The following is a 72,089-nucleotide window of genomic DNA, read 5'->3' as shown; positions in this document are numbered from 1 at the left end:
ACATGAGAGATTAATACTTATTTTCCAACCTTTCCTTCTAATTAGTATTATCTGAGGAAAACATACCTGAATCCTCAGCTCCATTAGAGGAAAATAGAGCAAAGCAGATTCATCTGCAAGGGGATATAACATCCTTTAACAGATTTACTCTGACGTAGGCATGAATCACCTAACTAAAGATAATACACAATGCCTTTCTTCATAAATAAGATATACTGAAAAAATAGTTGAAATTAAATTTAGTTAGTATATATGCTATTGTTGGCTTTTTTCATGTAGAAAATGGGAGAACTGTTTAACTACAATTGTATTAAATTGCTTTTGGAAAAATAAAAGATTAAAAATTTTAAAAAGTTAAAATAATAAACTTTAGAGAGCTCTTCCAAGTTGCTATAATTGTAGAACTATGACTGTTGCTACATAGAATACAAATCAATGTCATTTATTATTTATTCAGGGATAAAGAAAGCCTAGGAATTAGTTCTGGGACTGACAACAGATCTTAATTTATTCTTGACAATTCACTTTGTGGTATCCTTCTTCCCCTTGCTTTCCTGCCCCTTTGTCAGGATCTAGGTACTGTCTTTTGACAGGCACTAAAGGCCATGGGGCTCATCTGGCTCCAGGAAGCAAATCTCTAAGCTGGAAAGCTGAGGTGCAGCAAGCATAACTCTTTCTTTGCAGAATGAGCACAATCTATTTCCTTCTAGCCAGCAGGAGAGCAGTAGCAGATGCTGCCCTCATCTCCATTCAAGTGAGAGAAACGTGCTTCCTGGAAATCTGGTTAGCTCTTTATAATCTACGCCAGTGTTATGAACTGAATGTTTATGTCCCCCCATAATTCATATAATGAAACCCTATCCCCCAATGTGATGGTATTTGGAGATGGAGCTTTTGGGACTTAATTAGGATTAGATTAGGTCATGAAGGTAGGTCCCTCAATGTATTACTGGTTTTATAAGAAAAGAGGGCATTCCTTCTCTCTCTCTCTCCCCCCACCCCCCTTCTTCCTCTCCGCCTCCCCCTCCCTCCCTCCCTCTGTCTCTCTCCCCCTCCACTACATGTATGCACAAAGGAAAGGTCATGGGAGGATACAGCAAGAAGGCAGCCATCTGCAAGCCAGAAAAAGAGCCCTTGCTAGGAACTCAACCCTGTCAGAACCTTGATCTTGGACTTCTCAGTCCCGAGTACTTTGAACAATAAATTTATATTAAGTCTATGATATTTTGTGATAGCAGCCTGAGCTGATTAAGACATGAGTCCTTTCCAAAATTCAGATTCTTTCAGCTGAAGGCTCATATTTTTAGTTACACATTAACTAGTTCATATTTCACATTTTCCCGTGTTTTTCACAAAAGCAACATGTCTGAGCATACTGATTTCATTTGTAATAGTCTATTTCATCACATAAGTTTTAATCTCCCAAGGAATTGAGAGAAAAAAAATTAAAGGCATTGCAGAGTATTTTCCCCAAATTCACCTCTTTGCTGGGTTTTGCTTTCTACTGTGAATGCAGAGTTTGGAGCCACAAAAATACTGTTGCTGAATTAATCATTGTAAAGCCAACTTAGATACTATGCTGTAATAAAAGATCAAATTTTTATTACCATTGACATTAATCAGTTAGGTTAGTTTAATCTCCCATCATTTGAAGGAATTCTAGGACTTCTTTCTCTTGGATGGGAAAAGGAGTAAGCTAGAATTCCTAGTAATTACTAGCCTTCCTGCAGGCCAATAATCACTTAAGTCCTTTGAACAATTGAACAATGACTGGATATTCAACTAGTTTATTGAAAGATATCTAGATACATTAAGTCTTGGCTCTTAGCTCATATAAATACTTCTTTAAAATAGATTAACTTCAAAATAATAAAATAATCATTTAAAAAAGAAAGCAATCCAAGCTATCAACTGGGCTCTCTGGACTTTTCAGATTAGACAAGACTGTTATGTTTATGGGCCTCCACTCTAAAGATCTTACTTTGAAGTTTCAGACACTTATCTCTGAAGTTTACAAATAGTTTAGGGTTGAGTTACCAAAACTAGAGGGAGAGTTGTTTACTATTTGTCCATAAATGGGTCTACATATTGGAAAATTATATTTCAGTAGAGAAAATAAATGGGTGCATATAGGCATGGGGAGCAAGTTCTCATCATTCATTGTGAATTTCTTCACAGAAAAAGTGAAGAGGCAGGCAAAGGAGAGGTTTCAGGAGAAATTTCAGGAGATTCTGAATTAATCATCAATCATACAGAGTTATAAAAGAAAGATGGAGCAATGGTCAGGAAGAAACATTAAAGACCAGAATTCATGTCTCAAATGTCACTATGTGAGCTCAGCCAAATTGCTTTGTAATTTATTTGGGAGCCTCCATTGCCTCATCTATAAAGGTGAATAATGGGTAACTCTCTAATCTACCTTATGACATTGACATAAGGTTTGACTGTGTCCCCACCCAAATCTCATTTTGAATTGTAACTCCCATAACCCCCACATGTCATGGAAGGGACCCAGTGGGAAACAATTGAATCATGGCATTGGGTTTTTCTGTGCTGTTCATGTGCTAGTGTATAAGTCTCATGAGATCTGATGGTTTTATAAAAGGTAGTTCCCCTGCACATACTCTCTTGTCTGCTGCCATTTAAGATGTGCGTTTACTCCTCCTTCACCTTCCACCGTGATTGTGAGGCCTCCCCAGCCATGTGAAATTGTGAGTCCATTAAACCTCCTTTCCTTTATGAATTACCCAGGTATGTCATTATTAGCAGCATAAGGACAGACTAATACAGCAAATTGGTACTGGTAGAGTGGGGCACTGCTTTAAATATACCTGAAAATGTAGAAGTAACTTTGGAACTGGGTAACAGGCAGAGGTTGGAACAGTTTGGAGGGCTCAGAAGGAGATAGAAAAATATGGGAAAGTTTGGAACTTCCTAGAGACTTGGAGGGCTCAGAAGACAGAAAGATGTGAAAAAGTTTGGAACTTTCTAGAGACTTGTTGCATGGCTTCGACCAAAATGCTGATAGTAATATGGACAATGAAGTGCTGACGTGGTCTCAGAGGGAGATGAGGAACTTGTTGGGAAATGGAGCAAAGGTGACTCTTGTTATAATTCAGAAAAGAGACTGGTGGCATTTTGCACCTGCCTTAGAGATTTATGAAACTTTGAACTTGAAAGAGATGGTTTAGGGTATCTAGCAGAAATTTCTAAGCGGCAAAACATTCAAGAGGAAGCAGAGCATAAAAGTTTGGAAAATTTGCAGCCTGATGATGCAACAGAAAACAAAAACCCATTTTCTGGGGAGAAATTCAAGTCTGCTGCAGAAATTTGCATAAGTAACAAAGAGCCGAATGTTAATCACCAAGATAATCGAGAAAATGTCTCCAGGGTGTGTCAGAGACCTTTGCTGTAGTACTCCAATCACAGGTCCAGAGGCATAGGAGGAGAAAATGTTTTTCTGGGTCAGGTCCAGGGCCTCCCTGCTGTGCATAGCCTAGGAACTTGGTGCCCTGCACCCCAGCTGCTCCAGCCATGGCTAAAAGGGGTCAAGGTACAACTCAGGCCATGGCTTCAGAGGGTGGAAGCCCCAAGCCTTAGCAGCTTCCATGTGGTGAGGATCCTGCAGGTGCAGTGCACAGAAGTCAAGAATTGAGGTTTGGGAACCCTCACCTAGGTTTCAAAGGATGTATGGAAATGCCTGGATATCCAGGCAGAAGCTTGCCGCAAGGTCAGGGCCCCCATGGAGAACCTCTGCCAGGGCAGTGCAGAAGGGAAATGTGGGGTTGGAGCCCCTACACAGAGTCCCCACTAGGGCACTGCGTAGTGGAGGTATGAGAAGAGGGCTACCATCCTCCAGACCCCAGAATGGTAGATCCACCAACAGCTTGCACCCGTGTGCCTTGGAAAGCCACAGACACTCAATGCCAGCCTGTGAAAGCAGCTGGGAGGGGGGGCTATACCTCACAAAGCCACAAGGAAGAGTGGCCTAAGGCTGTGGGAGCCCATCTCTTGCATCAGAGTGACCTGAATGTGAGACATGGAGTCAGAGGAGATCATTTTGGAGCTTTAAGATTTGACTGCTCTGCTGGATTTTGAACTTACATGGGGCCTGTAGCCCCTTTGTTTTGGCCAATGTCTCCAGTCTGGAATGGGTGTATTTATCCAATGCATGTACCCTCATTTTATCTAGAAAGTAACTAACTTGCTTTTGATTTTGCAGGTTCATAGGCAGAAAGGACTTGCTTTGTCTCAGATGAAACTTTGGAGTTGGACTCTTAAGTTATGCTGAAATGAGTTAAGACTTTGGGGGACTGTTGGAAAAGCATGCTTGCATTTTGAGTTGTGAGGACATGAGATTTGAGAGGGACTGTGGCAAAATGATATGGTTTGGCTGTGTCCCCACCCAAATCTCATCTTAAATTGTAGCTCCCATAATATCACATGTCCTGGGAGGGACCCAGTGGGAAGTAATTGAATTATAGGGGCGGGTTTTCCCGTTCTGTTCTCATAATAGTGAATACGTCTCACAAGATCTGATAGTTTTACAAAGGGCAGTTCTGCACATACTTTCTTGCCTGCCACCATGGAAGACATGCCTTTGCTCCTCTTTCACCTTCTACCATGATTGTGAGGCCTCCCCAGCAATGTGCAACTGTGAGACCATTAAAACTCCTTTCCTTTGTTAATTACCCAGCCTCGGGTATGTCTCTATTAGCAGCAGTATGAAAATAGACTAATACAGATGTTAAAGATAACAAGTATGACAGCCCTTTAAAAACTTTCTTTTTTAAATTTCATTTCTTAAACTTTTATTTTAGGCTTAAAAGTATATGTGCAGGTTTGTTAAATAGGCAAACTGCATGTCACAGGGGTTTGGTGCACAGATTATTTCATCACCCCAGTAATAAGCATAGTACATGATAGGTAGCTTTTCTATCCTCACCTTCCTCTCATCCTTCACCCTTAAGTAGGCCCCAGTGTCTGTTGTTCACTTCTTTGTGTCCATGTGTACTCAATGTTTCCCTGCTACTAAATTACATTTTCTTTATCCAGTCTACCATTGATGGACATTTGGACTGATTCCATTCCCTACTATTGTGAATACTGCTGTGATACACATATGCATGCATGTGTCTTTATGGCACAACAATTTATATTTATTTGGGTATACACCCAATAAGGGGATTGCTGGGTCAAATGGTAGCTCTGTTTTAAGTGATAATCCCCATGTGTCAAGGGCAGAACCAGGTGGAGATAATTCAATCATGGGGTCAGTTTCCCCCATGTCGTTCTCATGGTATTGAGTAAGTTATCATGGTATCTGGGTTTTATAGCATGGGTTTTATAAGGGGCTTTCCCTTTCACTTGGCTCTCATTCTCTCTTGCCACCATATGAAGAGGTGCCTTCTGCCGTGATTGTAAGTATCCTGAGGCCTCCCCAGCCATGTGAAACTGTGAGTCAATGAAACCTCATTTTTTAATAAATTATTCAGTCTCAGGTATTTCTTCACAGCAGCATGAGAATCAACGAATACTTCTGGTACCAGTAAATTGGTACCAGAAGTAGGGTTCTGCTGTAAAGATACCTGAAAATGTGCAAGCAACTTTCTAACTGGATAACAGGCAGTGTTTGGAATAGTTTGGAGGGCTCAGAAGACAGGAAGATATGGGAAACTTTGGAACTTCCTAGAGACTTGTTGAATAGCTTTGATCAAAATGCTGATAGTAATATGGACAATGAAGTCCTGGCTGAGGTGAATTCAGATGGAGATGGGAAACTTATCGGGAACTGGAGTAAAGGTGACTCTTGCTATGCTTTAGCAAAGAGACTGGCAGCTTTTTGCCCCTACCCTAGAGATCTGTGGAACTTTGAACTTGAGAGAGATGATTTAGGATATCTGGTGGAAGAAATTTCTAAGCAGCAAAGCATTCAAGATATGACAGAGCATAAAAGTTTGGAAAATTTGCAGCCTGATGATGAAGTAGAAAATAAAAACCCATTTTCTGTAGAGAAATTCAAGCCTGCTGCAGAAATTTGCATAAGTAATAAGGAACTGAATGTTAATCACTAATACAATGGGGAAAATATCTCCAGAGCATATCAGAGACCTTCATGGCAGTCCCTCCCATCACAGGCCCAGAGGCCTAGAAGGAAAAAATGGTTTAGTGGGCCAGGTCCAGGGCCCCTCTGCTCTGTGCAGCCTCAGGATATGGGGTCCTGCATTCCAGCTGCTTTAGCTCCAGCCATGGCTAAAAGGGGTCAAGGTACAGCTTGTGCCATTGCTTCAGAGGGTGCAAGCCCCAAGCGTTGGCAGATTCCACATGGTGTTGTGTCCGTGAATGCACAGAAGTCAAGAATTCTGGTTTGGGAACCTCTGCCTAGATTTCAGAGGATGTATGGAAACACCTGTATGTCCAGGCAGAAGTTTGCTGCAGGGGCAGGGCTCTCATGGAGAACTTCTGCCAGGGCAGTGCAGAAGGGAAATGTGGGATTGAAACCCCCACACAGAGTCCCCATTAGGGCACTGCCTAGTGGAGCTGTGAGAAGAGGGCCACTGTCCTCCAAACCCCAAAATGGCAGATCCATTGACAGCTTGCACCATGCACCTGGAAAAGCCACAGACACTCAATGCCAGCCCACTAAAGTACCCATGGTGGGGGTCTGTACCCTGCAAAGCCACAGGGCTGGAGTGGCCCAAGGCCATAGGAGCCCACCTCTTGCATCAATGTAACCCGGATGTGAGACATGGAGTCAGAGGAGACCATTTTGGAACTTTAAGGTTTAATGACTGCCCTATTGAATTTTGAACTTGCATGGGACCTGTGGCCCCTTTGTTTTAGCTATTTTCTCCCATTTGGAACAGGTGTATTTATCCAATGCCTGTACCCCTGTTGTATCTAAGAAGTGACTAACTTGTTTTTGATTTTACAGGTTCGTAGGAAGAAGGTCCTTGCCTTGTATCAGATAAGACTTTGGATTTTGACTTTTGGGTTAATGCTGGAATGAGTTAAGGCTTAGGGGGATTGTTGAAAGGCTATGATTGTTTCAAATTGTGAGGACATGAGATTTGCGAGTGGCCAGGGGCAGAGTGATATGGTTTGGCTCTGTGTCCCCACCCAAATCTCACCATGAATTGTAATAATCGTCACATATCTAGAGCAGGACCAGATGGAGATAATTGAATCATGGTGACAGTTTCCCCCATGTTGTGATAGTGAGTGAGCTCTCACAAGATCCAATGGTTTTATAAGGGGTTTCCCCCTTCACTCAGTACTTATTCTCTCTCCTGCCACCCTGTGAAGAGGTGCCTTCTGCCTTGATTGTAAATTTCCTGAGGCCTCTCCAGCCATGCAGAACTGTGAGTCAATTAAACCTATTTTTCTTTTATAAATTACCCAGTCTTAGGTCTTTCATCACAGTAGCATGAGAATGGACTAATACAACGTGTGTATGTTAAATCATCCCTGCATCCCTCATATGAAACCCACTTGATCATGATGCATTATCTTTTTGATATGCTGTTGGATTTGGTTAGTTCGTATTTTGTTAAGGATTTTGGCATCTGTATTCATCAGGGATATTGGTCTGTAGTTTCCTTTTTATGTTATGTCCTTTCCTGGTTTTGGTATTAGAGTGATACTGGCTTCATTGAGTGATTTAGGGAGGATTCCCTCTTTCTCTCTGTTGTGGAATAGTGTCGATAGGATTGATACCAGTTGTTCTTTGATTATCTGATAGAATTCAGCTATGAATCCATCTAGTTCTGGACTTTTTTTGTTGGTAACTTTTTAATTACTATTTCAATGTCACCGTTTGCTATTACTCTGTTCAGAGTTTCTATTTCCTTCTGGTTTAATCTAGAAAGACTGTATATTTCCAGGGGTTTATCCATCTCCTCTAGGTTTTCTAGTTTATGTGCATAAAGTTATTCATAGTAGCCTCAAATGATCTTTTGTATTTCTGTGGCATAGGTTGTAATATCTCCTGTTTCATATCTAATCGAGCCTGTTTGGATCTTTCTCTTCTTTTGTTGGTTAACCTCACTAAAGGGCCTATCAATTTTGCTTACCTTTTCAAAGACCCAGCTTTTTTCATTTATCTTTTGTATTGTTTTTTGTTTGTTTGTGTTTTATTTGTATCAGTTTAGTTTAGTTATTCTCTGGTCTTTGTTATTTCTTTTCTTCTGCTGGGTTTGGGACTGGTTTGTTCTTGTTTCTCTAGTTCCTTGAGGTGTGACCATAGATTGTCTATTTTTGCTCTTTCAGACTTTTTGATGTAGACATTTAAGGCTTTGAGCTTTTCTCTTAGCAGTGCCTTTGCTGTATTCCAGAGACTTTGATAGGTTTTGATAGGATTTTTAAGGAATTAGAGAGACTGATGGCGTTTAGGAGGATATTTATTATTTAGGTGTACTGGTCTAGTTGGATTAATATTTAAAGGACTGAGTTTTGAACCAAGAGTTAAGTTATTTTTTAAGTATTTCATGAGGTGGGGGGAAATTTGTGCAGGGGAAACTATATTATAGTAGTGAGAAACAAAGACAGTTATTTAATTAATGGATACATGTATTATTTTTTATTTTTTAAGGAAAAACATGTTTTACATCTTGAGGGTTTTTTTTTAGTGACTTTGTAGTTGTACAGTTAGAGAAACAGGGTTTTTATAATGTTTGGGAAAGGAGGAGAGTAAGTGTCACTATTACTGTTCAGTTCAAAGAATTTATTTTATATTTTATTTTATGTTTTTGAGATAGAGCCTTGCTCTGTCAACCAGGCTGGAGTGCAGTGGCACAGTCTCAGCTCACTGCAACCTCCACCTCCCGGATTTAAGCGATTTTCCTGCCTCAGCCTCCCAAGTAGCTGGGATTACGAGCATGTGCTACCACACCTAGCTAATTTTTGTATTTTTAGTAGAGACAGGGTTTCACCATATTGGCCAGGCTGGTCTTGAACTCCTGGGCTCAAGGGGTCCACCCACCTTGGCCTCCCAAAGTGTTGGGATTACAGGTGTGAGCCACTGCACCCAGTCTCAAAGAATTTTTTAATTTTTATCTTGATTTCATTGTTGACCCAACAATCATTCAGGAGCAGGTTATTTAATTTTCATGTATTTGCACACTTTTGAGTGTCCTTTTAATGTTAATTTTCAATTTTATTCCACTGTGGTCTGACAGAGTACTTGATGTAATTCCAATTTTCTTAAACTTATTGAGACTTGTTTTGTGAGCTATCATATGGTCTATCTTCTAAAATGTTTCATGTGCTGATGAATAGAATGTATATTCAGCTGTTGTTGGGCAGAACATTCTGTAAATATCTGTTAAGTCCATCTGTTCTAGGGTGTAGTTTAAATCCATTGTTTCTTTGTTGACTTTCTTTCTTGATGACCTGTCTAGTGCTGTCAGTAGAGCACTGAAGTCCTTCACTATTATTATGTTGCTGTCTATCTCATTTCTTAGGTGTAGTAGTAATTGTTTTATAAATTTGGGAGCTCTAGTGGTAGGTGCATATGTATTTTGGATTGTGACATTTTCCTGTTGGACTGATCCTTTTATCATTATATAATGTCCCTCTTTGTCTTTTTTAACTGCTGTCACTTTGAAGTTTGTTTTGTCTGATATAAGAATAGCCAGTCCTGCTCATTTTGGGTGTTCATTTGCATGGATTATTTTTTTCCTTCACAACAGCTCTGTGCAGTTGGTCCTATTATTATTCCTGTTTATAGATAAGGAAACTGATACTCAAAAAGGTTTAGTAAGTAGTGCTGGGTCCCAAGGCAAGGACATAGGGAAACCATGGCTGGAACACAGGTGTCTGGAAACTCCTAATCATAGTTTGCTCTGTGTCCCTTTCAGTGGGAAAAGTCACTTCCTCTCCTAATCTTAAATGATCTTCCAAGCAAGAGGAGAGGAGGGAATATAAGTTTTATTTGTCCCATCCTTTTCAGAAGGTATCTAAGTCCTTTCTGTGTGTGTCTTCCAAAGACATGGTACCAGGACCTAGGGGAGCTGAGATTTAGAGCCTTGGGGTGCAAACTGAATGGTCGGGTCCCAGCTAGGAGTACCTGCCTGGAATTTGTAAGACTCCCACAACAGTGCCACATCCCTCAGCTTTATCCAAGCAACAGAAGGTAGAGGTGGTGGCAGCGGCAGCAGCAGCAGTGGCAGCAAATCTGTCCCCAGTTCACCACAGTACTGTTTCGCTATGAGTTTGCCTTAAGTTTATGTGTGTCATAATGTGTTAGACGAGTTTCTTGAAGACAGCATATACTTGGTTGGTGAATTATTATCCATTCTGCCATCGTATCTTTTAAGTGGCACATTTAGGCCATTTACATTCAATGTTAGTATTGAGATGTGAGGTACTATTGTATTCATTGTGGTAGTTGTTGCCTGAATACCTTGGTTTATTATTATTATTTATTGTGTTTTTGTTTTCTAGGTTTTGTGAGATTTATCCTTTAAAGGGGTTCTATTTTGGTGTGTTTCAAGGAATAGTTTCGAGATTTAGAGCTCCTTTTAGCAGTTCTTGCAGTGCTGGCTTGGAAGTGGTGAATTCTCTCAGCAATTGTGTGTCTGAAAAAAGACTGTATCTTTCCTTCATATCTGAAACTTAGTTTCACTGGATACAAAATTCTTGGCTGATCATTGTTTTGTTTAAGGAGGCCAGAGATAGAGCCCCAATCCCTTCTAGCTTGTAGGGTTTCTGCTGAGAAACCTGCACTTGATATGATAGGTTTTCCTTTATAGGTTACCTGGTGCTTTTGCCTCACAGCCCTTAAGATTCTTTCCTTTGTCTTGACTTTAGATAACCTGATGACTATGTGCCTAGCAATGATCTTTTTGTGATAAATTTCCTAGGTGTTCTTTGAGCTTCTTGTATTTGGATGTCTAGATCTCTAGCAAGGCTGGGGAAGTTTTCCTCAATTATTCCCTTAAATATGTTTTCCAAACTTTTCGATTTCTATTCTTCCTCAGGAACACCAATTATTCCTAGGTTTCGCTGTTTAACATAATCCCAAATTTCTTGAAGACTTTAACCATTTCTTAAAATTCTGTTTACTTTAAACTCTTTGTTGGATTGGGTTACTTTGAAAACCTTGTCTTTGAGCTCTGAAGTTTTTTTTTTTTTTTTCTGCTTGTTCGATTTCATTTCTAAGACTTTCCAGTGCACTTCATGTTTCTCTAAATGTGTCCTTGATTTCCAGAAGTAGCATTGTATGTATGCTGTCTATTTCATTGAAGATTTTTCCCTTCATATCTTGTAACATCCTTTTTAAAATTTCATTAATTTGGACTTCATCTTTCTCTGGTGCCTCCTTGATTAGCTTAAAAATTGACCTTCTGAATTCTTTTTCTGGCAATTCAGGGATTTGTTCTTGGTTTGGATCCATTGCTGGTGAGCTAGTGTGATCTTTTGGGGGTTAAAGAACCTTTGTCATATTACCAGAATTATTTTTCTGGTTCCTTCTCTTTTCAGTAGACTATATCAGAGGGAAGACCTGGAACTCAAGGTCTGCTGTTCAGATTCTTTTGCCCCACAGGATTCTCCCTTAATGTAGCATGACATAATGGTAAAGGGTTCAGTTCAACAAGAAGACCTATCAAGCCTGAATATGTGTGTACCCAATGCGGGAGCACCAAGATTCATAAAACAGGTTATTAGAGACCTACAAAGTGACTTAAATAACCACACAATAACAGTGGAAGACATCAACACCCCACTGAAAGTATTAGGCAGACCATCAAGGCAGAAAATTAACAAAGATATTTTGGACCTGAATTCCACAGTTAACTAAATGGACCTAGTAGGTATCTACAGCAAGCTCTACCCCAGAATAATAGAATATACATTTCTGTTATCTGAATATGGCATATGCTCTAAAGTGGCCATGAAATTGGCTGTAAAACAATCCTCAGCACATTCAAAAAACCTAAATCATACCAACCACATTCTTGGACCACAGCACAATAAAAATAGAAATCAATACCGAGAAAATCTCTCAAAACCATAGAATTATATGGAAATTAAACAACCTGCTTGTGAATAACTTTTGAGTAAACAAGGAAATTATGGCAGAAATCAAGAAATTCTTCAAAAGTAATGAAAACACCGATACAACATACTAGAATCTCTGAGACACAGCTAAAGCAATGTTAAGAGGGAAGTTTATAGCACTAAACACCCAAAACAAAAAGTTAGAAAGATATCAAATTAACAACTTAGCATTACACCTAAAGGAACTAAATGAACAAACAACAACAACAACAAAAAAAGAGCAAACCAAACCCAAAGCTAATACAAGACAAGAAATAACCAAAATCAGAGGAGTACAGAATGAAATTGAGATGTGAAAAACCATATAAAAGATCAACAGATCCAGGATTTTTTTTGATACAATAAATAAGATTGATAGACTCCTTGCTGGACTAATAAAGAAAAAACAAAAAGATCCAAGTAAATACAATCAGAAATAATAAGGGTGACATTAAAACCAACCTTACATAAATACAAAAGCCCTTTGGGGACTATTTTTAACCCCTCTATGCACACAAAGTGCAAAACATAGAACAAATGGATATATTCCTGGAAACATACAACTTCCCAATATTGAACCAGGAAAACATTGAAATCCTGAGTAGACCAATAATGACGTCTGAAATGGAATCAGTAATAAAAAACCTGCCAACCAGAAATAGCCCAGGACCAGATGTCTGATAGAATTCAGTTGTGAATCCGTTTTCTGTTTGCTTGGTAGATTTTTCTCCATCCCTTTACTTTGAGCCTACAAGTGTCATTGCATGTGAGATGAGTCTCTTGAAGTTGGACCTTGCTTCTTTATTCAACTTGCCACTCTGAGCCTCTTAACAGGGGGCTTAGCCCATTTACATTCAAGGTTAATATTAATATGTGTGGATTGGATCCTGTCATCATCTTTTTAGGTGGTTGTTATGCATACTTGATTGTGTAGCTCCTTTACATTGGCAATGGTCTATGTACTTTAATGTGTTTTTCTGGTGGCCAGTAACCATCTTCCTTTTCCATATATATCTCTCCCTTAAAGACTTCTTGTAAGGCAGGTATGGTGGTAATAAATTCTTTTAGCATTTGCTCTTTGGAAAAGGATCATATTTCTCTTCTATTTACAAAGCTTAGTTTGGCTGGATATGAAATTCTTGGTTGAAATTTTTTTTCTTTATGAATGCTAAATATAGGCCCGCAATCTCTTCTGGCTTGTAGGGTTTCTTCTAAAAGATCTGCTGTTAGCCTGCTTGGGTTCCCTTTGTAGGTGACCTGCCCCTTCTCTCTAATTGCCTTTAACATTTTTTCTTTCATTTTGATCTTAGAAAATTTGATGACTATGTGTCTTAGCGTAGTTCATTTCAGATAGTATCTCACAGGGGTTACTGCATTTCTTCAAATTGAATCTCGACCTCTCTAGCAAGGTTGGGGGATTTTTCATAGACAATATCCTCAAATATGTTTTTCAAGTTGCTTGCTTTCTCTCCTTCTCTTTCAAGAATTCCAATAAGTCATCGATTTGGTCTCTCTTCACAATTCCATATTCCTCAGAGGTTTTGTTCTTTCCTTTCTATTCTTTTTTCTTTATTGTCTGACTGAGTTATTTTACAGAACGAATCTTCGAGCTCTGAGATTCTTTCCTCAGCTGCTCTATTCTGCTGTTAATACTTGTGATTGTATCATGAAATACTTGAAGTGAGTTTTTCAGCTCTGTCAAATCTGATTCTTTCTTAAAATAACCTTTTCAAATTTCAGTTCCTGTATTATTTTATTGTATTCCTTAGTATCCTTGGATTGGGTTTTGACTTTCTCCTGAATCTCAGTGATCTTCATTAATCCATATTCTGAACTCTATTTCTGACATTTTAGCCATTTCAGGCTGGTTAAGAACCATTGCTGGGGAAATAGTGCAGTCATTTGAAGGTAGGAAGCCTATTTAAGTTGCCAGAGTTCTTTCTCTGTTTCTTTCTCACCTAGGTGTGCTGATGTTCCTTCAATCTTTAAAGTTGCTGTCCTTTGGATTTTTTTTTCTTTTTGCTTTTATCTTCTTTGATGCCCTTGGGGATTTTATTGTGGAATAAGGTTGACAGGCTTTGTTTCTGTAAGATTTAAGGGGGGAAGGCTCAACTCAGCACTCCTTGGCTGTGTGTCCTTACTCTGGGCTTCATTTTCTGGCCCCTCAAGATTAGGAACCTGTTGTACTTGAGGGACTGAGGTGTTCTTGGCCCACTGGCCACAGTACTCTGACGTGGGGGAGGCAGTCAAAGCACTTACCCAGGGCAGTGGCAGCAGGATCTGTGCTCACTTGCATGTACGACTAGCCACAGCATCCCCACAGGGTGCACACACATGATCTGGGAGGGGTCACCAGCAGGAGTGGGGTGGTGGCATCCCTGTATCCACTAAACAGGTGGCAGCAGCCTAAAACTTGCAATCACTATATGAAGCACCTTGATTAATATAATTCTATAAAATATTTCATTGCTTTAAAATAATATGTTTAATATTAGAAAATTTGAAAATTACTGAAAAGTAAAAAGAAATTAAATTAACTTGTATGTTCATCATCTAGAGATAAGCACTTAATTTCCTTTACAATTTTTTTCTGTGCATGTTAAAATCGTGGTGAAATCATACACTTCAAAATTTTGCATTCTTGTTTTGATATTTAACATTACATCATAAAATGTTTCCTGTCATGAAACGCTGCTTTTAATTTTGTGTATAACGGTCCATCATATGACTACATTGTAATTCATTTATCCACATTTACCTTGCTGATTTTCTTGGTTGTTTCCAGTTTATTTTTTAGTATAAATTACACAATGTGATCACCCCTGATATCCTTTCTGTGCATCTCTTATTATTTCCTAGGAATACTTTTTTAGGAAAATGCTATTCTAAAAAGCATAAAATACCTTACAGTTCTTGATATAGTCTCTAATAATATTCTTGAAAAAGCAAAATAGGCAGAATGTGTATTTAGATTCAAATTTGAGACCTACTACTTACTGAATGTGTGATTTAAGATCATTAACAGCTGCTCTAAGCTAAGCACATAAAACAATGTACTAGAAACTCAACAAACATTTGCTCTCTTTTGTCTCTGCCCAGTTGTTACTTCGACTAGAGATTTACCTCAAAGCATTTTTGACAGCCCCAAATACAACTTATCGCATTCCTTACTAGCTGCTAGGATGGGATATTCGGTGTGGACACTTCAGGCTGAATCTCATGAGGGGGCCTCCATCTTTTTGGAACTACTGAGTGTTCGGAGCACTTTCTCAGCAAGGTGGAGTCAGTCCTGTGGTTTTGTCATTTCACCCTGTGGCAACTGGATCTTGAGAAATAACTCGCCACAGTCCAAAAAATTTACTTAGAAGCCAACATGTCAATTTATTCATTTATATGAGAAACATAATTATACTAAGGAAACCGAAAGGAACATTTTTGTCAACTAGTCATTATAGTCTCTTTGCAACAGAAATTCTATCTGAGAGACTAAATTTACATCAGCAGCTCACTTTCTGGGACAAGAGTGGATTTGCCACTTTGGTTTATGGTTATGTGTTTCTCTCTCCCTTGCTAGCCTGCAGACACTTTAAAACATAGGACATCTATGTCTATATCTGCATTGACTAGCACAGTGCCTAACATATAGATAGTCAGTGCTAACTTTTTTTTAAGTATGTTGCTGTCTTAATTTGTTCATGCTGCTATAACAAAATACCCAAGACTGGGTCATTTAAAAGGAACAGAAATGTATTGTCTCACAGTTCTGGAGGCAAGGAATTTCAAGATAAATGTGCTGGCAGGTTAGGTGTCTGGTGAGGGCATCTCTCTGTTTTCAAGATGGCCCCCCTTAGTGTGCTCCCACATGGCAGAAGGGATGAACAGCTCCCTTACACCCTTCTTTAAAAACATTAATCCCATTCAGGATGGCTCTGCCCTCATGATTTAATTACCCCCTAAAGTCCTCACCTCCTAATACTATCACATTGGCAATTAAGCTTCCACATAAGAATTTTGAAGAGACACATACATTCAAAGCATGGCAGTTGCCTGAAAGGCAGAAAGACAGGACAAAAGAAATAAGGAAAATTCAAGGGGTAGAATAACAGATTTCAACTACTCAGAAGTGGAGTACAATACTTAATTCAAACCAAAGGCCATTTAGAATCCCTAGCTACTCAATTTTCTCCATCATTCACTCATTTTATTTTTCAATTGCACCCTGGGGAAAACAGTTATTCATGTTAGTGTAAATCAATGTGCACACATATTTGCTATTGCTGGTTTCAGAAGTTTGTACTGAAAAAAAGAACAAGAAACAACATACACCCATCTGAATGAAAAGTTGTTGGATTTGAAATTTCCTGGATGAGTACTGGGAAGATTAGATTTAAAAAGAATCCACCCACTCTCCTTTAAGCAATTTTGAGAGATTGTACAATAGACGGAAATATGCATTTATGATTCATAGTCTTTGAAATGTAGATATAAATTATCAGGGCAGGCTGAGAGTCCTGAGTTAAGTGGAATGAAATTCTCAGAAACAAAGTTTCAAAGAAACAAATGAGAATTGCATTCTTCAAGGGTTTTTTTTTCCACATTACAGTACTGATCTTTGTATGCCTGAACTAGGAAAAACAGTGCATATTCATAGATAATACAAGACCCTTCCACAGAATGCAGCCCTGTGTGGAGTGTGTGAGACCGAAAGTGATATAGACATACCCAAGTCATGGTTTGTTCTAAGTTACAACTGCTGCTTTTCTATTACTTTAAATCCATCTCTATCTATTCAACCAACCAGTGGCTAAAAATAATTTTGAAAATTAAGTGGACATGAAGGTTAAATCAAGCATATTAACTCAATAGTAAATTTATAGGAGAATGCATATTGATAGCTGTAGACAATGAAAATTGGGAGAAAAGGACTGTTTATTGAGCAGCCTCTATGTACAGGTATAGTGATGGAGGCCTCACACAGTTGGCCTCACTTAGCCTTTATGTCACCCCATTTAAAATACAGATTATTGTATTCATTTTACAAATAAAAAAGTGGTATCTCAGAATAATTGGTAATTGATGGATATGGCATTCTATCCTAAGTTCTGCCTGATTCCACAGCCTAGAATCAGATAGATAGAGATTTAGGTAGGAACTTGTAAGAACTCTATAAACTTCTAGCAACATCTACATCTAACTGTGTGTCTTTGGTGAATTAAATATTTTTTTGAGTTCTTGTTTCTTCATGAATGAAACAAAAGAAGCAGGCTGATTTCTAAGATTTCTGCTACTCTGACTATATGATGAGTGTGTGTATGTGTCTGTATCCATATGTGTGTTTGTGTCTATATTTATGCATGCATGTGCATTTATTTACAATACATATTCCTACATAAATGAAACAAGTATAAAACAGAAAAATGTCTGGGCCGGGCGCGGTGGCTCATGCCTGTAATCCCAGAACTTTGGGAGGCCGAGGCTGGTGGATCACGAGGTCAGGAGATCGAGACCATCCTGGCTAACATGGTGAAACCCTATCTCTACTAAAAATACAAAAAATTAGCCGGGCGTGGTGGCGGGCGCCTGGAGTCCCAGCTACCTGGGAGGCTGAGGCAGGAGAATGGCGTGAACCCGGGAGGCGGAGCTTGCAGTGAGCCGAGATCGCGCCACTGCACTCCAGCCTGGGCGACAGAGTGAGACTCTGTCTCAAAAAAAAAACAAAAACAGCAAAGTGTCTGTAATAAAAATACATGCTTAAATATGTGTATATTTGTATCATATATTCATATATGATGCATATGTAAAATTTATCACATACACATCCTTTAGGATTTACAATTTACTATGTGGCCAAACTAAGAACAAAGGTCCTAATTCTAGAGCTGCTATCTAGGTCACAAAACCATTTCCTGTGACTCTCCAGTCATGTCTCTTCCTTCCTTTGGATGACTAGCAGATGGCTGAACTGAGTCTGGCTTGTCTGTGGGGGCGAATTTAATTGTTGGCCATTTGAGGCAACTGTTTTCCCTGTATCTTTGTTCAGCTCTTTGAAACTGAATAATGCAAGCACATTGAGAGACATTAACCAGCTTCATTAGTCCTCTTGCCAGATCTCCCCTCATAAGGGCGTTTTTCTGTCACTCACTGAACTATGTCCAGCTGCCCTTTAGCAACTTTGTCATGCATCTATTGGGGTGAACTTGACCTTGACCTTGTCATGACATTGATCCTGGAAGTCCAGTGCTATTTGGAATTATGGGAAGAGAAGAACTCCATGATGCCAAGAAACACATGAAGAAAATTTTCAGGAGTCCCAGTCTGTGGCTTGTGAGAAGAAGCTTTGAAACCATTTCTTTAGGTATCTGGAATCTAAACTAACATGAGCCTCATGTCAGTTTACCTATTTGAAAACAGAACAAAACAAAGAAAAGAACTCTAGGAAGGAAGTTAGCAGACCTGAATTCCCATGCTTCTTCTGGCTGGTGCAATGTAATCTTGAGCAAGGCAGGAATAGTGATCATGAGGGAGAATTTAGGAGCCTGACAAATTGTAGTTTTAATTCTGGTTTGACCATTTCCTAGTTTTGTGATCTTAGGTGACTTACTCAGTATCTCTGAGCGTTTCTTCAAAGAAAGGATAATAATACTTACCCTACAACATTACTGTGATAATTCCAGGTAGTAATAGGATATTATAATGATATTGTGAACACTCAAAGGAAGCATTTTTTAATAAAATATTAAAATTAACTCTTGAACCATAGTAAGTATTTAAAATCTGTATGTTCAGTTCCATTTCACCTCAACCACTGGATCAGTCTTATGGAACACTTTGTATAAAAAGTCCATGGTAATTTTACATAAAACTGTATACCACCCTATAAAATTTATTCCACATGTATGTGTGTATCTGTGTGTGTATTACATTTCTGAAATATATAAACAGATACAGCTTTGTACACAGTAATTTATTGTGATACTATCATCAAAAAGTAAGATGTAGAAAAAAGGTTTTGATTTTAAAAAGATAATATAAAAAAGTTATACCTCACAGTGTGCTTCAAAACCATCTGTTAAGATATTACTTTCTTTCTCTTAATAAACATTTTTTGGCCAGTTTACCATTGGCATGAAGACTTTCATTGTCACCAAAGATATTTGAACATCATGCAACTCTTCTTCTTCAGACAACCCCAAGGCTGCAGTGGTTTTTTAGTCAACAACTGTGTGGCTTCTAATGAGGGGCAAGCCACACCCTAGCATCCTGACTAATCAAAGGTTTTATTTGTTTGTTTCTTACTACAGTATTGTTTCAGGGTAAAAAAAATAACTTTATATGCACTGCTGATTCCAGTTAGCAATTTACCTTATGTGGTTACCATATGTTAATCAATAGAAGATGCCCTTGATGTAGCCTCAAGGACAAAAGTACAGTTAACAGCAGTGGTAGCATCTAAACGAAAGGGTGCCAATCTTCTCCCTAACCAGGGGAGAAATTAACATATGTGTTAGGAAGTTTCTAGCTGATGAGATGACTGAACTATTATATATTTTTCTATTTTTTAATTAGCAAATAATAATATTTATGCAGTACAGTGTGATGTTTTGATATATAAATATGTTATAGAATAATTAAATCAAGCTAATTAACAGGTCCATCACCTCACATGCTTACCATTTGACATGGTTTGGCTGTGTCCCCACCCAAATCTCATCTTGAATTCTCACATGTTGTGTGAAGGACCTGGTGGGAGGTAACTGAATCATGGGGGCAGGTCTTTCCTGTGCTGTTCTCGTGATAGTGAATAAGTATCATGAGATCTGATGGTTTTAAAAAAGGGGAGTTTCCCTGCACAAGCTCTCTTCTCTTTTCTGCCGCCATGTGAGACATTGCCTTTCACCTTCCACCATGATTGTGAGGCCTCCCTGGCCACAAGGAACTATAATTTCAATAAATGTCTTTCTTTTGTAAATTGCCCAGTCTTGGGTATGTCTTTATCAGCAGTAAGAAAACAGACTAATATGCCATTATTTTGTGGTGCAAATATTTAAAATCTATCATCGTAGTAATTTTAAATATATGTTACATATTATTAACTATAATCATCATGCTGTGCAATAGATATTTAAAACTTATTCCTTTTGCCTAATTGAAACTTTGAAACCTTGACTAATATCTTCTTTTCCCATCGCCCTTGCCCCACACCCTGCCTCCAGCTCCTGGCAGCCACCAGGAATCTACCCTCTACTTTTATGAGTTCAACGTTTTTAGATTCCACATATAAATGAGATCATGTGGGCCATTATATCTGATCTGAAAGAAAAAAAACATCTAACTGAGCCTGCATGTATGGATGACCTGTTAACAGTTTAGGGACAAGAACTGAAAGTAGGGAAAACAGCCTGGAGTTTAATATCTAAAATCCTAGGTTGGACAATATTCTAACTATGAGATCTTGGGAAAAATTACTGTGAGCCTCTGCTGCCTCAGCTGTAAAATGAGAGTAAAAACAATGCTTCCCTTTGGTGGTGATTTTGAAAAACAAAGGAGATAATTGATGAGAAATCATCATGTGAACAACAAAAAATCACTATATATAAATATAAATTATTGATGTACTTAAGCTTTCAGGAGACAGTTACGGGACGTGAGATCTATACCACAAGCAGAAAATAATGAACAAATCATAAGTACTGAGGTTCTGGGCAGTTTGTTATTGTTGCAAAAAGTAGTATCCGGTCACTCAGGAGTTCTGGATAGCTACTGTGGCTATTTGGACTGTAATGCAACCCTTGTGCCCCTCCTGGCAGAGCTGGGTGGGTTTTAGAGCAATTCCTAGCAAGGTTCAGGGCCTAGGCAATCCCTGGAGATTTTGAAGCAGCTCATCATTTATAGCAAAGGAAATTTTAAAGAGAAAAAGAAATATGGCCAAGGGTCAGGAGGTGGGGGTGGAGGGGTGTCCTAAGTGTCCATAAAGATGTCCTACCATCATTTCCTTTTTCACCCATGTTTTACATGATCACCAGTCTTTTATACCTGGTTTCTTTTCTTCTTCACACTGTACCTACTATTTGGTCTATTTCATGCATTGCCAAAATTTCGACTGCTATCTGCATAGAGATGCTTCCAAAATCCACATCTCTGCCCTGAGCTTGCCTTTCAGCCTGATATGATTTGGCTCTGTGTCCCCACCCAAATCTCATGTCAAACTGTAATCCCCACATGTTGAAGCAGAGGCTGGGTGGGAGGTGACTAAATCATGGAGCGGACTTCCCTCTTGCTGTTCTCATCATAGTGAATGAGTTCTCACGGTATCTGATGGTTTAAATGTCTGTGGCACTTCCCCTTTCTCTGTCTCTCTCTCTCCCCTGCTCTGCCATAGTAAGACATGCTTGCTTCCCTTTTACTTTCTGCCATGATTATAAGTTTCCTGAGGCCTACCAGTCATGTTTTCTGTTAAGCCTGTGGATCTGTGAGTCAATTAAACCTATTTTCTTCATAAATTACCCAGTCTCAGGTAGTTCTTTATAGCAGTGTGAGATCAGACTAATACACAGCCCAAACTACCTTTTGTGCATCTCCATATGGATGTCCCTAGACACCGCAAGCCAGATCTGTTCAAGAACTCACTAGGTATCTTCCTTTTAATCCAACCCCTTCTCTGTGATCCAGTCTTAGTTGATCTCTTGCTCTTCCACTCAGTCACCTCAGCGGTAAACATAAGTCATCTTTGATTCAATGCTAGTGCCACTCACACACTCCCAGAGTTTTCACCTCAGAAATGTCTCTTGATGCCGCATTTTCTTTCTTTTTAGTCCCTATATTGTAAACTCTCTTCATTCAACAGTTTCTTACAAGAGTTGCCTAGATAGCCCCTCTTCCACTTGTCCTTTAGGCTCAAATCAATCATCCATGTATCTCCCCATGTGCTATCTAAATAAACCATGACGACATCCCTCTGCCCTAAAATATCTGAGGTCTCATTTTACATGTTAATAGGATAGTCATCCTTTGTAACATGGCATTGATGCCATGTCACCATTTGTTGCCAACCAAACTTTTAAGCCTCATCTATCACTTTATCGCATATTCTCTATAATCCAGTTTATGAGCTACTAATGCTTTCTCTCTAAACATCATACATGTTTATGGAGAAACAAAATTTCACACCTCCTTGCCTTTGTTCTTACTATTTCCTCAGTCTAGAATGTCCTTTCCATCCTTCTTTGAAACCTCGATCAACCTGAAAGACCCAATATAAACTAAACTTCATCAGCAAGTCCTTCAATCCACCCCCCACCACCAGAAATAATTACCAACATAGAATTTTGTTTGAAATATTTCAGACTATTGCTTCTCAAACTTCTATGTGCCTATCAATCAAATAAGTATGTTGTTAAAATACAGATTCTCACCCAGAAGGCTGAGATGGGACTTGAGAGTCTGATTTTTCTCCAGCTCCCAGATGATATTGATGCCACTGATCCACAGAGCATACTTTAACCAGCAAGGAATTAGACCACTTAATTGTATCCTGATTAGCAATGTAGCTAAATACAAGTATGTTGGTCTTCCATACAATCTTTTAGGCTTTTTTTTTTTCAGGTCAGAAATATGTCTTATTCACTTTTCAAGACCTTTTTCCTGTGTTTTAAAAAAATGAATTGAACTGAATTGATTGGCATCACCTGAATGCTGACTAGGACATTGAAGATCCCATTTCGTCACTCATCTTTGTGAGAAAGACACTAATACGATAATGATATAACCACCTTCATTTTTGTATGCTTAGCAGATACTAGACCATGCACTTAGCACCATCATTAGTATTATCTCACTTATGATTTTTAACAACTGGAGGGTGTAGGTACTGTTATCATCCCTACTTAACACGGATTGAAAAACTTCCATAAAAGCCCAAGCTGGTAAGCTGTGGAGCTGAGCTAGATTTCAAATTCAGATCTGTCTGACTCCAAGTCAGTGTTCTGTCCTATAATGTTCTACACTCACTCTCAATTAGCTGGTGAGACGTTAGAAGCTACAGGTGAAAATGGCTAGTCCCCAGAGTTCTACCAACTCAATAAGTGCACATAATTAGTAGGGAATTAGTTAGGAATAAAAGGATGTTCACAGCCTGGGAATTTCAATATGTGTCATCTAAAACTTCCCTAGGCACCTGACCTTTCCTGGCTGTAGGCGTTACTCCCAAGACCAGTAATCCAGGAACCCAGATAATCAATCAACCACAGCACAGCTTCCTTGTTGCCATCACCATGGCTTTTCAGAGCATCTGTCGCCATGCTTTGTCACACAAATAGAGAGTGCAGTCTTCAACTCTGTGAAAGTTTATTTCTCTGCTCTTTGCTAAAAACAGGACTCTGTCTACTGCAAAAACTCAAATAGGATTTGGATATGATCTTGCAAAATTCAAATTGGTGGGCTCAGATGAAAAGAGACAACGTAGAGACACATTTGATACTTCTTTGGAAACCCAGAAAGATCTAAAAATGCTAGTCCTAATAGTTTCTGTAGTAAACAGAGTCACTTAAAAGGTCACAGAAAGGTACATTTTGATCATTAGGAGACTATTCTGAGACATTTTGTTTATAGATGAACAAACAATGTGGCCAACCTTAGTTTTTCTCCAATTAACATAAAGTCAAATCATCACCCAAAGTCTTGGCTAAATGAATGTTAAGCTTATAAAATCAGGAAAACATAGTTTCCTTTCTGTTTTTTTCCTTCTACTTATTTTGGATGAAGCTATTTTGTATCACAGCCATCCATGCCACAATATAGGGATAAAATACAAAGTTAGAACACCTCTGTTTTGTTACCGATCAGACTTTTCCAAATGCCAAAGTTCAATAAACCATAAGCAATAGTCCACTGTCAATCACTAACTCATATTTTTGGAAAGCAGTGACTCTAACATAGGCTTAGATTTCTTAAAATTATTATCGTAACGTTTGAAAACTAATGCCTACACATTCTATTTACTAAAAGAAAGAATTCTTTTTTATTTTAAAGCTGAAGTTACATTTTGACAACTCTGGCTTTAAGTCTGACTGAGAATTCCTATCTCATGATCCTACATTTCAAATGACTCCTGTTGCTAGAAGCTTTGTTCCACATGGCCCGACACTGAGAAAAGATACAGATAGTGTCTCAGTGCTTTTCATTTTAGAATGGGGACTACAGACTAGATGCTACAAATATGCATCCAAAAGCACATCTGTAGCATCCTGTCAAAAGCAAGAAATTTTTATAAAGTCAAACAATACTTGCATTCCTTACATAGATATCAAAAGACTAGGTGTATTCAATAATAACAAAGCTTACGAGTTGCTATTTTTAATTTACTGGGATAATTCCAAGATGTGAGTGAACCTTTTAATAGCAGTTACACCTGGCATTCAATAAATATCTTCTGATGAATAAGTAAATAAATAAATTTAGTGTGTTGTTATAAACTATCTTATTTTCTAACTGTTCATATGTATATGTCACTTCTAACCAACTATACAGTAAGCTCCTTGAGGGCATAAATCTTATTTTTCATTCATTTATTCAGCAAATACTTATTGAACACATAGTATTCCAAGCACGATTTCTTGGCACTGGAGACAAAGCAGATATAAACAGTCACAAATAACTGCCTTTGACAGTTGTACAGCCCTGTAGATGCATTAAAATTTATTGATTCATATACTGGCAATGGAGAATGTTATGATACTTAAATTATATTTCCATAAGGCTGTTAAAAAAATACTACTATCATGGGGTCCACTTTCTTGGAAATCTGTTTTAAAAGAATGTTTTTGTAGCTAGCACAGTGTGGGTATAAAATCAGGACTCAACAAATATTAGTCGATTGATTTCTTAGTTCGTTTGAGACATTGGTAAATCAGCACATAATTGATGTGCATCTTAGGGGCTTCTGCTGATGAGCAGCATAGGCTAAGGCTCTGATGGAATTCAGGGTTTTGCTCGTATCTTGGCTTTGCTATTTATTGACCTTATAATGGGGATCATCACTCAATCTCTCAGATTCTCATTTTCCCATTCTAAATGGGCCATTGATAATAACTCTCACAGAGAATTAAATAAGAGAATGTGAAGGGAAAATAAGAGAGCAATATTCATGAAACAAGATTGACCATATTTTGCTAGTTGTTGATGATAAGTGATAGATGTGTGAAAGTTCATAGTGAGACTCTCTCTACTTTTGTGCATATTTGAATTATCTAATATAAAGTTAAACTGTAAAAATTACATATATGATACTGTAGGTTAAACTCTGTTACATAGAAGGCATTGGACAGAAGATAAGAATTATTATTGACCTAAGTGAATGTGTAATTTTAAAAAAAAGCCTTTCATTTTCCTCCTGAAAGTCAAGCCCTGGAAATTGCTTACTGCTTAAGTCTCTGCACTTTGCAGGTATTACAAATATTTTTATTTATAATATATTTATTTGTAATATTTATTACACATATGATTTTCTTCTAAGATAGATGCAGAAGTGGAATCCAGTGGGTCTTTGTTCTCACAATACCATTCCAATAACTCTATTTCACCTCTCCTAGAGTGAACTCATATAAAATGGAGAGCAGTTCTTCACATTGTGTCACCAAATTTGTCTGACAGTCTGTCACAGTGCTGCCACCTTTTAATTCCTTATATGTAAGAGAAAGATCCAGGATAACTTCCAGTTTTTGTTTTTGTGTTTTCAAATATGTCTTCAACTTTGCCATTTGGGCTACATGTACAAAAAATACCACTGTTCCTTGATAAAATATTCAAAGAACTCCCCAGCCCCTGGAATCTGAGCCTTGCTGACCTCATTAGTTTACTGTCCATCCATTAGGTTTAAAGGAAGAAGTAAAACGCCCACATATATTTTGTTGTTTATTTCATATTTTGCAAATATTTCAGAAGAATGAAATGCAGCAATTGCCTTGGCCCTTATATGGGGGCTGGAAAATGAAAACCACTGAAGGCTGAAACAGGCCAGGGAAGGAAAGGAACCAAAAGCAGGATGCGCTGCAGGATGCGCTGCAGGCTGACCAGCTGTTACAGGGAAGATTAGAAGGTAAGGAAAGTAGTTCCATAGCCTGGGAACCTAGAAGGACTAGCTGGATGGATGGAGTGGAGGATGCCAGAAACCAAAATGGATTAAACTGAAAGGTCAAGCAACATTGTCATAACCAACTGGAGGAAGGAACCAGGCAGTGAAGGTGAGCAGAGCTTGTGTGGATATATGTGAGGATACGGTACATCATCCAACAAGGCCTTGGAGCCTCTCTCAGCAAAACTTTATTAAGCACCTACTCTGTGGCTGACACTGGGACAGTGATATACTAGTGGAAAAGAATCAAATAGCTCCTGCCCTTTGGGAATTATATTCCAGCAGTTCAATTACACTATTACATAAGCAATGACAAAGTGTCTTAAGGACTACGAGAGGAGAGTACAAGGTACCTAACCCATACTCAGGCAATCCCAAAAAAATTACACCTAAACACAATCCAGAAGTAACAGTCATCAGAAGAGGAGACAGTGGTGGGAATATAGCAGTCAGATGCCTTCAGCTGTAAGGAATAGAAAACACAAACTGGCTCAGACAAGTACATTTGTTAGATGACACAAAGTCAATCCGAAGGCAGGGTGCACCTCAGAGTTGAATGAGCTGCAGGTTAAGTGATGTCATTGAAGACATGGGTCTTTGCCTTCTCTGCTTCACTATCTATGGCATTGGTTTCTTCCTATCTCTGGCTTCCTTCATAGGTGTAGGATGGTGGCCAGAGCATTTACTAGTACGTGCTTCTTTGTTCAAATTGAAGAAAGAGAAATAATAGCTTCCCATCATTCTCTCTTAACAGCAAGAAAGACCTTTCCCGGAAGCTTCAGGCAAGCCTCCCCTGTATTGCATTTCCCAGAATTGTGTCATACAAACCAACCCACAGGCAGTATAGATTGAATTACCCTTAGGTCAGTTCTCCCATCACACTGCTACTTCTCACTGAGGAACAAATAGAATCTATATTGGAGAATCCAACACAACAAAGTCTACCACAAGGTAGGAGGTGAAATAAAACATGCCAGGAAAAGGAATCGATATCTTCGAGCCCCTGGAGGTAAAGGAGAGCATGAGAAAGACAAACACAAGCAAACGGTGTATAAGGAAGAGGAAGCAGTTAGCATATTATCATTCCACAGTGCAGGAAACAGGCAGAGCAAGGGCATCACGTGTGAGTGGACAATGGCCCCTACGAAATGTCCAGTTGTTTTGTATTCCCAATAGTTCTACTACAGATGCTTAAGCATAAAGTTTCTGGGACTGAGTTTGAGCCAACACGGTTAGAAGTGTGAAGGTCAGAAGCTGGCAAATATGTTCCCATGAAAGGCTCTGTGGAACTGGGGGCATAATTATAGCTGGCCCTGGGCCTGGTGGCAATAACAGAGCCCTAGGAGAAGATGGCTCTCCCATCTTTCTCTGGCTCCCAGCCCCAGCCTGGTGCCCCAAGACATTGTGGTATTAGAGGCACTGCCACCCAGCACCCAAGCACTTGGTGTTCTCAGGACAGGCACTGGCAGAGTAGCAGGGGAGAGGTGTTTTCAGGTGGCTCTGGGACAGTGTAGATCAGCAAGTGGGAGTTGCAGGAAAAGAGGAAAAGAATATGATGAGGGCTGCCTGGTGTCCACAGTGACTAATGTGTTTGTGAACTCAGGTGGGAATAAGTATAAATGCTTCTATGGGAGCTCAGTTCTTCAGTAGAGGCCTGGGGGCATTATAATTTCTGCGTAAATGTGAAGCCAGGTGGCAGTAGATTAGATTCGTTTAGAACAGAAGAAAGTTCATGGTGTAGAGAGCAGTAGCAAGCAATCAGACTCCCCGAAGTATGTAATTTTAAAAATGTAGCAACGCAAATGTGCAATGATAGAATATATTGTTGCTCCCAATTATTCACTACCTTATTTTCTCTAGGAAGATTATCCACCCCTGCTAGGATCACCAGATTTAGCAAACAAAAAGTCAGGATGCTTATATTTCTGATGTACAACAAATAACATTTGTGCTCCATGCAATATTTGGGGCATACTTATACTAAAAACTCATTTGTTGGTTACTGAAATTCAAATTCAGCTGGAGGTCCAGCATTTTATCTGGCAATCCTAACCCATACCCCCAGCCCTGAGACTTACTATTCCTGACATGGGAGCAGTATATGTTGCTGCCTCATTGACTTTGGACTTAAACATATGACACCCTTTGGACAAAGGAATGGAAGTGGATGTAACATACATACACCAATTCTGAGCAGAAGGTTCAAGAGGCTCTAGAAGCTCTCTCCCTGTTGCTATCTGCCACAAAATAGCATGTCTCCAATAGGGACTGCTCCTTCAGTCTCAATCCTCAATACACAAAGGCACATGGACCTGCAACCAGTGGCACTTATGATGAGAGAAAAGAATGCTTAGGACTGAAAGGTTTTGGAGTCATGTGTTGTCACAGCAAAATTACTGATACAGATGCCAAGAATGACTTCTAAGAAAATATATATGCTGCGAGTACATGAATGTAAAAGTAGGTTTTCCTTAACTCACAAAGTCTGTAGGTTTTTCTACTTATAATATTTTACCTATAGGACAATTAATTTTTTCTTTCAATTTTAGGGTAAACATTTCATTCAGTTCTTTTCTTGGGGAGGAGGCATCAGTGGGAGCATATTCCTTTCAATTTTGTATAGGTAATCATCACAGGAATAATTTATGTGCTGCATAATATACAGTTTAATCAAAAATATGTATTCTGTAGATACTTTCTTTATGACAGGCCCTATGTTACATGTGAATCATTAGCCTAAGTGGCTAGTTGTTATTTACTTTTAGCTCAGACCACAAGAAAAAAATCTACATCTTTCTATTTTGAAAACACATGTTTAATCAAGACCATCACCTAAAATATGATTTTTTAAAACTAAAGGTGAGATTACATTCAAACAAATTTTTAAACATTTTATGTAAGTATGCACTCAGCTTTAATGTTTACCATCTTCTGAGCAGCCATCTAGATCTCTCAGCATACAGGTGATGAAATTTTGTGTAATGGATAGATGTGCACACACACACACACACACACACACACACACACACACACATTCAGGTTTCTGCTTCCAAACCTTTTTTCTCTACTTCTAATACTCTACATTCTTCTTGGTTACATCTATGGCATTTCGTTGTTGACATACAATTGCTACGATTTTCCTCAGTGCATTCATTCATTCTTCACCCAACTCTGCTTCCAGGAGGTGGCATGGCTGGACCAGGTACTCAGGTTAATACTAAATAAATGTTCTGCTGTTCCTCGCAGACTTAATTTTTATCATCATTTGCCACAGTTCTGAGAAGGCTAGCCAAGAACTTGGCCTGATGTGTAAATGTGCAATCTCAACGATTTACAACATCAAATAATAAACCTCAATCTTTTCACTGGGAAATCAGTGTCTCCTACCCTTGTCTGCATGGTAGCTATGTGAACGTGCAATTGCAAAGACATTTGGGGGAAAAAAAATCATGGAAACATTTGCATCCCTTCAGTCAGAGCCATTTCTGCAGTTCTTACTGGAACATTCCTAAGGCTGAGCTTGCTGAATTTTGACAACAAGAAAATGTCAGCCAGAGAATGATATTTAACTCATTTGCACTGTACAGTTTGCAGTGCACAAGGTGCCAATTAAAAAGCCAGAGGAGAGGCAGAAGAGCCTGTCTCTCAGCTTGGCTGGAGTGAGATATGATATTAATTATTAAAGGGACTCAAAATTAACAACAGCTAAGACAGAAGAAGTGCTACTTTCAAGTACAACAGGAGCTGAAATGCTGCACTGAGAATTGAGTTAAGCTGAAATGGTTTCTAGCTGCAACAAAAGGGAGTTAGAAAGCTGTCAAGAAATGTTCCCCAGCAGGGTTATTAAATGCCTAAATGATTACTGATGGAGGTTGTGAAATCTTGTTTTCTGGAGGTTTAAGAAACAAAAAGAATAGCCAAGTATTTTATAAGGCATTTACTGTGTGTGACAGTCCTGCATTAGACACTGTGATTCAGCCATGAACTAGAAGGCAAAGTTCTGGCCAACAGAAAGCTCACATTCCAGGACTGCAGTCTTTCCTTAGTCACAGAGGCATCCATGCCCTCAGTCTGCCCACTATGCACCTATTAACTCATCAGATCTGCATCTCTAGATTCATCTCCTCTATGCCAGGTATTATACCAGTCAACACTTTATGTATTTCATCCTCATGACAACTCCACATGGTAAGAATTATTTTATTCATTTTACCAATTAAAAACTGAAACTAAATTAGATATGCAATTTAATTAAGATTACAAAGCCATGTGGGGTAGATTTGAGATTAGGTTTTTTAATTGCAAGACTAATACACTGTTTTTCCATCTCACCTTGCTACCTCTATTCTGTCTCCTCACCACTGGGGCTACCCAAGGCTTGGACATGCTATGTGTTATTCGCTCCTGCATCTATCATCTCATAAGGAAGGAGTATTTTTAGCAATGCTTCTTGGTATCGTGAATGTTTAACTGGAGCCCAGATAGTGCCCAGATCTTTGTGCTTTCACCATTTAGTGACTCTAGTGGGAGGAAGTTCGACGGAGGTAAGCTGGTATGAAAGAGATCTGAAGGTGGCAGAACCTGTCACATCTCTCAAATTATATAGCATAGGGTGGGGTGGGGCGGGGGTAACTTCTGTGACTGTGGCCTAGCTCTGTATTATTGGAAGTGGTGAGGGAGAGATTAATTTAGGCCCTCACCAAAAGACAAAGAAAAATATCCAAAAGTACATTTGTAAAATGGTTACTTGGAACTCAGAATGAGTATTTACAAAGAAGTTAAGCTAGTGGGATGATATCAGTAAAAATGGCAGAGTGAAAAACTGGGTACCATAGCACATACCTGTAGTCCCAGCTACTCAGGAGCACAAGCAGTTCAAAGCCAGCCTGGGCAACGTAAGGAGACTCTGTCTCCCAAAAAAGAAGGAAGGAAGGAAGGAAGGAAGGAAGGAAGGAAGGAAGGAAGGAAGGAAGGAAGGGAAGGAGGGAAGGAGGGAGGGAAGGAGGGAGGGAGGGAGGGAAAGAAGGAGGGAAAGGCCGAGTGAGGTCCTCTGAAACTTTTCTCCTCCATAAAAGCAATGGAAAAACATGACAAAAATTCTAAGAATCTACACTGGAAATTAACAAAAGGCTTTCTGCAAGCCAGAGAGATTTCATTGAAAAAATAGAGCAGAATACTAATAAGAACAGCATGCTTTGTGGCATTTAAACTCAACATATTTCCACCTTTTCCTCTCAGCTCCATGGGAGCTTAAAAGCCAACATCCTACAATCATGATGAAAACCGGCAGCCTGGCAGTCAGTGGAGAGGGCAGAATGAGGTTGGAGCACCTTCAAAGCCTCATTCGTGAGAATTTTCATTATGCGACCTGCTGGTGGATTCTGGAATACCAATTATTTAGCTGGACTCAGACATCTGCTGTACAACATTGTGTTTATCGTTAACAATGTATATTGTACACTTAAAAATTTGTTAAGAGAGTAGATCTCATGTTATGTGTTTTTTACCACAACAAAAAAGCACTCAGATTAGAAAGGAAGAAGCAAAGCTATCTGTATTTGCCATAATCTTATTTGTAGAAAATCTTAATGAATCCACAAAAAAATTAGGAAAGCTGGTAATCAAGTTCAGCAAAGTTGCAGGATACAGGGATTTCTGTACAATAGCAATAATCATTCTGAAAATGAAATATCAAGAAAATCTACTTACAGTAGCATCGAAAATAATAAATGCATCAAAAGAAGTAGAAGAGTGATTAAACTATGAATGATTAAAGACTACTTAAATAAATGTAAGTGTATCTCATGCTCATAGATTAGAAGATAATATTGTTAAGATGACAATAGTCCCCAAATCAATGTACAGATTCAAATTCAATGTAATATTTATTAAAATCCCAGATGACTTCTTTGCAGAAATTTACAAGCTGACTCTAAAGTTCATATGAAAGTGCAAGGGACATAAGATGGCCAAAAATCTTGAAAAAGAACAAAGTTGGATAGCCCACACTTCCCAATTTCAAAACTGGCTACAAAACAATAATAATCAAGACTGTGTGGTACTGGTATAAGGATAGACATATAGACCAATGGAATATAATTGAAAATCTAGAAATTAAGCAATAAATGTGGAAGCAATTAATTTTCAAAAATAGTGCCAAGACAATTCAATCGATAAAGAATAGTTTTTTCAGTAAGTGGTGTTGTGAAAAATGGACAGCTCCATGCAAAAGAATGAAGTTGGACCCTAACTCTCACCATATAAAAAAATTAACTCAAAATGAATCAAAGATCTAAATGTAACAGTGACAACTATACAACTCCTAGAAGAAAATGTCAGTATAAATATTTATATTAGACAATGGTTTCTTAGATATGACACCTAAAGCACAAGAAACCAAAGAAAAATAATAGATAAGTTGGACTTCATCAAAATTAAAGACTGTTGTACTAGAAAACATACTCTCAGGAAAGTAAAAAGACAACCCTCTAGAATGGAAGAAAATATTTACGAATCATTTATCTGATAGGAATATGGTATCCAGAATATAGAAACAACTCTTAGAACTCAACAATTGGAACAAATAATTCAATAATAAAGGTGAACAAAGAACTTAAATAGATATTTCTACAAAAAAAGTTCAAATGGCCAATAAGCACATGAAAAGATGCTCAAGATAATTATTAAGGAAATGCAAATCAAAACCATCTAGAGATACAACTTTATAGCCCGTCGTTTGCAATAACAAAAAAAACTGGGAGCCACTTAGTCATTCATCATCATGGACTCTGTTAAACACAATCATATAATGAAAAAATATAGTCATTAAAACGTGAGCTAGAACTGTATGTCCTGATATGGGAAAGCCTTCAAGATATGTAGTCTGTTTTCACACTGCTATAAAGAACTGCCCAAGACTCGGTAATCTATAAAGAAAAGAGATTTAATTGACTCACAGTTCCACGTGGCTAGAAAGGCCTCAGGAAACTTACGATCATGGCAGAAGGGGAAGCAGGCACATCTTACATGGCGGCAGGTGAGAGAGAGCAAAGGGAGAAAAGTCCCTTATAAAACCATCAGAGCTCATGAGAACTCACTCACTATCACACGAACAGCATGGGGGTAACCACCCCCAAGATCCAATCACCTCCCACCAGGTCTCTCCCTCGACATGTGGGGATTATGGGGATTAAAATTTAGGATGAGATTTGGGTGGGGACACAGAGCCAAACCATATCACCCACGAAGATGGCTACAATCAAAAAGATAGACAATAATAAGTATTGGTGAGGATTAAAGAAATTAAAACCCTCGTGCATTTTGGGGTGAATGTAAAGTGATACAGCCATTTTGGAAAAACAGTTTGGCAGTTCTACAAAATGTTAAACATAGAGATACCATGTGACCCAGGAATTCCACTCTTAGGTATATATCCAATGAGAACTGAAACCTATGTTCACGCAAAAATTTGTACATAAATTATAACAAAATTGTTAATAGTCATAAAGTGTAAACAATCTCAATATCCATCAACTGATGAATAGTTAAACCAATTGTAGTATATCCAAACAAAGAATGTTATTCAGCCATAAAAAGAAAATACTAATTCATGGCTGCATCATGGATAAATCTTAAAAACATGTTCAGTGAAAGAACTGAGACACAAAAGCTCACATATTGTATAATTCCATTTATGTGACATGTTCAGAATAAGCAAATCTATACAGGCAGAAAGTGGATTAGTGGTAGCCAGGGACTAGATTGAGGGACGGGAGAATGGAGAGTGACTGCTAATAAGTATGATGTTTCTTTCTAGGGTTATGAAAATATTCTACAATTAGATTGTGGTAATGGTTGCACAACATGAATATACGAAAAGCCACAGAATTATATACTTTTAAAGGGTCAATTTTGTGTTATATGAATTTTATCTCAAAAATAAAGGTTTCATAATTTATCTATCAGATTAGCACAAAAATTAAAATTTGAGAATGCCCAGTATTCACAAGTTTAAAGGGAAATGAGCCCCTTCATACACTGTGTCTGGTAAGGTAAACAGATTCAACTCCTTTGAAACACAATTAGGCAACATTTATCAATGTTTTGCCTGTACACTGACTCCACAATTCTGTTAAAAATGTAGCCAGTAGATGTACTGGTATAGTATGCCAAAATTATGTTCAAAAAAGATTCACTGAAACCATTTTTGCAATTACAAAAAAACTGGTAGCCACTTAGACATTCATTAGCATTGGCTCTGTTAAATACAACCATATAATGAAAAAATATAGTCATTAAGACATGAGCTAGAACTGTATGTGCTGATATGGGAAAGGCTTTAAGATATGTTATGTTGAGAAAAACCAGTGTGTGCAGCACTCTGTGAAATAAGCCAGGCACAGAAAGATAAATACCACATGATCTCACTCATATGTGGAATCTAAAGAAGTTGATCTCATTAAAGTAGAGAGGATAATAGTTGTCACTGAAGCTGGGGAGGGGAGGGAGGAGGGGAGAATATGGAGAGATTGATCAATAGGTACAAAGTTACAGTTAGATAGCAGGAATAAATTCTGATGTTCTCTTGAACAGTAGGGTGGCTATTGTTAACAATATTGCATCGTATGTTTCAAAATACATAGAAGAGAGGATTTTGAATGTTCTCACCACAAAGGAAAGATAAATGTATGAGGTGATGAATATGCTAAATAACCTGACTTGATTTTTTACAGAATGTATCAAAATACCACACTGTACCTCATAAATAAGCATAATATTGTGTGTCAATTAAAAACAAAATTTTCAAAATGAAATGCACTTTTGAGTAAATATGTTTAGTAGTATGCCTTGGTAATAAGTGGTTATTATTCATTAGTAGATAATTACATAACTGGAATTCTCAATTAAAATTTGTGATTAGAAAAATATAGATTAAAAAATAGAAGTTAAGTGATTATTAGGTTACCAGCTTAGCCCACACACATTGACTTTACCCATTATTAGGGGGGCAGTTGTACAACACTTACTCTGGAATCAGACTTGGGTTAGAATTCCCATTCTATAATTTAGTTGCTGTGTGAATTTGGGCAAATGGCCTACCTTGTCTGAGCATTCATTTCTTCAGCTAAACATGGGGCTAAGATTTTACGATAGAGTCATTACGAAGACAACAGATAAGCTATATATACAAAAGCACTAGAAGTCTTTAATAAATGGTCATGAATAACATTCTTACAATGTAAGCAAAATAGTTCTTATAACAACTCAAATCCACAGATCACTTTAAAATTCTTGTATTGTAGATAGGTTGGATGTTTTTAATCTGAGGAGCCCTAATGCTTGGAGCTAAGTCAACATCTCCCTAGAATGTCTCACATTTCTGAATCTTCAGCTCCAGCACCCTGAAATTCTGAATCCATCTGTGCACTGAGCTACTCAAATGTTGGGCTCTTCCAAGCCCTTGAACATCAAGGAAATTTGGCGGTTATCAGCAAGACGGCAGCCCTTACAACATCATGGAGCTGGATTTCCAGGCTCAGGGAGATGAGGAGGCCCATAGGCAACATCAACAGCAGAAGGCTCCACTTGCAGAGAGTCTGCACCCACATGGCAGGCTGCGGCAGCCGGAGGGATGCATGGAAATGTCTGCCAATGTGCTTTGACCATTTGAGGCAAGTGTCCTTACATCATAGCCCATCTGGACAATGAGAAGAGCTACATTTAAGGGTTAGAACGAATAGGTATTATGTTTTGCACTTTGCCTTTTGTATTGCTTATTTGTTTAATCTGTTTTGTAATTTTTCTGCGAAATGGCAGAGTGACAAGTGATCTGGAACCCAAGAAAGCAGGGTAAAATTGCAGGTTCCCCACTTTCTAGCAAAGCAGGTTTGAGCAAATCAACTAACCCATCTGAGCTTCTCTGTCTTCATTTGATGATAATCACATAAAGAGGCTTGTATTATACCTTGGATATAAAAAGTGCTCAGTCCATTGTTAGTTCTCTTCCTCTTCCCCTCCCATTTCTACTTAGTTCCCCTTTCCTTTTCTTATGATATAGTTTGCAATTTTGGCTTTGGTTAAAGATGCTCTTTCTTCTCTGTGCCTGAAACCTAATGGTGCAAGCTAGATCTGTGGATATGACAGACGTTTGCCCAATGTGGTTGTTCCAGATCTCTCTGGGAAGCAATAGTCTCATGCAAAGATCTCAAATACTAGAAAACTTTCAATGTGCTTAAATAATGTCAATTCAATTTTAATTTTTACAATGTGACATCTGAAAGCTAGAAATGAGGGAACCAGGAAGATGTAAGGACTTTCATAGGTAGTCTCCATATGAAAGTGTTGGGATTACAGCTAGGAGAGTCTGCCCCTTCCCCCTTCATCAACACTGCAGTTTATGGTGTGCTCTGCAGTATGGGCATGGCTGGATTTCCCTGAAATGAGAGGGAACTTGAGAGTAAATATTCATTAGCCAGTTGATTTCACTGAATAAGAACAAAAATCCACACACACAGCCCATACTTCATTCTCTACTTGTTCTCAACATGCATAAAATGATAAGAAGAGATTTCCTTACTAGGATTGCCTTGTAGGAATTAAATTCATTTAAAGCAAAATGAAAGAAGCCTTAGAATTAGAAAACCCCAAGCCTGTTTCTTTTGGAAATTGCTATCTTTATTTTTATTGTTTATTCATTCACTCCCTGGTCTCATCATACCTTTATTGCATGAATTTTAAAATTTTCTTTCCAAAATATGTTTATTACTAGCTTTTTCATTGGCAATTTTTATAGTGTTTTGATTCTTCAATTGATTTTTTAATATCCAAATCCATTAAGTTGTTTCTGTTTAAATACCTTCAGTAAGGACAAAGAGAGCTTCCTGAGGTGAAGTGGGGGGAAAAGGTCCTTATAGTTCTAATCTTCAGAGGTAGAAACATTTTGATCTCCTGAAATCATAATCAGACAAAGAGGAGTTCTCTGTTAATGATGCTAGAGAGAGCCTCTTAATTAATTCCCTTTATTGTCTCCTGATACAATAGAGAGAAGACATAATGATAAGAATGAGATATTCTCCATAGATTTTTCTCTAATCACTTAACTTTTCAAAGTAGGGATGATTTTAATTTTTCTCTTTCTTTTGACTCTGGCATAATTCCTTCTGAAAAATATTCTCTTCAGGGGTCAAATTACAAAAGAGCAAGTTGTTTGGTTGTAAGCATATGGGCTATTTTATTTTAAACAATAAAGTAAAAGATCTGATGACATTGTTATACCCTAAAAAAGCTCACTTTCTATTCTAACCCAGTCATGTGTGAAACAACAGCAAAGCGAAAGAAATTATATTAATCCAGCTATCCAGATAGCTCTGTCACTTCTGGGTATTTTGGATAATGGGGGGAAAAGCTTATGACTGCTGTCAAATAAAAAATAGACCGTTTCTCTCCCTTTCTTGCAATGGTTCCAACCTCACTTAAATTTTGGATTCACCTGTAGAATTTCAAAACATAGTGATACCTCCGTTTTATCCCCCAGATATTCTTATTTAGTTGGTCTGGGGAAAACCAGGTATCAGGGTTTTTTAAATCCTCTGGCAATTCTAATATAGTATAGCCAAAGTTGAGAACTCTTGGTAAACAGAATTGTGGGGTGAAGACTGGGAGCAGGGCCACAGCTTCAGACTCCGCATCTTCCCCTTTCCTGTAGTTTCAAACTGAGCAGTTCTGCCTCTCTGTGTTTTTATTTTGGAAGTCTGTTTATAGCTTTTTTATTAAAGAAAAATGGTTATTGTTTTTAATCCTCAAAGAAAATTTGGAAACCACTATTCTACTGAGGAAGGCTAATAACTCACTCTTCCTTTCCAGGATGGTTTTATGCGTATGATCAAAAATAAAAGCATTTCAGCTTATTTTGTTTGTTTTATTCTTAATGATTAGGAAAATTGAATATAAAGTTTAAAAGTTGAGTGCTGGCTTTATTTTATTCTAAGAGGCATTGGAGAGAGTGGAACTCTTCTGCCCTATCCTCAAGCACTGCGGAGTGATTTAAGAAAAAAGGATCTTGGAGATGGAATATAGATAGATGCCTGCTCAGAAATATTAAAGCTCCCTTGAACCTTCAAAAAGCTGGATTGCTTATAGATGTAAATGAAGAGCAATGGTTGAAGGCTTCATTCGAAAATGAAATGTATTAAGGCCCCTCAAGACCAGTAGTTAATGGATATTATTTGATTAATTCAAGTCTTCATCAAAATGAGAAAGTAAAAGGGTCTAGCACACAGCCTGCTAGAAGCTCCACAAACGTCAGGAATTTTTTTATTCTTCTTAAAAGATAGGAAATTTGAAAATTACATGCCAACATGGTGAAACCATGTGTCTTCTAAAAATACAAAAACTAGCTGGATGTGGTGGCACAGGCCTGTAGTCCCAACTATTGGCAAGGCTGAGGTGGGAGAATTGCTTGAACCCAGGAGGCAGAGGTTGCAGTGAGCTGAGATCACAGCACTGTACTCTAGCCTGGGTGACAGAGTGAGATTCTGTCTCAAAAAAAAAAAAAATTACTTGGATGGATGTTGTTGAATTACAGTGGTAAAAATTACTCTTTCATTCTCAGCTTTTTCTTCTAGGACCAATAAGTTAAGGAGCCGTGAGCCACAGTGCTGAAACCCTATGAGTCTTCAACTCAGAATATGCATCCTACTAAATTAGTTTTACTTAAAGGTTAAAGATGGTTTTCTCATTAGAGAAAAGATAGTTAGATAAAAAAAATAACAATTTTTATTTGGAACAATTGTAAGCCTTTGTCTCATTTTGTTTCTCTTTTATTCCTTTCTTTTCTTTTTTTTTTTTTTTGAGCTGATAAATATATTTATGCCAACCACAGAAACTATGAGGCATACAAAAACAAACAGCAAAATGATAGAAGCAGTTCCTTCCTTATCAGTAATTACTTCAAATATAAATAGATTCAACTTTCAAATAAAAAGGCAGAGATTGGAAAATGGATCAGAAAATAAACCAAAACCATGATTAAATGACATGCTGTCTACAAGAGATTCATGTTAGATTCAAAAAGACAAATAGCTTGAAAGTACAGGATGGAAAAAGATATTTTATGCAAATTACGACCAAAAAAATTGGAGTGGCTGTGGTAATATCCAACAAAATAGATTCTAAGCCAAAAACTGTTACAAGAGACAAAGACAGACATTATATGGTGACAAAGGGTGAGTTCATCAAGAAGATATAACAATTATAAACATGTATACACTAAACAACAGAACCCCAAAATATATGCAGCAAATATTGGCAGAATTGAAGAGAGAAACAGTTCTACAATAATAGTTGGAGTTTTTAATACCATTTTCAATAATGGATAGAATATGTAGACAGAGATTAATAAGGGAATAAGAGTTGAACAATATACACAAACTAAACCTAATAGAAATACAGTTTATTTATGCTATTTCCGGTAGTAATGTTCTATAAAGTCACCATGAACTTTAGGACAAATATTAAATTGTTACTCTTAGGCAAAATGCAGAGTTACTCTGGTAACATTTCCATCAACTGATCAATACATAAGTTTGTTTTATATGTATTTCTGTTTAAAGACACTTTATTCAATATATATTATTTATTAACATTGAACTCATAATCAATAGCACTATAACTTGTTCCTTAAGAACGACTATCTAACATACATTTTATCTGTAAGGCATGCCGCAACCTTCTTGCACTTAGAAACACCAGACAGCACTGCAATAGTGTGCTTAGGAACCATGTTAAACAGAAAAAACATTAATAATAAACAAAAATATGAAAAGCATAGCACTGCATAGATAACCAAAAGGACACTTGTTCATAGCATGGGAACTTAAAAAAGACGGCAGAGCAATGCCTTGTTCAGTCTGAGTTGAGAATGTGTGTCTCAGACAACTCATATTTTTCACTGCTCCGAACATGTCCTCAAATGAATGTAAAAGCTATGTGATTTCAGAATTACAAACAATTTTTAGTGGGTGGGCTAATTGGGAATTATGCAATCTATGAATAATGAAGATTGACTGTATATGGAACACTCTACTGACAATAGCATAACACACATTATTCTCAAGTGCACATGGAACAGTCATCAAACTAGACCATATGTTAAGCCACAAAACAAGTCTCAATAAATTTATAAAGATTAAAATTATGCAAAATATCTTCTCTGACCACAGTGGAATGGAACTAGAAATCAGTAACAGAAGGAAAGCTGGAAAATTCACAATCTTGTGGAAATTAAACAATATAGAAACAACCAATGGGTCAAAGAAGAAATCACAAGTAAATTTAGAAAATATTTTGAGATGAATGAAAATGAAATCACAACATACCAAAACTTATGGGATGCAGCAAAAGAAGTGTTCAGAGGAAATTTATAGCTACAAATTCCTGCAATAAAAAAGAAGAAAAATTCCATATCAATAATCAAAAACCTCTCAACAAAGAAAATTCCAGGCCCTGATAACTTCACTAGTGAATTCTACCAAACATTTAAAGAAATCAGATGAATAGTTAAACAAAATCTGGGTGGTGTGGTTGTACATACAATGGAATATTATTCAGGTATAAAAAGGAATATAGTTCTACTACATGCTACAACATGGATGAACGTTGAAAGTATACTTTGCTAAGTGAAATAAACCAGATAAAAAAGGACAAATACTGTATATGCCACTTATATAAAATATCTGGAACAGGCAAACGCATAAAGAAAGAAAGTAGGTTAGAAGTTACCAAGGGATAGGGTAAGAGGGGAATGGTGAGCTATTGTTTAATGCATTACAGAGTTTCTGTTTGGGGTGATGAAAATGTTTTGGAGCTAGATAGTGGTGATAGTTGAACAACTCCATGGATGTAATTAATGCCATTGAATCATACATTTTAAAATGGTAAAATAACAAATCTTATGTTTTATAGATATATTTTTACCACAATAAAAAACAGGTGTCACCCATAAAAGACAGAAACTGGTCTTCTTTTATAATTGTAGTCATTCTAATAACTGTTAATAAAATCATATATGAAAAAGCAACATACCGAAATCAGTGGTATGTAAGTACCTATGTTGTCTCATAAGCAGGATACTTTGAAGGCTAACACTTCTTAGCCACCCTGTTCTTCTTGAAAAAATTATCACGTCTCCCCACTTTACCCCTCCTTTTCATGGGAATAAAATGCGTAATGCATGGCTGGCCATTTCTGACACTCCAGCCGCCTTCCTAGAATGACAAGTGTTATTTCAAAATAGGTTCTGCTGCAGGCCCCACTGCAGACACATTTTCAAGTGAATGCTGCTCTTTGTGAATCATTCGGCTGAATTTTCAAGTAGTAATATGAAAGCTCACAAGAAATGTAAAGTTCTAAAAATGAATTAACAACTTGTACATTTGAATTCCTTCATCTTTTTTTCACCTCTAAACCTTGGAATGCTCCAGGACTCCATATCTGGTGATTTTACCTTCTCCATCTGCACTCACTCCCTAGATGACCTCATCCAGTCCCATGGCTGAAATAGCATCTATGCTCTGATGACTCCAGCTTGCTACATACAGCCCAGTCCTCTGTTCTGAATTCTGAACTCATATATCTATCTATTCAATATTTTAACATGTTTTAGTGTAGTGCTTACTTTGTGCAATGCACAGTCCCAAGCACTTTACATGCATTAACTTATTTAATCCTCATTGCGATTGATTATTATCCCTATTCTACAGATAAAGACACTGAGAACAGACAGGTAAAGTAAGTATCCCAAGGTCATACAAGTTAGTGATAAAACTGGGATTTGAAACAGGCACTTGGGCTTTACAATCCATGCTTTTAATGAATAAATACACTATGTGATTGCCTGCTAAGATGAGGAATAGACATTACAAACTTAACATATCCAAAACTCAACACTGGCATTATCCCTAAAACCTCTTTCTTTCTTAATCTTTGCCATATCATTAAGGGACATCTTCAGGCTTTCAGTTATGTATTCCAAAAGCATTAGATAATCCTTGGGTCTTCTCTTTCTCTTGTAACCCACATCCAACCCATCAGCACATCCTTCTGGGAGAATGCAACGTTTTCTAACCACCTCCATTGCTACTTGGGCCAAGTCATGGTCACCTCTCCTCTGATCTCCCACCTGGCCTATAAATTTACGCTCTTGCCTCTTCAGCCTGTTCACCATATAGCAGCCAGAATGATCCTTTTCAAACCTAATTCAGATCATGTTACTCCTCTGCTCAAGACTCTCCATCTCTACATCAAATCCAAAGCCCATCCTGTGATCTACACAGCCCCAGGCCATCTTGTCCTTGCTGCCTTAAGAGATGGGAAAAGCCTCTCATTCCATTCTTCTTTTGCTTACTCCCTTCTGCCCTCACTGACTTCCTTGATATTCCTGGAACACACGAAATGTGCACCTGCCTTTTTCTTCTAGCCTGTCTGGCTCTTCCCGAAGCTATCCTATGATTGGTTCCCTTTCTAACTTTGTGTCTTCACTCAGAAATACTCTTTTCAGAGAACACTTTCTGATATCCTATGTAAATTAATTTCTTCATGCCCTATTTTTATTGTTATCATTATTGCTTATTTTATTTTACTTTTATTTCAATAGGTTTTGCGGAAACAGATGGTTTTTGGTTACATGGATAAGTTGTTTAGTGGTGATATCTGAGATTTTGGTGCTACTGTCACCTGAGCAGTGCACACTGTACCCAATGTTTAGTCTTTTATCACTCCTCTCCCAAGAGTCCATTGTATCATTCTTATGCCTTTGCATCCTCATAGCTTAGCTCCCACTTATAAGCGAGTACATATGATGTTTGGTTTTTCATTCCCTAGTTACTTCACTTAGAATAATGGTCTCCTGTTCCATCCAGGTTGCTGCGTATGCCATTATTTTGTTCCTTTTTATGACTGGGTAGTATTCCATATATATATATATATTTTTTTACACACATACACACACACATATTTTCTATTTCCACTCACTAATTAATGGGCATTTGAGATGGTTCCATATTTTTGCAGTCGTGAATTGTGCTGCTATGAACACGTGTGTGCAAGTGTCTTTTTCATATAATGACTTCTTTTCTTCTTGGTAGATACTCAGTAGTAGGATTGCTGGATTGAATGGTAGTTTTACTTTTAGTTCTGTAAGATATCTCCATACTGTTTTCCATAGTGATTGTATTCATTTAAATTTCCACCAGCAGTGTAAAAGTGTTCCCTTTTCACTGCATCCATGCCAACATCTATTATCTTTTGACTTTTTTATTATGGCCAATCTTGCAGGAATAAGGTGGTATCGCACTGTGGTTTTGATTTGCATTTCCCTGATAATTAGTGACATTGTGCATTTTTTTGTATGTTTGTTGGCCATTTGTGTATCTTCTTTTGAGAATTGTCTATTCATGTCCTTAGCCCACTCTTTTGATGTGATTGTTTTTCTCTTGCTAATTTGTTTGAGCTCCTTGTAGATTCTAGATATTAGTCCTTTGTCAGATGTATAGATTTTCTCCCACTCCATGGGTTACCCATTCACTCTAATTGTTTCTTTTGCTGTGCAGAAGCCTTTTAGTTTAATTGTCTCATTTTTTTATCTTCGTTTTTGTTGTGTTTGTTTTTGGGTTCTTCATCATGAATTCTTTGCCTAAGCCAATGTCTAGGAGGTTTTTTTGATGTAATCTTCTATGTCTTTTATGGTTTCAGGTCTGGGATTTAAGTCCTTGAACCATCTTGAGTTGATTTTTGTATCAGGTGAGAGATGAAGATCCAGTTTCATTCTCCTACATGTTGCTTGCCAATTATCTCAGCACCATTTGTCCAATAGGGTGTCCTTTCCCGACTACATGTTTTTTGTTTGCTTTGTTGAATATCAGTTGACTGTAATTATTTGGCTTTATTTTTAGATTCTCTATGCCATTCCACTGGTCTATGTCCCTATTTTTTTGTCAGTACCATGCTGTTTTGGTGACTATGGCCTTATAGTATAGTTTGAAGTCAGGTAATGTGATCCCTCCAGATTTGTTCTTTTTGCTTAGTCTTGCTTTTGCTATGCAGGTGGTTTTTTGGCTTCATATGAATTTTAGAATTGTTTTTTCTAGTTCTGTGACTAATTATGGTAGTATATTGATGGGAATTATATTGAATTTGTAGATTGACTTTGGCAGTGTGATCATTTTCACAATATTGATTCTACCCATCCATGAGCATGGGATGTGTTTCCATCTGTTTGTGTCATCTATAATTTCTACAGCAGTGTTCTGTAGTTTTCCTTCTAGGGGTCTTTCACCTCTTTGGTTAGGTATAATCCTAAGTATTTTATTATTTTTTTGCAACTATTGTAAAATGGGTTGGCGTATGGCAGTGCTACTGATTTGTGTACATTGATTTTATATCCTGAAACTTATTACTGTATTCATTTATCAGTTCTAGGAGCTTTTTGGATAAGTCTTTAGGGTTCTCTAGGTATAAGATAATGTGATCAGCAAAGAGTGACAGTTTGACTTCCTCTTTACCGATTTGGATGCCCTCTTTCTCTTGTGTGATTGCTCTGGCTAGGACTTCCAGTACTATATTGAACAGAAGTGGTAAAAGTGGGCCTCCTTGTATTGTTCCAGTTCTCAGGGGGAATGCTTTCAACTTTTCCCCATTCAGTATAATGTGAGTTTGTCATAGATGGCTTTTATTATCTTAAGGTGTGTCCCTTCTATGTTGATTTTACTGAGGGTTTTACTCATAAAGAGATTTGGATTTTGCCAAATTCTTTTTCTGCATCTATTGAGATGATTGTGTGATTTTTGTTTTCAAATCTGTTTATGTGGTGTATCACATTTATTGACTTGCATATGTTAAACCATCCCTGCATGCCTGGTATGAAACCCACTTGATCATGGTGGATTATCTTTTTGAGATGCTGTTGGATTCAGTTAGCTAGTATTTTGTTGAGGATTTTTGCATCTATGCTCATCAGGGATATTGGTCTGTAGTTTTCTCTTTTGGTTATGTCCTTTCCTAGTTTGGGTATTAGAATGATACTTGCTTCATAACTATCCTCTTTATTCTGCATTTCCTGGGTTTTTTCTCATTATCATATATTTGTTTCATTATTTCTTAATGATCCAAATTCTCACCCCTGGAATATAAGCTCCTTGAAAGCAGGGACTTGATTTATGCACTGCTGTTTCTTACTACTTAAAACAGCACTTCCCCTATAATGGCATTCAGTAAGTATTTGTTGAACTAATTCCCTGAGAGCCCATGTAAGACAGTGAAAGACTTTCTCTGTCTCTGTGAAATTCCAGATTTTCCCAGAAGGGAAATAGGAATTTCAGAGCATGCAGAGCCCAGAGTACTATCAGAGAAAGTGGAGGAGCTGGCTCTCAGACGTTCTTTCATCCATGTAACCCTCTAATGCTTTAAGAATTGCACTGTTATAGGGTTAACTCCGTGGGGTCATCTCTTTTGGAAAATCTTAGTTAGGGAAGTCAGATGTGTATGATAGCTAAAATAGTTGTTAACTCCTAAATACCTATAATATTACAGGTACTGAATAGGATTTTATACAACAATCCTAAAATATAAGTAATATTATCCCTATCTTATAAATGAACAAATAGACAATGCCAGAAATGGAACTAAATTACTCAAGGTCACAAAGTGAGAAAGAGGCAAATTTAAGGGTTTGGGTTTAGATTCTCTCAAAAGCAGATCCTTAGTTTAGGTTCTCTCAAAAGCAGACCCTGCATCAAAGATTTGAGTACAAGCAGGTTTTTGAGGAGGAGAACCCAGGCAGTACTATGAAGAAGCAGAGGGGAGAGGCTGGAAGGAAGGAAAGCCAAAGAAGAGGATTTAATGTGTAAGTAACTGGGGCTGCAACCCAGTAGGAACTGCTGAGAAAGTGTGTGGAGCACACCTCAGAACTGTCCCCCACATGGATGAGGAAGCGAGGCAGTTATCCACCAAAAACGACCCTCGTTGGTCAGGAGTTCCTTCTGTAGTTTTAACTTTTCCACGCTTCTGACCTGTCCCACTTGTGGACTAAGACACTAGATGTCCATAAAATTCCCTGAAGCAGAAAGACACAGGAAACATTTCAGCCTGAAAGGGAACTGACCAGAGGTGACCTCCAGGATGGACTGCGGAAATGCGGACAGGGCAGCGAACGTGTCTGCCACACATGCAGGTGGTCCAAGAGGAAAATCCACTGCTGTCAGCATGTTATTACACCACTCGTCTAATTATCTCCACTTTAGACCTCAAATTTATGCAGGATTTGTAGACTCACCTATTCCCCACATCCTACAACCCAGCTAGTCTTCTTGATGGGTTATTTTTATGTACATAGTTTTATTCACTCATTGGTTCAGCAAATATTTGTGAAGCCTCTTATTTGTGTCCATTCAAGGGATAGGAACCCAATGATGAATAGAGCAGTTTTGTCCTCGAGAATTCTTCTCGCAGGTTATAGGAGGGACATAAGTAGGCCAACAATTTTGATAAAGTTTGGGGAGACTATGAGATGGAAATGGGTAGAAAGGGAAGCAATGGTAAACATTTGTCACAACCCATTGAATTTCACGTTGAAAATGGTCTTTCGTTGTATGTGAATCATACCTCAATACAGCTGATACGTATATTTTATAGGTTAGGGATAAAGGAAATAAGCAATTAGGTCTTATCACCACTATTCTAATGTAACATGTTACAACCCAGGAAACATAGAACACAGTTGCAATTTTGAGGCTAAACAGTGGACACTAAGAAAAAAGTTTCTAAAGCTCTAGTATATATCTGAGTCACCAGAAAGCCTTGTGAAAACACCAATAGCTGAGCCCTGCCACCAGAATATGTGATTCAATAGGTTAGGGGTGAGATCCGAGAATTCACAGTTTTGATGGAGTCTCCAGTGATGCTGATACTCTTGTTCACAGTCCCACACCTCTAGAAATAACATATGACTGTACTAAGGAAATGTGTTCAAATCATAGTATGATATAGACTGAAGAATGCAACATTTTCCCATAAATAATAAGTGAATTGTAAATTTACACTGCAGCCCAAGACTGCTGGGGTGCTGGTCTGTTTCTTAATGTAGGTGGTGGTTATATGGGTGTGTTCACTTTATGAAATTTCAGAGATGTACACTCATGATTTGTACACATTTCAATATGTATCAAAATTGAACAAAAAGTTTAAATAAAAAAGAAAAAAAAGGAATGTATGGTTCATTTCCATCCCAGTAGCCCCCTTAATGAAGTGCTTTTCGAGACATATGTATGCTTTATTTAGGGCTTCTTTAACCTAATATAAAAAGAAATCAACTTTCATGAACTTTCACTGAAAATATTGAGCCATATATCTTTGCCTCTAACACTATCATATGATCCTAGAACATGTGATGTTCTCAATGGTTTGCAGATGAAGAAGAAACAGAAAACGAGCTAAAACACATTTGTTTCAGACTCTCAGAGGAGTAGGAGGAGGGAGATTAGTGTTTTCTAACGGAAAAATACAGCCCCAAAGGAGCAGCCACTTGCATCTTGAACATTAAAAAGCAATCACAAACAGTGCTTCATGCAGCCACTGAGCAGTTTCTGGAGAATTGAACTGAATTTTCTCCTCTCACATTTCTTTTAAGAGGTGCTTTGCCATGAGAGTATTTCCAGGAATTGGAGAGTCACAATAGTTACAAATACCATTGGCCTGAAGAATTCTTGGCACTTGAGGAGCTGTAGGGATTTATACATTAGTTGAGCACAGAAGTTGGTGTGTGAGGCTGCATGCTACCAAGACAGGAACATCCATCGGGTTTCAATGGCACCTTTAAATCACCCAGCACTGTGGGGCAACAGGCAGGACAACTCTCTGCATTCTGCTTCCTATGCAATTATTTAGTCATGAGATGGCATGTTCTCTCCTTTTGCATTAAACAGCAGCTCCACTGAGGTTATAATAATCGTAGTGAACGTTTGTACCATGCGGTGCCACTAAAAAGCCTCTTTGCATGTTGTGCCTTCTACTGACCAGAGTTTCTGTGAGCCCAGCTCCTTCCGTGCTTCTTGCTCAGGGTGCACTGCCTGAGGTTAGCACTCAGCTTTGTCTGGCATAGGTCATTAGTGTGATGTGCTGTGATCACCCCCTGGTGTTGAGTCTGTGCAATAACAATAATATCTGACCTTGGTGTCAACTTCAAAGCAAATCGGCAAAAGCTAAAAGGTGGCTTGATCGACCTGGACTGCTGCGCATTAGAGTTTCAAAAGATAGCATTACCACATAAATAGCCTGCCAGGGATGGAGGAGGGGTGAAAAGAGGCTCAGAGGTAAGAGGGTTTTTCTATAGGAATGTTCTACAATCATTTCAGCATTACACAGCAACTCTGTTGATGGAGATTATAATAATCACACTGAACATTTGTATGGTGCAATGCCATTAGAAAGGCTCTTTCCATGTTACAGTCATTTCCCACGATTTGGTGGTCTAAATATAAAGAACCACCAAATGCTTAGTGCTCAGTACTGTGCTACTCGTGCTGAAAAAGACACATGTGAGCGCATGACGGGTGGTATCTTCCAGGCTGCCTGTTGGAGCATCTGGTGGGGTGGTCACAGTCCTAATGACTGTGTGTGCCTCTCAGGCCTCACTCATGCTGCTGAAAATATTGATTGAGATGAATTAATCCCATCTAAAAAATAAACTTGAGGCCATTTACTAAACGTCACTAGGTCATACATCTGTCTATATGTCAAGCTAAAGGTTTGGGTAGAAAATTAGCACCAGGGTCTAGGCCTAGTTTTAACCACCAGTTTCCCCTCACTTGAGTACTGGGAGTTGCCTTAGCTAGGAATGTCTTGGTAATGTCTTCATCCTGGTATTATTCCAGAATCTCTTTGCCATACTGGTTTTATGTCTTGATTCAAGTTTTCTTTGTCTATTTCTTACATTAATGTGGCTGTTTGCTGAGATTCTTAATACGCAAATTGTAAAGAGTCTCTGGTTGCTTCTAGCCTGAAATAAACAGAGCTGAAAAGGTAATTTCTGTTTTCCACTGTTACTCTTATCTCTGTTTCTAATTCCAGTTGCGCAAAGACTCACAGCACAGAAAGTACAAAATGTGGAACTCCTAACTAGAACTACCAGATTTTCCCTGAGGGATGGGACCCACCCAGCTCAGAGCATGGACATAGTTGATTGGCTACACCTTCAGAGTCAAGGACCAGACCTGGGGGTTTGGAGAGGTCATCTATCTATTCATTTATACACACACACATGTAAACGTATATACATACACATACCCATGCACACATGATGTACATATGTGTATCACCTCAAGATGCTGTGTGAGGATTACATGGCAATACCTATAAACTACTTGGAATGATATCGGACACATAGTAAAGCTGAATAAATGTCAGCTATTATTATTTATTCTTTATATATCAGTTCACATGTCATTTCCTCCTGGAAGCCTCCTCTGATCCTTGGCTAAGTTTAGCTTCCTTTATTGTGTGTTCTTTGAAGACGTCTGCCTTTCTTTTAAAGCATTGATATAATCTCAACTTAGATCTGTAGTTTCACAGATGTCTCCTCACTCTACATTGCCAGCTCTGTTTTTTCCTATTACTGTATCTCTGGAGCCCAACCTCTATTAGGTGGCCAGTAAATACTTGTCAGTTATTTTAGCTGAATGAATCTCTGAATCCCACTGAAAGTCTCCTGCTTAGCAGGGAATGAGGAAAGGGAAGGAAAGACATCTCTAACTAGAGGTTGAAAAGAAAACACAGTCTAGACTCAAACACTCTTCCTCTCTGGTTATTTTCAGCTTTCTAATCTGCAGCAGCTAAGCTTAAGAGCTGCTACCTCAGGACTAAAAACTTAGAGTAGGGCATGGTGGCATGCACTTGTAGTCCTAGCTGCTCGGGAGGCTGAGCCAAGAGTACTACTTGAGCCCAGGAGTTTGATCAGTGAGCTATGACCGCACCATTGCACTCCAGCCTGGACAGCAGAACAAAACCTTTTCTCTAAAAATAAGTAAATAATAATTTTTAAGTGCCTTGCTTGGGGGTTGTGAGATCATTATTATTCAATTGCTTGGGGTTCAGTACACATGAGCCACAAATGTCCTCCAAAAACCCAGGTTCTGGGGCAGCCTGACCTTGAAGATGTAGGATAAGACTAAAACTGCCCATCCAATGTGTGGGTGTGGTTTTTGGGGTCCCTTTTCACACTCATATCATCTCTTTTAACCATAAGCAATAATTGTCTTCTCTCCAAAGATCAGATCAAGTGCTCAGTTGGTTCTTCCTCCCTGTGTCCCCCAAACCATCCAGGAGCAGGGGCTTGAAAGATTTACAACACTTTACACTACTTCAACAGCTATTTTAGGTGAGTTTTGGCTCTGGACTTTTAATTGCATTCCTTCATTCATACAGAATGGCCCAGCTTAGGTATGAAAATTGCCTCTAAATGTGATTGGTATTGATGAAATTCCTATTTGGAATAAATAATACATAGACTACACAGGGAAAGGGATGATAGATAAAACAAATTCAGGCTAAAGCATGAAGACTCTGTTTCCTCTGAGCTATCTATACACTGCCCAAAAAGTTCCCCATGGGAAACCACTTATGGTCTTATAGGGAACGAGGACAAATTCTGAGGGCTTTGTAGCACCAGAGCATAGCCCTGAGATGAAAGAATCTGAGTGCTTTTAATCATCCATGACTAGAAAGGAACTGGGACATAGTAGGTACCAATAAATATTTGATTAATTAATGAAAGTCCTTTAGACTAAAATCTCGTATATATTTGCTGTATGCTGATATACATTTTACGGTGAGATAATCATCTTCATCTTCATGACATGTATGAAATGATTGCTCTGCGTCCTGAGCTAGGCCTGCACACATCAACCAATTTAATTTTCGCAACAGTTCTATGACATAGGTGCTATCAGTATCCTCATCTTACAGGTGAACAGATCGAGGCTCACCAAAATTAAGTCACTGGTCCAGGCTTGCACTAGCACTAGTAAGACTCAGATCTATGTGATTCCAAAGCCCAGGTTCCTGACTACTCTAACATAAGTAGCCTATGAATTAAGGAAACTCCCATAAAACATTAGGATTCATAACTTAATAAATATGATCTTATTGCTGAATTTGTATTTACCTTCATAATGCTCAAATTGACATTTTTTTAAAGATAAGACTGGGCACGGTGGCTCATGCCTGTAAACCCAGCACTTTGGGAGGCCAAGGTGGGTGGATCACGAGATCAGGAGCTCTAGACAAGCCTGGCCAATATGGTGAAATCCCTTCTCTACTAAAAAAGATACAAAAATTAGCCGGGCATGGTGGCACACGCCTGTAGTCCCAGCTACTCGGGAGGCTGAGGCAGAAGAATCGCTTGAACTCAGGAGGCAGAGGTTGCAGTGAGCCGAGATTGCGCCACTGCACTCCAGTGGCACTCCAGCCTGGGCGACAGAGCAAGACTCTGTCTCAAAAAAATTAAAAAAAAAAAAATAAGGCTTTTCCAGTTAGTAGTTATTATTCCCTCTTAAAATTAGCAGGGTGATTTTAGAAATTATAATCAACCATCATTCTTTGCTTCTAACATAAAGAAGCATCTTTACATCTAGAGAGTAAAACATGAGAGGATGTACTAAGGTCTCTGTCAATTCTATCTTCACATGCTCAGCATCATCCCATTTTCTATTAAATGTCCTTTGAGAGAAGTCACCTGCATAATTACCATAGGAACCCTGTCAACACTGAAAAGGATAAAACTCATTGTCTGGAACTTCTATGGCAGAGAGAGACAAATTATTATGACATTATGAATAACAGTGTCATTATTTGATCTGTGGCAAATTAAAAAACACAGGACAAAGTAACATAATTTAGAAAATCAAAGGTGCTGGAACCAGCATACAATACAAACTTTCCAAATCTAAGAATATGAGGGAGGTGCTAAAAAGGAGATCCCTGCTATAAATGGGCATGGGAAACTTTGGGGGTAACGGATGTGTAGTGATGGTGCAATGATTTAATGGACGTGTCTATGTCTCAAAAGTTAGCAAATTGTATACTTTACAGCAAATATGTATGGTTTACTGTATGTTAACTACACCTCAATAAAATTGTATGTTTAAAAAATCATATGAAATCAATCTCAGTTGGCTGAAGTTTTTGAAGCCATATATTAGAGAGATATATTTAAACCAATTAAGATAGCCCATGTATAACTCCATACTAGCATAGAACTTCACAGAATATGTTAAAATACTTTTTAAATTTTATTTCACACCAATCCTATACACTGGAAACTGAAACTTGGAAAAAATAAGTTACTAATTGAAGGTCCCGAACAAAGATGTTAGGTCATCTGACTCCAAATCTAATGTTCTCTTCTTTATATAAAAGCAGACTCCTCTGCTACTGTGGCCTTCTTTTCAACAGCAATGCTTTTAAAAGCATAATTTTTTGTCAACGTAACCCTGGTCAGAGTAAGACCCATAGCTTAACTTCACTATATTTGTACCATTGTAATTTCCAAATGGAGTTATTTACCTTGAAGTAAATAATAAAATGAAGCATTGAAGTTCATTTCTCAATATTCCCTTTTCACGGAGAGAGCCCAATTGCCAATAAATGTCTGTAAAAGAAATTGTGGCTATTTTCAAATAATTTGGAGAGTTTGTTATTTCATACAAGTCTAAAAGTGGGAGGCCAATATCAGGGAGCCATTTGATAAAGGTAGTATCTGCAACCACAATGCCCAGGACCAAATCTTTGGCTCTAAGTAGACTTCAATGTTCTGTTTCTTTTCGGGAGAAAATAAAAGGAAAAATGAAATGAAACAAAAGTATGTAATATGAGACCCTGTGGCCATTCAAACAATGTTAAAATGTTCTATTAAAGAAATTTATAAACTAAACATATGTTATGAATAGCAATTTTTTTAAAAAGGTCTACAATATGCTAAAGATTAGTCAGTAGAACAGAAAGGGCTGAGGACACAATTCCTTGGGTTGTGCTTGGGTTATGTTATGTGGCACCAGAACTGCTGCAGCAGATGCAGCTTTGCACAGTGAGTGGGCCACCCACAAAAGCAGACCCTGAGAGAGTGGTATGGCGGGGAAGGCCTTAGAGTCTACTCCAGACCTATGCCATCGGTTCACAAATCTTACTTCATGAAATCAGTTCAAGAATTCCCCCAAAGAACTTACTATCTACATCATTGTGGTCACTCCAAACTTTGATAGCAAGAATTACCTTACTCATCCTCCTCCCCTTCCCCTAAAAGCTCTATTTCAGGTGTCTTCCACTCAATAGGAGTTCAAAAGATTATTTTTAATGGAACCATGCCTGTCTTATCAAAAGCATACAGCATTTGTCTCCTCATCTCGGACTCATTTAACAAAAAGCAGATGGATAAACCTGTGGTTGTCCCATTTTGAGAAGTGGAGAATTACTGAACTGTAGAGAACAAGCACTCTGCTTTAAGTCACAAAATCTACCCAGAATTGCAAATTGCCCCATTGAGTGACATGTATAAATAAATATCTGGATGGCTGAAAGCATTAACGGAATTCATAATTGCAAGTTTTAGAAATGGAATCCATTTCTTTTTCTGCAAAGAGCTTCCCAATTAATAAGACTAGCTATGATAGATAATAAACCCCACATCACTGGTAACAAAGCCTTTTGGTCACAAATTTAACACTCTGCTATTTTATAGTCCCTCTAATGAATACATAGTTATGACTTTCTTTCAAACATTGTGTGCAGAGACCGATTCAGGGATTCAAGTCACTCATGCCACAAAGCTGTTTTCTATTCATGCTTCCTTAATGTTGCACAAGAGAATAATTGGTGTGTTCCTTTCCTCTTGTGGTTAAACATAACTCTGCTATAAGTTAATAAAAGTGCAGACACTTTATTCATATTCAGAAGGCAGGCAACAGCAGAAAAGCTCCTGCCACTATGACTACAAGTCAGAACAAGTTAATCCAACATCAAATATGTATTACTGGGGCTGCTTAAAATGCACATCTGGCCAAAAGCATTACATTGTAATCCAGTAGCAGTCACGGAAAGACCAAAGGAACCAAGATCAGCAGCATCTCCAGACCAGCAAACGAATATGCCAAAGGAAGAGTGATAAAAGATTCCAAGGGACTTTTGGTGAAGAAACTCTTCTGGTCTTTTGAGTCAAAGACAGTAATTTCTTGGGAGAGCTGCACATTCATTAACTCAACCGTATTTCTCAAATGCCTAGAGTGTGCTGAGCACAGTCCTTAGGGGGTGGAGTAACTTGAGAAGAACAAGTAAACCAAGGTCCCTGCATGACTGGAACTTATATTTAATTTGGAGAAATAAGAAAACAAAGCACATGAGAAACCTGGCTCTTTAAATTTTCTTCTTTATTTCCATAAGTCCTTAGATTTTATTGCCCCAACCATGGTCTCCTTGGGAACAGACTGAATCTGGATCCAGAAGTGGCTGCTGAGGGAGAAGGTAGACAAGGTAGACCAAGAGCAACTAAGTTACGAAAGCATTTCAAGGATGGAGTGATCAACTGGACCAAATGACACTGAGAGATTAAGAAAAGATGTAATTCACATTGGATTGGTGGTATGATGGTTATTCAGGGAAAGGTCAAGATGATTATTGTGAAAAGTTTGGGAATTTTTTTTTTACTTTAAGTTCTGGGATACATATGCAGAATGTGCAGGTTTGTTACATAGGTATACAGGTGCCATGATGGTTTCTGCACCTATCAACCCGTCATCTAGGTTTTAAGCCCCACATTATTAGCTATTTATCCTGATGCTATCCCTCCCCTTGTCCCTCACCCCGCAACAGGCCCCGGTGTGTGATATTCCCCTCCCTGTGTCCATGTGTTCTCACTGTTCAACTCCCACTTATGAGTGAGAACATGCAGTGTTTGGTTTTCTGTTCCTGTGTTAGTTTGCTGAGAATGATGGTTTCCTGCTTCATCCATGTCCCTGCAAAGGACATGAACTCATTCCTATTTATGGCTGCATAGTATTCCATGGTGTATCTGTGCCACATTTTCTTTATCCGGTCTATCATTGATGGGCATTTGGGTTGGTTCCATAACTAAAGGAAAAAGTGGACTCATAAGAGAAGTTAATTTTAAAATAGAAAACTGGAATGTTTGCCTGCTGATGGGAGTGATCCAATAGAGAAAATTAGTGCAAAAAATGTGGATAAACAAAAGCACTTATACATCAGGTATATAAGATTGTTCTGTTCAATGATGTTTTGCTATAACCTCGATGAGAAAAAAAAATCAATTCCCCAGCCATGGCCATTTTCTGTGTGAAGTTTGCGTGTTCTCTTCATGTCTGCATTGGTTTCCTCCCACATCCCAAAGCCGTGCCACTGGCATCCCATTGGCATGTCTGAATTGTCCCAGTATGAGTGGTGTGGGTGTGTGTGAGGGTTCTCTGGGATGAGATGGCAGCCTCTTCGGGACTGGTTCTTACCTGAACCTCCAGGATAGGCTCCACAGTAGGTCACCACCTACAATCTTGAACTGGAACAGTTGGGCAAGTAATTATCTGACTTGTTTGTATTAATCTTTCTTAAAAGTGTAGCTCACATTTATTTCATTGTTTAATATTGGAAGTGTTTTGGTCTTTATTTTGAAGGTTGGGTGATGATTTTGTGACCAGAAATATGCTGTAGGAACTTAACTCTAGTTTATTTCAATTAGCCTATGTTAAGTTGATTTCCTTTTACATCGTTTCACTTACAATCGCAGCTTCCAAGAACCTATCAATGACATTAAGTGAGGACTATTTCTATATGCCGAGTTGTCAGTCTCTGCTGATAGAATAGGGGAAGGAAGTTAAGGAATGAAGCCCACAAATTCCTTCTTCATCTCTCAAACTTGAGAAAGGGCTGCCCATTAGTCCTCCTTGATCAACTAAGTTTGAACTGTCTGCAATATCCTTGCCCTATTCGACCCCCAGTATGAACTAAGTGGATATGTAAGATCTTACCTACTTTTTCTGTGCCTGTTCATTTTGTCTCAAAACAAAAACAAAGTGAAGGCTCATTAATGAGAAATCAATGAAACAATAATTGATCACACACCTTTAACAGCTGCCTCCTCTTAACAAATCATCATATATCTAACCCCAAGCCCAAACCACCACCACCGCATATGGCTCTGCTATCCCTGTGTAGGCTCCTAGGCTATGGGTCTCGGGTCTCCTAAGTCCAGCCCATTCTATGACCTTTTCATTTCCACCTATGTGACAATATAGAGTAGATGCCTCTATTCCCAACTTGGAAGTAAAGAAAATCCTGAAATGCCAGAATTGATAAGAGAGATATGATAAAAGCAATTTAAAGCAAAATTTCAGAAGAAGAGAAAAGAACTTGGCTAAAACCTAATTAGTAATTTCAACATTATTTCAAAAAAAGAATGTGATACAATTCCCAGACAGTGTGTGCCATGGCACCCTGGGAAGGCACAGCAAACTCATATGGGTGCAAGAGGGGTATTTTAAATTTTAGAGGAAACCAGCAATTTGTCAGAAACAATGTCAACTGCTAGTTCCTGGAGATCCACACTTTCAACAATAAACATTGCTACATTCTTTTTGATGATGTCATATCTTTGCAAACTTGGTTTTTATGCAGTAGCTCTGATAAAAAACAATTGCTTTGTGAAAATCACTGTGGGACAGAAAATGAGAGTGGCAGTGTCCAATCTGATTCTGAGGTTTGAGAAAGTGCACGGTATCCAACAGATACACACATTCTATTAGCGTGTAATTGAGGTCATTTAAAAATGAAATACATTTTTTTTTAAAAAAAAAAAGAAAACTATGTGATCATCAAAAAGAGGGTTACTGTCTCTGGGGCATAGAACCATGGAAGTCAATGGGTAAATATTAGTGTTTGTTCCATAATGGGACCAAGGAATCCAGCCATTCAGTCCTGATAGCTGGTATATCCCTAAGGTAGAGCTGAGCATTTAGCCATCTTAGCCTGACATCATTAAAGACTTGAGCCACACTCTGTACCCAATAAATACATCATAAATCCCGTCATAAATCAACTTCTCATATTAATTTATCTGCAGAAGACAATACTGTTCTCAGAGTAAGATAGGATTTTCTACCACTGGCATTGTGAATTAACTAATTGTCGTTCTTATTTATATGTCCATGCCCTATGAGCTGGATTAGAGTGAGATTTGCCCTGTGGGATTGTACACTGCACCCCAGAGCATTGACATAATCAGTTGGCTACATTTACGGAGTTCAGGGTCAAGGAACAGAACTTCTGGGCTTGGGAAAGTAATATACTGCATGTATATGTGTGTGTGTATATATATATGTGTGTATGCATGTATATATTTATGTTGTTACGTATGTGTGTATATATATATGTTGTTACACATATATATGTATGTATGTGTGTGTGTATATATATGTTGTTATGTATAAGAGACCACCTGAGAAGGCTTAGTGTGAGCAACAAGGCTGTTTATTCACTTGGGTGCAAGTGGGCTGAGTCCGAGAAAGGAGTCATCGAAGGGTGGTGGGATTATCATTGGTTCTTACAGGTTTGGGATAGGTGGTGGAGTTAGAAACAATTTTTTTTTGTGGGCAGGGGATGGATGTTACAAAGTACATTCTCAAGGGCAGGGAGGATGTTACAAACTACATTCACAAGGGCAGGGAGGGTGTATTGTCACAAGGGTGGGGAGGAATGCTACACAGTACATTCACAAGGGCGCAGGAACGTCACGATGGCTTGATTGTGGTGCGGCCAGCTCAGAGGACCTTACATATATGTGTGAGTGTATGTATATATATGTGTGTGTATATGTGTGTTTTGTGTGTGTTTATATATGTGTGTGTGTATATACACACATAAAACACACACACTAAACACACACATACCTGTAACACATACAAAAATACATATATACACATACATACATATAAATATATACACACATATTAAAGTGCCTAATACTTCTGCACAGTCTGAGAGAGAGTTTTTTCCCAAGTATACCAGTGTCGGACTATTTTGATAATCTGTACTTTGCAGAGTGGTCCATTTAATCCTCATGTAATTCTGTAAAGTAGGCACCAGACACATTTTACAGATGTGATGAGAAGTAATGCAATTTGCACAAAATTATAAGGTGTATATATGATATACCCAGTTTTCCTGGCTACCATTTCCTTTGTAAATGAAATAAATCATTTAGCCCAACAGGATTCAGTTTCAAGCCTGTGTTTCCTTAAAACACATGCATACACACTCTAGCAAATACAGAAATTAAATAAAATTCCAGCCTCTGTTCACTTAAATAATATTAAAGGAAATCTAATTTATGACTCATGGAGACACTACTAAAATATAAAGCTCTTTCCCCTTCTAACCAATTCTCTCACACTCCAGTTTTCTCCCTAACTTTCCTCTTCCTCAGTTCTCACACTCTGCACAGCAGGTATCGTTTTTCCACCTTCCCTAGTCTATAGCCACTTTCCTACTGGAAGTGGCCCCTTGCAATTCTGCTGTTACTCACCAGCCATGCTGGGTCCCTCTGGAAGCTCCAAGCCCGGTCCCCACTGACTCCTCACAGACAGAAGACCTCTGAACAGCCTCAGCAGTCTAGTTCTCTCAAGCTGACCACTTTTCTACCAGAAATCCTCATGGAGAATTTTCAATAAGTAATAATATCTACCTTGTTACACATTTGATCATTCACGTATGCTTTCATTCATTCATCCATAGCATGCAGAAAAATAAAAGTTGCTTTAAAAACCAAAAACAGATTTCCTTTTAAAGGAAAAGCAAATGAACTTTATTTAGAAAAATACAGTATGTTGGGCCATTTTGGTTGAAGGAAAATAGTCCTGATATGGGCCTCGTGTTAGCCACAAGAACCACAATGCTTTGCACAATGAAGAAGGACAAATTTTGAGCTTCCATATGACATTTCCACGTGGAAGAAAGAAACACTATTTACCGGGTGGTTGCTGGAGTTGAGAAATACCATAGAGTATTGCCTGAGCTGTGTGCAAAGGGAGCATAAGATCAGGAATGGCCAAGACACTTTTAAGGACAGTTGTAGCTAATATTCGTTTCTGGCTATGCTGCAATACCTTTTGCCACCTCTACAAGTGCACAAATTCCTTTATGGTCCCAAACCATCTATATAAATATTTCTTTACACACAGACTGGAGTTGGTGATACTCAGGGGATTGTGGGGAGAGGGGGTTCATACAATGGGGCAAAGGCCAGACACTGGGAAGTGCATCAGCCTTCCCAGAGCAGGTGTTGACTGTGCCAGGTCTTCAAAAAGAAGTGTTTCAGAGAAAGAGAACATCAGTTTACATAAGTTAGAGAAACACAAAGCAGCTGCACCATTTTGGGAACAACACTTTCATAGCAATATAATATAGAGGACACAGCCTGGTGGTTATCCACTCCCACCCTGTTAATCTGAAGACCTGGGTTCGAATCCTGGCTATATCAGTTGTGCTAGCTGAATAAACGTAGGTAAGTTACCTAAGCGCACTCTGACTTTATTACCTTCTCTGGAAAATAGAACAATGTTAGGGTCTACCTTATAGTATTGTTATGAAGAATAAATGTGGCAATATATTTTAAAAGTGCCTGGACCATGAAAACTCGTAGTGGTTAAGACAATCATAGGTCACTCATAGTGATTAAGGTCACTCACAGTGGTTAAGACAATCACAGTCTGATTGTGACGCCTCTAGGGGAGCTTTCATAACAGAGCACAAAAATATGGCTTTGGGTATTCTCTTTCCACTTTTATTAGAAAAAGCTGGACCTAGCAGCTCTGAAGTGTGGTGTGAGGTTACTTAGGGACACAGTGTGCCTCATATTCTTTGTACCTCGTTATGGATGTTCCTTTCCATCTTGCTTTTCCCTAATGTCGTTGCAGCCAGATTATATTGAAGCCAAATGGAATGAATGAACAGAAAAATCAGAATGTCCTCTCTCTCCCCATAGCCACTGCAGGTTCCCACAAAACAGCCTAGGTTGTTACCCATCTCCACCCTTTTATGTGATCTAAGATCACAGTATACCAAAGCTCTGCCAAAAGCTTGTGAAGAAAATGAGGGCATGTTTGGAATGGCTCATAGTATAGAGGAGAAAACTCCAAGTGCCACCTTTACTGGGAGCAGAACATTATATTAGGTCTTAGCTCAGGTCCTCTAGAAGACAGAGCCTGAGGCATGGTTAAGGCAATAACTCTTTATGTTGGAGAACCAAGCCACAGGCACTGAGGATGAGGGAAAACCAGAAGTGAGGGAAGCAAAGATGCAAAGCAATGCAATGTGCCACGTGACCACACTGGCTACTGCTTTACAACAAGCTGCTGACATAGCCAGCCACTCTGCAGGTATGTATTCTTGGCATGCAAGATATGCAGAGAAGAAATACACATTGTATTGGTCCATGAAAGAGAGGAGGGAAGGGAGTTTATCTGCCCGAGCTCCTCTCATCTCCTGTTTTCCTTTGATCAAGATTCCCCACAGGAGGGGTTAACTTGCCAGAGCTTCTGAGTTGCATCATCTGGCCCCCAGGATATCAGAGTCAGTGTACAGTGACCCCACTATGGCATTTTATTCAAGTCCAAAAGTTACTTGGCATTGATGAGAAGCAACCAAAAGTATGGAGGGGTCAAAGACTAACAGTGTATCACTTAAGATTATTTCCACTGGCTTGAAACCTATCAGAAGTACCCTTTCAAATTGCTTATATTGCTAATAGGATTATATACGAGAAACAATTATATAGGCTCATATAGACTAAACCTATCTATTAATATGACATCATACCTTCCATATGCCACATGTGTCACACACATACACACACTCTACCTCAAAATGCATTCCTTTGAATAAAGGACTACTGTACCTCTAGGCGGCTACCTATGATGTTACATTTATCATCCGGTAGGTACAGAATCAATCTCTCTCTCTCCCTCTCTCTCTCTCTCTCTCTCTCTCTCCTCCTTCTCTCTTTCTTCTTGTAGGCTATCTAGGCAGTCTCTGTGGACTAGATCTAGTATAAGGATCTTATTAAAGCAAGATCCAAGCAACCAAGCGAAAGATTCTACCTTCAAACATGAGGAGATCCAAGAAACAGCATGCACTACATCAGTGGAAGCCAATACCATTGAGCTATGAACATTCAGGTTCTTGTTCTCCATAGGGGAAACTCGTTTTCTAGATTGGTATCCTTAGAGGTATTTGATGCACACCCTTGCTAGGATAGTCTATATGCCAGTGAGTCTCCTCCCATAGGTTCAGCCCATATATGATTCATGCACATGAGAGCTTTGCTATTCCATCCATCTATCTGTAGGTTTTAGGAGAAATTCAGCAATCCTAAATTATTGGTGCTCACAGGATATGGTGGCTTTCTTTGAGACCTGGGCAGTCTACATAAGAAGGGTTGATAAGGGCTGTGGCTAGAATTGGGACTGAGAGTCATTTGCATACTCACACAATCTGCATACAGTGAAGAGACAGAAAGGAGAAAGCAGGTCAAGGACTCTGAGAAGTTGTACAGGTTTATGTCTCAATAGCAGAGCTAAGCAAGGAGCAGAGTCCGCCTGCTTTTCTGTTTTATATGCCTACTCTAAGACCATTCTGCCAATGATAGTGTTGAACCTGCAAGTCCTGCTGATAAATATACATCAGGGTAGCAAATGCTAAGGGCATGAGATTTGAGGAAAGAGATGGTGTTTTTAAAGAGTCATCCTCTGGTTTTATTCATACATTTTGTGAAATAGTCACCCGGATCAGAACTTCTTCTGGGAGGCTCACTGGACTGTTCCTTTTGGTTAGCAAGATATACGCCTTCTTCTTTATCTTGCCTAAGACTCCTTAACTAATAAGTAATAAAACCAAGACTTGAACCCAGCCCAGTCTGACTCTAGAACCTATACTTTTAACCGTTAATATCAGGTGATATTAGTTCTGACAAATAAATGTCAAATGAACACTGAATGCAATTAAATGGTGCCTTCTCATTGTCTCCTTTGAGACAGCATAGCATAGTGGTTCAATATTAATTCAGTAGCTATTTATTAACTGTTTATTTATTAGATAAGAGCAAGGGTTCTTTTTTTTGAGACAAGCTCTCACTCTGTTTCTCAGGCTAAGTGTAGTGGCACAATCCTAGGTCACTGCAGCCTCAATCTCCTTGGCTTAAGAGATCCTTCTGCCTCAGTTTCCTGAGTAAATAGGACAACAGGTGTGTTCCATCATGCCCAATTAATTTTTTCAATTGTTTGGAAGAGATGGAGTCTTGTTATGTTGCCAAGGCTGGAGGAGCAGGGGTTCTCGATGAAGACAACTTGTGTCTGTGCTGTCTAATATGGAAGCTACTACCAAATGGGACTGTTGAACACTTAAATTATAGCTAGTGTTAACTGGGGAGCTGAATTTTTAATTTTATTTAATTTAATTACACATAAATTTTTAAAGATACTCAATTCAATTATTAGAAAATTCAGCAATCCTAAATTATTGGTGCTCACAGGATTTTTTCAAGTATGTTTGAAAAAATTGGGGTATGTGAATCTACATCTTCAATAATAAATTTTACAACATCAAAATATATCAAGTATTTCAAAGGATAATTGAGTGCCCACATTGAGATATCCAATAAGTGCAAAATACGTACCAGATTTCAAAGACTCATTACAAAAAAAGGAAAGTAAGCCTGGGCGCAGTGGCTCATGCTTGTAATCCCAGCACTTTGGGAGGCCAAGGCAGGTGGATCACCTGAGGTCAAGAGTTTGAGACCAGCCTGGCCAATATGGTGAAATCCCATCTCTACTAAAAATACAAAAATTAGCCAGGCATGGTGGCGTGCACTTGTAATCCCAGCTGCTTGGGAGGCTGAGGCAGGAGAATCACTTGAACCCGTGAGACGGAAGTTGCAGTGAGCCAAGATCACACCACTGCACGCCATCCTGGGTGACAGAGGGAGACTCTGTCTCAAAAAAAAAAAAAGGAAAGTAAAATATCTTGTTAATAATTTTTATTGTTTATATGTTAAATTAATAATATTTTGGTTATATTGACTTAAACAAAATATCACAATTAATAACACCTCCCATTTCTTTTTCATTTAATGTGGATACTGCAAAATTTAAAACAACATGATTGGCTAATACTGGCCGAGATTCAACTCCTAACTTTACCACATATAAGTCATGTGCCTTAGCAAGTTATGGCAAGCTTTACCTTTTTTTTGCATCTATCTCTTAAGTCTATGAAATGGGGCATAACATCAGTACATATGTAATTAGTTGTAATGGTTAAGTCAGTTAGGGCCTGGCACATGGTAATTTCTCAATAAGGGTTAATTATTATTACTACTAATGCTAATTGTATAAACATGCTATATATAATCTTAAAACTGATTTATTATTTTAATGGAATGTCCATTGAGAGTAGACCTATAGGATTCAGAACATATATAAATATGAAGAGTGCTTTGCTTAATGTTTTAAGCATTAAAACAATCCTTATTTGGGTAAGGATTTTCAACAGAGATTGTAGTTGTCATTTAGATTAATAGCTTGAGAAACTGCATTTTTTTTTCCTGGAAGTGCCAGCGTCCCTCTGACATGGGGGGGATTTTTGTGCTGCTGCTGCTGCTGCTGCTTGTTTGCAATTTGTATTATATTTCAACAAAGAGCTTTGCTTGCTCGGAGCTATTGAAATTGTAAAGCAGCAAACATGATGGGGTGACTTATTTCATCCATTCTCAATAACCATTGCAAGTTTTTTGTCTCTTTATGAAAAATGTCTGTTCAATTATAAGGTATTATTCACATTATCATTACCTGAATAGTTCCTTGAGGGAGAAAATCTGCAAGTTGAGAAAAAACAGCACAAGGACAGAGGATAGAGGGTAACAGATGTCTTCTTCTGGAGTCACCTGCCTCATAAAGGGTTACATGCAATTCTCTACCTAGAAACTGCCTATGCCACTTTTCCAAGCAATTCTCTAAATTAAGATAGCATTATTTTAGGCTTTCCAAAGACTTCCTAAATAACCATAAAATAAACTTTCTTGGCTATAGAAATATGGGGATTCATGTGCTATGGCAAACACAGGTTTTCAGATGTGGTTTCTGTGAGCAGACAGTCTATAGTTAGGTGGGTAACACAAATACCTAAGTGTCATGTTAAGCCACAGAGGGATCCCAGGTCCAGCATTTGGCGTAAAAGGTGCTGCAGGAGCACAAAGGAGAGAAGGAGAATTCTGCAAGAGAGGCAGAGTGAGCAGGGGATCTCCCCTGAGAAAAAGAACTTTAGGCAGGTCATTTTACCACAGTGAGACTCGGATTTAGCACCTGTAAAAGAAAAGGTATAGACCAAGGTATCTCCAAGTTGTGACACTCCAGGAATCTTTTAAAGGGAGTCAGAACTGCCATAGATCATAGCCACTAGTTTCCCTTTTGTCCTTAAATTCCTTACTGATAAAAAAAAAGACATTACATAATGATAAAGGGTGCAATTCAACAAAAAGATCTAGCTATCCTAAATATATATGCACCTAGTGTTAGAGCATCCAAATTCATAAAACAAGTTCTCAGAGACTTACGAAGTAACTTAGATAACCACAATAATAGTGGGAGACTTAACACCGCACTGATAGTATTAGACAGATCATCAAGGCAGAAAACTGACAAATATATTCTGTACCTAAACTTAACACTTGACCAAAAGGACCTAAGAGACATCTACAGGACACTCCACCCAACAAAAACAATATACATTCTTCTCATGTGCACATGACACATACTCTAACATTGACTGCACATTCGACCGTAAAGAACTTCCCGGCAAATTCAAATTTAAAAAAAAAAACAATAAAAAAAATAAAAACTGAAGTCATACCAACCACAGTCTTGGACTACAGCACAATAAAAATGGAAATCAATGATAAGAAGATTGCTCAAAACCATACAATTACAAGGAAATTAAACAACCTACTCCTGGCCGGGCACAGTGGCTCACGCCTGTAATCCCAGCACTTTGGGAGTCTGAGGAGGGTGGATCACCTGAGGTCAGGAGTTCAAGACCAGCCTGGCCAACATGGTGAAACCTCGCCTCTACTAAAAATACAAAAATTAACCTGGTGTGGTACAGCCTGTAATCCCAGCTACTCAGGAGGCTGAGGCAGGAGAATCGCTTGAACCCAGGAGGTGGAGGTTGCAGTGAGCTGAGATCGTGCCACTGCATTCCAAGCTGGGTGACAGAGCGGAACTTTGTCTCAAAAAAAAAAAAAAAATCTACTCCTGAACGACTTTTGGGTAAACAATGAGATTAAGGCAGAAATCAAAAAATTACTTGAAACTAATGAAAACAAAGATACAACATATCAGAATCTCTGGAACACAGCTGAAGCAGTGGTAAGAGAAAAGCTTACAATACTAAATGCTTGCATCAAAATGTCAGAAAGATCTCAACTTACTGAACTATTATAACATCACACTTACAGGAACTACAAAAAAAAAAAAAAAAAAAAAAAGGGCAAGCCAACTCCAAAGCTAGCAGAAGAAATTTGCTTTTAAATTACCAGAACTCATAAGAACTCACTCACCATCCTGAGGACAGCATCAAGGAGATGTTGCTAAGCCATTCATGAGAAACCACCCCCACAATCCAATCACCTCCCACCAGGCCGCACCTCCAACATTGAGGATTACAATTGAACATGAGATCTGAGTGGAGACACAGATCCAAACCATATCAGACGGTAATGAAGAGACCTTCAGAGATAGGTCGTTTTTCAGATAGCAGGCCAGAATGGGGTGCCTGTAGGTGGGGAAAGGGAATCAAAGTATGACAGGCTCCTTAAAGCCCACTTTCAAATTGATCCAGCTTGAAATGGCAGGCAGATACATGAAGATGCACAAATTTTGACTCCCCACAATTTGGAAAAAGAATAATTAATGGGAACAGACTTTCCTGAGAATGAAGTTCTTGACTACATTTATCTTAGTTTCTATATACCTGGCACCTGGTATAATACTTGGCTCATGATTGATGAGTGTGAATGAGGTCTTGAATTATTCTTGGATAAAAACATAAACTTTCCTCTGGGCCAGAATTAATCAGATGTAATCGGCATTGTCCCTCCTAAATCTCCCAAAACCTGTTTAAGGTAGTATGCAGTAATTGCTGCTTCCAGTGGTGCCCTTTATTTAAATGCATAGAACTTTATATTCAGTAATGAACTTAAAAGGGCAATCAGGTTCTCAGAACTAAAATCAAGACTTAGTGTTGACCCATGATTTGACAACAGAATGAAATTTTTATAATATAATATTAATAGTTATTATTTTGAATATAAAGAAATAGAGTATATGGGTAGAAAGGTGTGGTACTTTTCTCGTCCATCATAAGGGTCAGAGCTGGCACTCCTATCATAAAAGACAGGTTAACAAGAGAGAAACATAACAAATTTATTTAACCAAAGTTTTGTGTGATACAGGAGCCTTCAGAAATGAAGATCCAAAGACCTAGAGAAAACTGTCTGCTTTTATGCTTAGTTTCAATGAAGAATGGACAACCATGTAGCAATGTGATTGACAAAAGGGTCTGATCTAATGGTAATAGACTGAGAAACCCAGCAAGGCTTGTATGTCCAGATTCTTCTCGGTCTCTCTGCATAACATTCCTTCCTCCTAGGTATAGGGCAGAACCCCTGTGGAATGAGGGTCTTCAAGGGAGAAGGGAGAGAATGACCTTGCTAGGTTTTATGTCTTGCTTTAGGGGAGAGGGGTTCTAGTATCTGTGACCTGCCTTGGAGGAGAGGAATTCTGGTTTCTATGACTCACTTTAGGGGAGATGGAGGGACGGGAAAATGGAGGGCCAGAGAAGGTCAGAGAGAGACTTTGTTTCTAAGGCTGCTTCTGGGCCTTCCAATCTCCTTTTGTTCAAAGTACTCAGCGTGCCAAAGTGTCATACTTTGCAGTATCATTTTCTGAGCCCCAGAAAGAGAAAAGCTAAAATGGCTCATAATCCCACCAACCAGACATTAAAGGTTTATACATTCAAGTTGAGGAGATATGAACAGTGGAAATGGTTCAAACATAAAAGCAAAAGCCTCCCTTCATGTCTCTGTTACTTAGACCGAATATGACTTTGTGTAATTGTTAATAGGATAAAACAGTTAAAATGGAGACTGCTCAGGATAATCTGTAAGCCATCGTCAGTCAAAATTCACAAGTTCAGCCATGCGCAGTCACTATTCAAGAGTGGTCAAAGCACAGTCCCTGCACCCAAGGAATTTACAGCTTCAGGATAATTCTCATTCTAAAAGTAAACTGAATAATGTAACATTCCTATAAACTGAATTGAGCTTTAACTATGTTATCATCTACTCTAAATATCACGAAGTCTTAGTTGGTAAGTCTTCAAACTGGTACCACTGTCTCCCTCCCTGCACCCAACCACACACACATACACTCACATCTCTGCGGTTGGCCGAGGGGGAAGCTCTACTTCCTCCTGTTCTTTATATAATGACTTTACTGTAGCCACTTCCACTTTCCCTGGTGATATTAGAGAAGCTGGGACAATAAAAGCATCTCCTCTTGATCATAGGGTCATATAAGTATCCCAGGTTTCATCTGGACACTTCATATTATAAATAAAACACTTGAGGCCCTGAGAGGTTGTGTAACTATCTCTTTACAGTCACCCAGCTAGTTAGAACCTTGCCTTGACCTAACCCTGACTACCAGCCCAGTGCTCCTTCTATCAGATCACACTAGAAAAAAATCCAGCTGTTTTTGTCAACACAATGTACCCATGCTTGCTGGAAATGGTGCAGACCAACAGCTACATTACTTTTCTAATAGCTAATGCGGTTTCTCGTGAAAGCATATTCCTCTCTCTAAAAGTAAATTAAATGGCATAATCTTTCCATAAACTGGGTTTAGTAACATATTCTTTATGATAAATAACATTCAAATTGGAATCACCTCCTCTGTAATGTGAAATTGAAGTTTATTTTTGATGTGTTATCTGTTAATGATGATTGACTATAAATGTAGGACCATTTAGTAAGCAAATAAACCACTCAGTTAGGAAGTGACATAATACACAGCAATTTTATGAATCTCTTTTCATCTTGCCTTTCCACTGGTTTGGGAGAATTAAAGAGGACATTGAAAATGCATTAGGTAAGTTGTGATATTAACAATGCCATTTAAATTGTTGCCAAGATTTGTGAAAACACAAAGAATAAAAACATACCTTGGGACGGCAAATAAAAGTCTAAGAAGATGGTTTTCCAACAGGGCTTCCAGGAGCATAAACGTCTAAGCTGTTAGTTGGGGGAGTGTTGTTGTAGTCAAGGCAAACAAGTAGGTAGGCAGGAAGAAGAGAAAAAAGAAAGGAAAAGATTGAAAAGCTGTCTCTTTGTCTTTGACTTTCAGGTTGAAAAGCATACTATTTGTCTAACTTCAGCCCAGTTCCCATCTTTATTTCATTGTAGTAGCATAAACATATTCAAACTGATTTGGACAAGCACTACTAGATATTAAACATCTATCAAATGACCATAATTAAATAATGTATTACTGATAAAGTTATAGATAGACACATATTAATAGAAGAGAATATGAATCTGTGAATCAAGTCAAAACACATGTGAGTATTTAGTCAATATTGAAAGAGGATTTTAGGCTGGGTATGGTGGCTCACACCTGCAATCCCAGCACTTTGGGAGGCTAAGGCAGGCAGATCACCTGAGGTCAGGAGTTGGAGACCAGCCTGGCCAACATGGTGAAAACCTATCTCTACTAAAATTACAAAAATTAGCTGGGAGTGGTGGCATGCACCTGTAATCCCAACCACTCAGGAGGCTGAAGCACGAGAATTGTTTGAACCTGCGAGGCAGAGGTTGCAGTGAGCCAAGATCGTGCTACTGCACTCTAGCCTGGGTGGCAGAGTGAGACACTGTCTCAAAAAAAAAAAGATTTTCATAATGTTGAAACAATTGACTAAATCATGGGGTGGGGTGCACAATTAGATATCTATTAATTATTATACACACACACACAGCATGAGAGAGAGAGAGATGATAAGGAATTGGCTCACACAATTGTGGAGGCTAACAAGTCCCAAGATCTGCAGTTGGCAAGCTGAAGACCTATGAGAGCCAATGGTGCAGTTTCAGTCCAAAGGTCAGTGGACCCAGGAAAAGCTGATGTTTCAGTTGGAGTCCAAAGGCAGGATAAACCAATGTCCCAGCCATAAGGCAATCAAGTAAGAGGAAATTCCCTCTCATGTAAGGGAGATTCAGACTTTTTGTTCTATTCAGGCCCTCCACTGATGGGATGAGGCCTACTCACATTAGGAAGGACAGCCTGTTTTACTCAGTCTACAGATTCAAATGTTAATCTCATCCAAAACACCCTCACATACATACCTAAGATAATCTTTGACCAAGTATTTGGGCACTTTGTGGTCAGTCAGGTTGACACATAAAATTAACCTTCATAATTTTCAACATGAATTCCAGGTTAATTAAAGATTTGAAAGTAAAAAGGAAAGTAGAACACAAAAGAATTAATATAGATGAATATTCCTCTATTTCTTGGTATTCTCAGGCCTTTTAAGTTTAGATATATACAAAATACTATAAAGAATAATATTAAGAAATTTCATTACATAAACATTGAACTATAGGAATAATTTACACCTTTTAATTTGCTTTATTGGTATTCAAACTTTTTAGAGTCAAGGGACTCTGGAGAAGAAAGTATTACATTTAGCTTCTAGCAATTATTTTTCTCAACTTTTCTGTCAAGCATGAGCCAACCAATTCCAATCCCTTATTCCTGATATTCTTAAATGACTGGATTGGAAAGGAGGTATGTAGGGTATCAAAAGAGTCATTCCTATTTTTAAGGTGAAGGATCAACTCCTTAGCTATGTTGATGTGAACAAAAAGAACAGTATCAAATATTCTAGAACTTGTCCTAACCTAAGCTTATGTGTGATTTCTTTCATTTTCATGTTCCCTGCAACATATGGTATGTAATTATTTCCTAATCAGTATATAAATTTTAAGGTCATCCTGAAGTCTACAAATTCTTGCCAGGAAACTAATTTATAAACAAGGTGTTATGCAGCATGTAAACTGAGTTATAAAGTTGTGGATGGGCTTAATGACACGGCTGCTATAACCACTTGCTCCTAATGCCTGAACATAATTTGTATGGTATCTTAAACTGAGTGGCCATTTTTGCAAGCAAATGACTGAAATTTTGGACTTAATCCATAGAAATTTATTTTATGGAGCATTATATACAGTGATATAATTTGCAATGTGCTTTAATGGCCATTCTAGTGGCCATATAAACTGCCATCAAAATTTGCAAAAATGGCACCTAATTTGAGTGGCATTCATCTTCATTTTAGATGTTATTACTTCATGAGGAAAGAAAACATTTTTTCTCTTTCTTTTTTCCTCTTTTTGCTCTTTTGGTATTTGATCAAGCAGCATTATTCCATAGTAGATCTGCCACAGACTGCTATGCAAATTGGGACATGGGTCACACAGATATGATATAAACGGCACCTTAGTCTAAACTTATGCAAAGTACTGTCTTCAGAACTGATTATGGCAACCATCCCATACAACAACAATACATGTGTAATGTGAGAAGCTTTAATCCAAATTTCTCTTCAGTGTCTATTTGCAGAAGGGAGGGACTATTTGGTGGTGGGTTGGAGCCAACTCAAAGTGGCTTGTGCCGAACATGCACCTCTTTTCCCAGTTTCATGTTCCCTGATACTTTGTGAATAGCTTCTGATAGACCATGGGAGATATATATGCACCATGGAAATTTGTAATTGCTACAAATCAAGGCTTTAAAAATTTTTCCTCCCTGACTGCTGATTATTAAACACTTACCAGCATACCCCTGGACTCTGCAATGGAGGCCTGGACAAACACTCCTGGTCTCTCCCATGTGTCTATTTTTGCCAATGTAATAGTGGGCAGAACACTAGGTGGGAGAAGCCTCACTCTTGATGACTACATGGAGCAAACCTTCTGCCCCCAATGACCTGCACTGGCTGTGACCTGAATGAGATATAAATCATTATTATATTTAGCCATAAAAGCTTGGAGATTACATTATAGCAATTAGCATCCTTAGACTAATGCAGTCAGTTAGCAACAACACTAATAATGGAACTTTGGAAAAAACTGTCTAAAGTAATTCATGTCTAATAGAGTAATAAGGATTTTTCTATTATGAGAAGTGTCTAGACTCAATGCCTCAGAAGAGCAAGATAATTTTACATTGAATGTAACTAAATCAAATATATAAATCTTGGTTATCTCTATCAAGCCTTCTTGATGACTCTCAGGATGTCATTAAGCAGAGTCTTTAAGTATGTAAGACAGTGTTGATCTCCTATCCCAAAGCTAACTCTTCCTTTTCCCTCTCCTAGAAAAAAATGCAACAGGAATTCAGCACAAGTTTACAATAGAAAAGTAATATTCAAATGAAATTTAAAATATGATGACAATTAACACCTGATATTTTGAAACAAAAATCACAGGTACTTTTTTTGGAATAACACATCATCATTGCTTTTTGAATTTTCCTTTTATCTCAAAAAAGATTTTGAAAAATATCATCCATAAAATGATTTAATTTTAATAGAATAAGCAATTTTACTCAATAAAATGTTTCTGTGGCATAAAATCAGATATGCAATAGTCTTTAAATATATAATTCATAAGTGTTTAAAGGCAATTAAACCTCAAAGAATTGCTCCCCTAGGA

The 72,089-nt window shown here is 38.3% G+C and overlaps 1 long non-coding RNA gene across 1 annotated transcript; it reads left to right on the top strand.

Moving 5' to 3' along the window:
* Positions 1-30,098: 30,098 nt before the first annotated feature.
* On the top strand, positions 30,099-57,873 carry LOC134731256 (uncharacterized). Its single transcript, XR_010113488.1, has 3 exons — positions 30,099-30,355; positions 50,483-50,591; positions 54,647-57,873. It is a non-coding gene; the product is annotated as an uncharacterized LOC134731256 (long non-coding RNA).
* Positions 57,874-72,089: the final 14,216 nt, after the last annotated feature.

The sequence above is a fragment of the Pan paniscus genome, chromosome 9, assembly GCF_029289425.2.
Source record: "Pan paniscus chromosome 9, NHGRI_mPanPan1-v2.0_pri, whole genome shotgun sequence".
Lineage (NCBI taxonomy): Eukaryota > Metazoa > Chordata > Mammalia > Primates > Hominidae > Pan > Pan paniscus.
Note: the sequence above shows the minus strand (reverse complement) of the source record. Positions and strands in the feature narration are given on the sequence as shown.